At 37.7% G+C, this 72,089-nt stretch overlaps 3 protein-coding genes across 3 annotated transcripts; 2 read left to right on the top strand and 1 right to left on the bottom strand.

The window, feature by feature from the left end:
* Positions 1-11,477: 11,477 nt before the first annotated feature.
* LOC149258293 (uncharacterized) lies at positions 11,478-17,053 on the bottom strand. The gene is made up of 5 exons (XM_089409460.1): positions 16,611-17,053; positions 14,136-14,509; positions 12,917-12,996; positions 12,539-12,803; positions 11,478-12,126 (listed from the first exon to the last, which is right to left on the bottom strand). Exons 1-5 carry the CDS (start codon positions 17,051-17,053, stop codon positions 11,861-11,863), a joined length of 1,428 nt encoding a protein of 475 aa, XP_089265586.1. The 3' UTR covers positions 11,478-11,860.
* Positions 17,054-33,829: 16,776 nt separating this feature from the next.
* Positions 33,830-34,288, top strand: LOC149258294 (uncharacterized). The gene has a single exon (XM_089409573.1). The coding sequence runs from the start codon at positions 33,830-33,832 to the stop codon at positions 34,286-34,288; it is 459 nt and encodes a 152-aa protein (XP_089265699.1).
* Positions 34,289-40,874: 6,586 nt separating this feature from the next.
* On the top strand, positions 40,875-42,119 carry LOC149258295 (uncharacterized). Its single transcript, XM_089409602.1, has 2 exons — positions 40,875-41,486; positions 41,571-42,119. Exons 1-2 carry the CDS (start codon positions 40,875-40,877, stop codon positions 42,117-42,119), a joined length of 1,161 nt encoding a protein of 386 aa, XP_089265728.1.
* Positions 42,120-72,089: the final 29,970 nt, after the last annotated feature.

Consider the following 72,089-nt stretch of genomic DNA (forward strand, 5'->3'; position numbering starts at 1 on the left):
TGAAAAGTATAAATGAAAAAATATGTTAATTGTTACAATAGATTTTGGTTTCTCAATTATTTGTGCAGTTTTTTATTGTAGAGTTTTTGTATAATAATTTCATGTTTGCACAAAAAAAATTTATAGTTTTATTCCACACACACATTCCCTCTGCACACCCATTCTCCTGTGCATACCCCCTGTTTCACACATCCTTTGTTCCGCATACACCCCTGCTCCATACACTTGTTATTTCACATAGTTGAATGTGTAAAAGTTTGAAATAAAAAAATATGTTATTTATTGCAGCGACTTTTGATTTCCCAATTATTTATGCAATTTTTTATTTTAAAGTTTTTTCATAACGTTAACATAATTTCATGTATATAACAACAACTTATGTTATTGTTTCGTGCACACACTCCCTCTTCACACTCATTTTGTTGCACATACCCCCTGTTTTGCACATCCTTTACTCTAACACATCATTGGCAGCATGACCTTTGCTTCACACACATCTCTGACTCCATGCAATTGTTATTCTACATAGATAAAGGTGTAAAATTTTAAACTGAAAAAATATGTTAATTGTTGCAGTAGCTTTTGATTTCCCAATTATTTGTGTAGGTTTTTTTTTTGCATAAAGTTAACATAATTTCATGTATGCAGAAAACAGTATGTGTTCATGTTCTACACATGCACTTTCTTTGCATACCCGTTTTCCTCACATAACCCCTGTTTCGCGCATCCTTTACTCTCACACATCACTGATTGCATAACCTATTGTTCTGTATATTGAAATGTGTAAAAGTTAAAATATATATATATATATATATATATATATATATATATATATATATGTTAACTGTTACAACTTTTGATTTCCCAATTATTTGTGTAGTTTTTTATTCTAGATGTTTTGGTTGAAGTTAAAATAGTTTCGGGAAAAAGTTTTTGCACTTTTTTTGCACACATAATTTCTATGCACACTCATTCTCTCGCACATACGTCCGTTCTCTCACACATACCACTATTTCACACATCCTTTACTCTGCACATGTTTCCCGCTCAATACACTTCTTGTTCCGCATAACTGAATATGTAAAATTTTCAAATGGAAAAAGAATGTTAATTGTTGCGATGTCTTTTGATTTCCCATTTATGTGTGCAATCCACATAACTGAATATGTACAAGTTTAAAATGAAAAAATTATGTTAAGTGTTGCAATACCTTTTGATTTTTCATTTATTAGTGCAATTTTTTTACTTTAAAGTTTCTGCTTAAAGTTCAAATAATTTCATGTAAACGAAAACAAATTTATGTTCTTGTTCAACACACTTACTCACTTTGCACACCTATTCCCCTGCACATACCCTCAATTCCACACATCTTTTACTTCACACACATATTCAACTACCCTCAGTTCCACACATCTTTTACTTCACACACATATTCAACTCCATACACCTACTATTCCACATAGCTAATTGTGTAAAAGTTTAAAATGAAAATTAAAAGTTTATGCTTAAAATAATCTCATGTGTGCAAAAAAAAATCCAATTCTTGCTTTGCACACCCATTTTCTTGCACAATTGATCACAACTACAAGCGTGGCACTCATTGCTTATGTAAAGGACTTGATGAGAGCACTAACAATGTTAAGCTAACAATGTCAGTGTTAATATCAGTGTCAATGTCAGAGTACTCACCAATGAAATGATCATTTAGAAAATTAGTGTTATTTTCATTTTAAAATGATTTATAAGACAATAACAAATACCAAAATTAAATAACCCTCCACTAAGAGAATTATGTCATATCAAAACTCGTTCAACCAATCAAAAATTAAAAATAAAATTTTCGAAAATTATAAAAATATATTTTAATTTATAGAAAAATAAAAATATTTAACTTTTTCTAAAACTTTAATTAAAATTACTAAAAAAAATTTAACAAACTAATCAAATGATAAAATACTTTCACTTCAAAACGACTACTATAATCCAAAGCAATTACTATAATCCCTAGAAAATCAAAGAATAATAACTATTTATATTTAGGCTGATAAGCCTTCCTTTTGAATCAGTTCAATGGTAAACACTTCTAAACACTTCCATTTTCTGATTGACATGGTGCATACTCTGATCTAATTTACATTTGCCCATCGCAGTGTAATTTGACACCTGTCTCTCTTGTGGATTTCCCTGTAATTTGGCCCGTCTCTCTTGGTGGCGGTGGTCTCATCGACCGAAGGGCGGAGATCTAGCCATGAAGATAAACTCTTTCACTGTGTTGTGGATGCGTCCTCTCAGCTCCGGCACCTCCATATATTCCTTCGGTAGTGGTTTGTCTGTACCTGCCTCCCCGTTTTCCGCAACCGCCAATACACCTGCTGTTTCACTCGCTGCAGGAGGGTGTTCCTAATGTCGATTTATTTTTGTGGTGCACGACCAACAAATTTTCCTGCACGCACGATGACTATTATCCCTCATTCAGTTAAGGTAGGCGAATGTAATCCCCACGCGATTACTATTATCTCTCGTTCTGTTAAGGTAGGCGAATATAATCAATACACCTGCTGTTTCACTCGCTGCAGGAGGGTGTTCCTAATGTCATTTATTTTTGTGGTGCACGACCAAACTATTATCCCTCGTTCAGTTAAGGGAGGCGAATGTAATCCCCACGCGATGACTATTATCTCTCGTTCTGTTAAGGTAGGCAAATATAATATTTATGTGCGAGGAGATGGAAAAACATTTGGGGAAGAATGCAGTGCGACTTGGAAAACAGTGTACTGCCTCAAGGAAGGCAGTGAGAATGGGCGCAAGACGTGGATTAGGGTTGAGATTTCTCACCCTGTGGAGTGTCCAGGGCTGTATTCGTGACATGAACTATTATATTTTCAAACTGTATGCAGTGGACGTTTTGGAGCAAACTCTGAAGCATAAGGAAGCGCAATATTCTTTTTTCAGAATGTATGCATGATTTTGGTCCAACACTGATTGCTTTCATGTGAACCATATACAGTTTGTAAAACACTATAGGTTCAGTCTGTAAAACAATATAGAGTGCTCCAGAAGCATGGACGAGATAGGTTTTGTATATCTAGAGTCCGGTCCGCTGCAATTATAGAACATGGACTTGTTTTTGAAGGCTTGTATGAATGTAACTGTGGCACAATCTTTTGAGTTTCCCACTCTTGTACATGCCCAATGACCAGCCTCTTGATACTATGATGTGTGTAAACGCACATACCTGCTCCAAATCAAAAGCCTCGAAGGTTGGAAGCTGCATTTCTTCAACAGTAACAAGGAAGTTCCTCACATTCTCAAAATAATGAATCGCAGATAAGGCTGCCCCATCAAGGAAAGGAACCAGAGGACCTGGACTTTCTACTACTTGCGATAACCTCAAGCAAAAATCAATTAAAAATGCTGTTCGTTAAGAAAACTGTTTAACTAGATATTTTCAACGAGATCTTCATTCTGCAGATCAAATTTCTCTTTCACGAAAGCCACAATTTTGTGTACAATATACAATGACATGAACTATTTTGCTTTCAAACTGTATGCAGTGGACGTTTTGGAGCAAACTCTGAAGCATAAGGTTATTCTTTTTTCAGAATGTATGCATGATTTTGGTCCAACACTGGTTGCTTTCCTGCGAACCATATACAGTTTGTAAAACAATATAGAGTGCTCCAGAAAGCATGGACGAGATAGGTTTTGTATATCTAGAGTCCGGTCTGCTGCAATTATAGAACATGGACTTGTTTTTGAAGGCTTGTATGAATGTAACTGTGGCACAATCTTTTGAGTTTCCCACTTACTTGTACATGCCCAATGACCAGCCTCTTGATACTATGATGTGTGTAAACGCACATACCTGCTCCAAATCAGAAGCCTCGAAGGTTGGAAGCTGCATTTCTTCAACTGCAACAAGGAAGTTCCTCACATTCTCAAAATACTGAATCGCAGATAAGGCTGCCCCATCAGGGAAAGGAACCAGAGGACCTGGACTTTCTACTACCTGGGATAACCTCAAGCAAAAATCAATTAAAAATGATTGTTCGTTAAGAAAATTGTTTAACAATTTCTGCGTATGAACCTCTACAATAAGTAGATCAACATGTTATTAGCGCAGGCATAAATCAACTATAATGTTTGAACATACAGACATATTGACAGTTCAAACACAAAACAGAGCAGCCTCTGTTGATGACAGGAAAGGACCAACCAAATCCTTCAAACATGTGAAAAGGGATAGAATTTGCATCCTACCTTTGGCATTGCCCCTGGAATAACCTGGTTGAGAACATTACAAAGAATGAGACCATTATGTAGTCCCAGGCGAAATTCTTCCTCTGTTGGCTCATTTGGCAGTAAATCGGTAGCTCCATCAACCATTTCTCGCAGCCATGCTGCAGCTTGGTACCTTCTAGAAGCTGCATTATACAAATGTGCATATATCATATCAAAGGATCTAAATGCCTTCAAGCTTTAGACCTGTAAATGAAGAGCTACACTAGTATAAAGCTTTAAACATTTAATTTTGGTGCTTCCGAATTCTGAATTGTCAGTCAAGAAATCAATATCCATTATCTCTAGAAAGATGTATACCCAAATCAAACAGCTTGAATACTCCAGAGCTTTAAATATAACTACACGAATAATTTTAAATGCAAGCTTCGCAGAAACGATGCCGCAAGGAATGTATATGCTATAAGCGGTATAGACATAGATTGCTAATGCTCAATCTTTAAAGCTCTGAATATGTATAGATGAATCAAACGGCTCGAATGCGCGAAAACTTTAAACAGGCCTATTTACAGAAGAAATTATTTGTCTTGAACATACACACATGACTTGCAACATATCAATCCTTAAAGCTCTGGCAAGCATATGTTTATAAACCAAACTGTTGGAATGCTCAAGCGCTTAAATTTGCTTTCACGGAGTAGCATAAATTGTAGAACTTGAAACTTGAAAGCTCTGGCAAACAGGTATTTATAAATCAAATTGTTGTAATACTTAAGAACTTGGGTTTTCTTTCACGTATTCGCATAAATTGCAGAAATTTAATCTTTAAGGCTCTAACACAAATATCCGAATTAAAGGGATCAACAGAATTGGAGATGGCCTGAAATGCTAACATTGCCGAACTATGCTCGCCTGTAAGTGTTAACCAAGAATAGTAGATACATTTTCAAACCTGAAAAAGCTTTGTATTCTGCATGTTAATCAGGTAGATCTAACGAGTTTGATCAAGGACAGGGTTTCTCAAACAGGTTCCTTGAAATATGATACAACTTTGAGAGGACTAGGCACTATGCGTATGTTATAGGAGACAACTTTTGATGCTTGTTTCTATGGTGTTCAGTAGCATATCTGTACTTGATAAAGTTGGTTCAGGCATAGAGTTTTTGGAAGATTCTATAAAACTGCCCTATTCTTTGCTTAAATATGCCTACCATAAATCTGAAAATGGGTTCGCTGAAGGGCATCCTATGTTATCATCACTTGAAAGAATACTTTAATCATATTTCTTGCCTCGGAGTGATCACGAGGTCTTGGTTGTGTCTAGACTTCTACTCAAGAAAACATATATAATAGGTTTGAAGCTTCATGCCCTTGATTGGGATCAGGGAGAAAGTTGGACAAGTTTAATGAGGTAATTTTGGACACATTGTGACTACCTGAGTTTTGTCATTTAGTAAATTACTTTATCTAAGAAGAGTTGCAATTATTTTATCTAAGAAAAGTTATAATTGTGGAAGCATATGTTTGCATAAAAGTTGATCAATACCCAAATTGAAAATACAATTGAAATTTTAACTATAATATATATATATATAATATTTTAAACTGTACATCTTATATGATTTCCAACATTCATTATTTTCTATTTTTAATATTTTTTAGAAAAATACTTGTACTTTTTAATATATATAGGTATTAATAAAATATTTTACACTGTATATCTTATATGGTTTCTAACATTTATTATTTTTTATTTTTAATATTTTTATAACAATATTTGTACTTTTTAATTTTTTATAAAAATTCAACAATTCTAACTTCATAAGTCTATCGGCATCTCTTTGTACCTTTTGGGACAATTGCTAGTTGTATCCATTATTGATATTGCCAAACATTTACATCAACCTATATGAATTAAAATCTAAAATAGTAAAACGCGTGCACCTTAAGGCCAAAAATTTGTATAGAATTAATGTAAAACAAGGAAGGCTACGAAGTAGCAAGTCCCTACGGCTAACTAAAGAGAAAACAGAAGCAATTGAAACAGAAGCAGCCCTTTCGGCTGATTGACACATTAGCCTATTTGTCTCACGTAAGTGTTGTATAGACCAGCTTATTTACAGTACGGAGTATGTGGTAAATCAGAGTTAACGAGCAGCTTGGTTCAACTCCATAATATTATAAGTTGGCTAACTCCATAATATTATAAGTTGGCTATGTTCTAGGAGTAGAAGTGAACAAAAATCAAAGTTAACGAGTAGCTTGATTCAACTATATAATATTATAAGTTGGCTAACTTCATAATATTATAAGTTGGCTATGTTCTAGGAGTAGAAGTGAACAAAGAGATCGAGTCGGTTCAGCTATGCTCGGAATTGGCGCAATGACATGCTCCTCTTTGCATTGAGTCCAACTTTATTCTGCAGCGAAAGGGAAATATTGATTTCATTAATTTAGACTAAACTTCGAAAAAATCATCATCAAAGTTGCAATTTTGACAACAGGTGAAGCTCACCTCCACAACAGGTAAAGCTCACCTCCTCACCCCCTCCGGGTCGTAGATATGCGAGTCCAAGTTCGACGTAATACTAGTTGTAGTTTAAGAGTTTTCACTACAACTAATTAGAATTAATATTGAACTACGAAATTGAACAATCAAGACTAAAAGTTCATCAACTGAATGGACGCTGTAATAGGAAGATCATCATTAAGATTAGTTATAGGAAGTACTCTAATATATAATATAGATTTCAACATAATGAATAGAACCAGGTGTTACTAACTAGGAAGTATAATATTTAGAGATTTCAACTTATTCCAACAATTTCAATTTCAATTGTTATTTTAGAAACTATATTTCATTGTTTAATGTCGTTGTTCTTTCTGAACGGTCGATGAACGGTCGATCAAGCTGATAACAGCTAATTATTAGCTTGACCCGGCCGTTCAGAAAGAACGGCGACATTAACCTTTGCAAAACATGGAAAAACTAGCACATTCCTTTGTTCAGAAAGAACAACGACATTAACCTTTGCGAAACATGGAAACCCAGCACATTCCTTTGGTTTTTTTTTCAAGATTGTTAAACGCTGTTCGCTGAGCTGTAATCTAGCTTTTAACATTAATGGTTAGGTTGGATGATACTGTTGCTTCTTATTTAAGAATCCTTGGGAATAGACTAAATTTGAGGTTTGGAAGGAAAAAAAATTCAAATCACCAGCAAATAAAAGTGTTGCTGTTAAAGAACAAAAATTGAGGTCAGTTGATGCTTCCCACGGTTTAAAGAACAAAAAATGAGGTCAGTTGATGCTTCCCACGGTTTAAAGAACAAAAATTGAGGTCAGTTGATGCTTCCCACCGTTTTAGAAAGTCGAGCAATATATTGAGAGAACGCTCTAAATGATTTGATGGGAAATTTTAAATATGATTTGATAGGGGAATTTTAAATACTAAAATGAAGACTGGCAAATGATTTGTTGGGAAAATTTGAACACTAAGATGAAGAAACTAAATTTGATGGAAGAAAAAAAATTCAAATCACCAGAAAATAAAAGTACTTCCGTTAAATAACAAAATTAAAGTACTTCCGTTAAATAACAAAATTTGAGGTCAGTTGATGTTTCCCACTCTTTTAGGAAGATCGAGCAATATATTGAGAGAACGCTCTGAATGATTTGATGCGAAAATTTTAAATACTAAAGTGAAGACTCGCAAATGATTTGTTGGGAAAATTTTAACACTAAGATGAAGACCTGTAAATGTTTTTCTAATTAAGTGTGCAGAAGGCTTTAACATTTCAAGCTACTTTTACAGTCAACATATTGTAAATGATTTTCTTGTTTAAGCGCTCAAAACGCTAGGCCTTAACGTCATTACTTATTCATCAAAGCGAAAGAGGTCAGAGGACTTGGCTCTAAATTCCATACATTTTAAGTGACTTCTACAGTTCAACAGTAGTGCTTTAAGCAATACATTTGATGTTATTTCTACAGTTCAACATGTTATAAATTATTTTATTTTCTGGTTTGAGCACTCAAAAATGCTCAAGGTCTTAACCACTGATTTTACTTCAAGGTCTTAACCACTGATTTTACTTCAAGGTCTTAACCACTGATTTTACTTCATTCATCAGAATGAAGGTGAATAATTTAATTTCATAAAAGGCTTTAAGCCAACATGTTTTAAGTGAATACTTCACTCATCAGAGTGAAGGAGATTAGAGGACCTTAAAGCCCAAACAAATCATGCCGGAATAATCCATCGCTTACCCTCTAAATTTTGAGACAACCACATAATCAAGGCCTCTTTTTAGCTTCTGCAAAATGGGAGAAATTGCACACCATCCACATAAAGCATTTTATATGTTTGGGAGAAAGTTCAGAATTTCATGAAATCGTCATGCCCAGATTCTCTTCACAGCTATTTGAATAGCCACACACGGCTAGCATGATCCATCTACATCAATTTCAGACTAGGAGAATCTGGAAGCCTACCTAAAATTTCAACGAAACAGAAGGCATACAATTTTGTGCCATCAAGCAAAATGTAAATCCACACTTCCCCTAAACTCTACAAGGACGCTAGCTCTTGCCACTAACACATTGAAGCCCTTTCTATTTCCATGACCAGAGTTTATAAAGAGAGGAGATACAATTCAGACAAGTACCAAAACATTGATAAGTAGCTATAAAAACTACAATAGCCCATCAACATTATTAACAGAATTATATACAAAAATAATACCACTAGCTAAATAATACCATATTCACTTCAATAGAATGTTATCCTTACTCCATCGCAAAAAATGTTTCATGGTCTACATAAGGTACCTCTGTTATAACAATTGAATTTGGTGGCAATGAGAAAAACAAAACATCAGTCAATAATACACTTTTCCTTTAAATTGACACTTTCAATGCATGTGCCATGCTCGATCCATATGTAATACATGCGTGGTGCTCCATGTTCGGTGCTAAAAAACAATTAATGGAACAACTTTATATTATTTAATTTATTTAAACAACATTAAATAAATTTTTGGCCCATCCCGTGACCACTTGTCTAGCCTACTATAACATCTGTCATGCATGTTCGACAAGGTTGGTTTCAAATTATTTGAAGATTATCCACTCATTATGATAATTAAGTTGCAGAAGCATAAGAAGCGATTGACCTGGTTCCAGCAAAATATTGAAGCTAAATAAGAAGGCACTTTCAGATTTATATTACCTCATTTATTTGGGGCCAGCCTACTTCATGAATGAATTGCAGTTGGACAGGCAGCACCAGTGCTTGGATTGTGCCACCAGAGGTTCATGCACTCACTAAGAACGGTTCGATGGAGCAGAATGGACAGCCGCTCCTTACTGATGCAGGTGCAGAGTGTGCGAGTGGTAATGGTTTCTTCGACTCCATCCATGCCCTTAGCGTCGCTGCACAAGACCTCGAAGGCGAGACAAGCCTCGAGAGTACATCTGTACAGGTTGGTCCGGCTAAAAACATAGAGAAACAAGAGAAGAGAAGCTCTGGTACTGGTCTGGTCAATTCCTATCCCGGTACTGGACCCAGGGGCGACAATGCAAACTCCCGGTACTGGACCCAGGGCCGACAATGCAAACTCTGAAACTGCCCTGCCTGGTTCCTCTGCCATTTCTGATAAACCGATGGAAAAAGATGATGAAAATGTATGGTTGAGAGATAACGGGCAGGAACCTAATCATGCACAACATCAAAAGTAGTCAAATACAGGACAGGGCCAGCCAGCCAGCGATGCCAAGACGAGGATTTCAGGGCTCAACCAGCGAGCGATGCTAATACAAGGATTTCAGGGCTCAACCAGCCAGCGATGCAAAGTATTTTTCGATTCCAATCCCCGAGAAAGGAATTCATTTTTAGTTTGATTTCATTTTTGATAGACATTTTTAATTTGGATGATATTTAATTAATCAAAGCATTATATATGTATATATAATAAAAGCATTATATATATATAAACTAGATTAAGTTTTAAGTTTTTTCAAGATTTAGTAGAATTAATAATTGGTTAAGATTATTTGGCAAAGTAAGGCATAAGTTCAAATTTGATTATTCGTTACTCTAAATTTTAAGCTCGCTGTAACAGTTGACAAATCAACATCTAGCAAAAAAAACTTATAACTTAGTAAATGTAAAAATGTTTGGAGGTACATTTGGTGGTTTTTTTTAGGCCATTTACCCATGTAGCCTTGTCATATGAGCCATATCTTATCAAGGCTTCTTACCTAGGTAAGAAGAGTGTCAGGCCTAACTCCCAACCCCTCAACAAAGAGGTCAAGTACTATTATACGAATTAGAGATTTGTTTCCAAATTGATAAATTAAATTGACCTTACTATCAAGCATCTTGTCTATAGCAAGAATTGTTAGTTAAATAATGTAATCCTTAGTCTCGACATCATTGTTCGGGTAGGAAAATGGGGACACTTGACTTATAACAAATCGTATAAATCGTATAAAGATAATTAGTATAAAGATAATTAGTGGGGAGATTATCCCATATGATTAACTTGGCGAAAACTTATTGAAAAATAATTAGTGGGGAGATTATCCCATATGATTAACTTGGCGAAAACTTATTGAAAATAATAATAGAAGCAATGAAAAAAAAATATGCATAATCAGAAATTTAATCCCTCTCAATACATAACAAATCCAAAATTAAAATGAATTTATATCAATTAATACACAATTTGAACCTAACTATCGATTCTCAAAATCATAAAAACTTACATTGTCATTTTTAATATGTAAAATGTAAACTCGTGCTTATCCTTCCTAATAAAAATTGATTTCAACTTCAATAATTAACAAGTACCTCAAAATTTTCACCCCTCTCGATGTTCTGCAGCATAGTCCTACCCATCATTCCCTGTCGATGTTCTGCAGCATAGTCCTACCCATCATTAGCTGAGCAGTGAAAGTTTGAAACCATTATTATTAAAAAGGGGGCAAGTCCCATTACAAGCTATATAGTCCCATTAGAAGCTATATAGAGCCATACTTTTACAATTATTCACAATATATTTACATTATCGATATATTCACAATATATTAAGATGCGTTATCGATATATAGTCCCATTAGAAGCTATATAGAGCCATACTTTTACAATTATTTACAATATATTTACATTATCGATATATTCACAATATATTAAGATGCGTTATCGATATGTACAAGATGCGTGATTGACACAAAGCTTTAAACTTATGAGAACATTCGAACTCCAAAGAGATCAGCTCCAACTTACTTTTCCAACAAAATAGTTTCTTTCTCTTTCATGAGATAATGAACATGAAGAGAAAAGCCCCTAAAATCATACGGATCGAAGTAATGAACGTCTTGATCTCCCAAAGTACATCCCTTCTGCTTGTGCGAGAGTCCTGTACACAATTTGAAGGAATAGAATGCTCTATTAGCTTGAAGGTGTTCTGTGTACTATATCCACATGAAGGCACTTCCATAGAAGTCAGAGATTGATTCCCAATAGAACATTCAGTAGACCAGGTGTTGTTGGCAAAGAACCAGTGGGGTCCATCCCTTATGTTATTTCAAGAATGCTCTTAGGTGAAAACCCATTATATTCACAGGAAAAGATATCCCCCACTATACGTGTCACCAGAATAATTTCCTCTCTTTGAGAAGGACCTTCCTGTGCTTGGCCATATCCTCTTGTCCATTATTCGTTTTCTCCATGCTGAAAGACGCATATACAAAGGGACAGCCCCAAAGAATGCCAGCAATAAGAACAATATTGCAGCACAAATGAGAAGAACATTGCGAAACCCATCTTCTAAAGTAGGGTCCTTTTGTCCAGTCCATGGGACACCTCCAACATTCATTCCAAAGACTGCAACATCACAATCCATACAAAATGTTATATTAGTTTTTAAACAGTTTGCAATCAATTTATTGGCTAAAGCAAAACTGGTCTAGGTACCAGTGCAAAATCTACATCATAGAAATCTTGATCAGAACCTTGACTTTAGTAACTGCCATAAAGATAAACAAACATGATAAATAAGCATAAGAGGTAATATTCAATTTCAGGAAGGTTTTAGGGTAAAAGAATGAAAAGGATAAAAGTGACATGAATTAGAATCTAAACCCAATCATGGAAACAAATAAGATAACAGGCAGGGAAGAAAGTACTGAAAGATAATGAAGAATAAAATGTGTATCCAAAAAAGCCAACAAGAATAGGAATGGCAGACTTATTATAAATCAAAGAGATGAGGCAGCTTGTACTTGGTAGGCCTTACCTCCGGTGACTATTGATAATGGAAGAAAGATCGTTGATAGAAATGACAGGTTATATAACTTCCTATTGATTTGTTCTGCCTGCCAGCTATCAAGGCCAGCCTGAATTGCAGTTGCCCGGTTTACAATGAACCCCACATTTTCTTTGAGCCTCCTTAGACGATCAACCAGCACCTCCAATGCTCCAATGTCCTCCCTTGCAAACCATGTTCTTTGAGCACATTTATCTTTAACTCTAGGGAAAACTTGCTCTCCATGAGCAATAACCTGCAACAAATCAGTTATTGATTTAGGTCACCCTTTAATGCAGAAAGCACATTCAAAGCTTTCCCATAATTCAGCTGCTCAAACTCGTCATCCCGGTGAGAAAGAAAACATACCTGCAAAAGACGCTGTAAATTCAAATGCATTTTAGGGAATCGCCTATCATCCAATGTCTGCTTCTTCAATAAGTAACCACCTAAAATCATAGGGAAACAAGAATGATGCATGAAGAAACCAACATAATGGAAACACCGCTATTCCTTAAATTCATCCATTACATGACTTGAATTCTTAATATCCTGAGGCCCTTCAGCGTTGCCTTAAAACATGTCAAGACAAAAAAAAAATTAGTGAAAATTTTCACAATTCAAGATATTCTGTTCATTCTATGCTGAAAAACTCCGGGACGAAACACAACACTTATATACATTTGCATTCAGCATAGTGACAAAAATGACAATGAACATACATACATGTTAAAATTCTTCATCTAAAAATATGCATCGCTGTTCAACTTCATCTAACCTTCAACCCCAATTATGCCCTCTCTAGTTAGAGCCAGATTCCTAGAACACAGATTGAAAACTTCAACTTAGCACTAGATCCTACCTAGAAACCTATTTGTACCACAAGCTTCTCTGCACATTCTTTCAGGTACAAGGGATATAGCAAGCATCAATATTCCTCTAGAAAAAGTTAGACCAACTTGGGCTTGACCCTAATTTACCAGTACCAGTATCTCTTACAAATCAAATAACGGGGCTGTGTGTCAAAACTACTAGATGGGTTGGTTTTTACATGGATGCACTCTTTCATAATTCCCACTATAGATGTTTCTCAGAAAACAGCTTTTGCAACAATTAACCCAGTTATTTACCCAATCCCTTATAAGGGCTTTAGAAAAGCAAGAATTAAAATAAAAAATTTAGGAACAAAAGAGGAAGCTAGAGGGAAGCTGGAGAGGGAGAAAGCGAGGATGCCTTGGGGATTAAAACATCCGTTGGCCAAACAAGTTGCAAATCCTTCTTGATTCATAGGCGGAATTTACAATTTTACGGGAAAGATCCAGAATATTCTTGGGATTACAGGCAACCAGGAAATGGAATCATTCTGAAATCAAGAGACTTGAATTGTATTTAAGGAAACCAAAATGGATCAAGGATAAAAAAAAATTGTTTGAAGGAAAGAGGTGAGAAACAATTTTCTGAAATGATTCATTCACTTTCGTTACCCAACATTAAATTTGAGAATTGTTCATAATGAAAAACTAAACTAAAAAATCACAGGTGGTGTTGAAAGTATGACAAAGAGAGCATAGAAAATAGAGTCGCTTACCTTTATCCAATTCAAGCTCTATAGTATCCAGCTCCATCTCAACCTTGGTTACTATATCCTGCAGATGATCAACATAGGTGTCCACAATGTGCACAAGGAGATTGGAGACTCTAGTGGGCACAGGGTTATCAGCTTCCTCGGAATGATTCATAATGAACAGGAACTCCAGAACATGCTCTCTGATGACAATTCCATTGGGCTCTTGGCCTTGTTTTGAGCTCTCCTCATCCTTTTCTCCATAATGGCGCTGAGATGGAGGACCCTTCAAACTAGGGATCTCGGAAAGCAGAGACTGGCCCGTCGGAGAAAATCCCAGCCTTGGCACCTTGCCCAGAGATACTGTGATCAGGCCTGGAATTTCAAATCTCCTTTGCCTGTCAAATGAAAATTTAATGACGTTTTTATATTTTTCATGCCTTTCATTATACGTTTTATGTAAATTTGTGAGTGTCAACTTTCTCTTAGAGGGAAACTCTCTTTCAAATATTCTAAATCTCTTTATACTACAAATAGGATGGTGAGTCAAAATCTCCTTATACCACAAATAGGATAGTCAGTAAATATCACTCACAGGATCTAGTGGCAAGAACACACTTAATTTCTATTTCTTCTTCAATATGTTGAGATGGCACAATAATGGGATGGGCCGAAGGGACAGTACTAAGGATTGTCCTATATCGAAGCCACCATTTTCGCTGGAAAACAGCAAGAATCAAAATCTTAGATTACAGTGGAAATCAATTGATGCAGAAACACAAGCTTCAAAGCAGAAACAATTCATATCATCTGACTCGTGAAATCAAGTTCCTCCCATAAATAACTCCCACATGAACCTGAACATGGCCTTTGTATATCTCTAAAGACAGAAAAGTGAACAATGTAAACACATTTAAAAGTAGAAAGTTTGTGTACTGTATCATTTGAAAACTAAAAGACAGCGAATGATTCAATTCAATTACATTGCCAAAAAAACTAAGAAATACAATGAAAATGTAAATTTAAATGCAAGTGTTCCTACTTAAATGCCACCTAAGCAGACATGAAACAAAATCCAGCCCAGGCTGGAATTTCAAATCTCCTTTGCCTGTCAAATGAAAATTTAATGACGTTTTTATATTTTTCATGCCTTTCATTATACGTTTTATGTAAATTTGTGAGTGTCAACTTTCTCTTAGAGGGAAACTCTCTTTCAAATATTCTAAATCTCTTTATACTACAAATAGGATGGTGAGTCAAAATCTCCTTATACCACAAATAGGATAGTCAGTAAATATCACTCACAGGATCTAGTGGCAAGAACACACTTAATTTCTATTTCTTCTTCAATATGTTGAGATGGCACAATAATGGGATGGGCCGAAGGGACAGTACTAAGGATTGTCCTATATCGAAGCCACCATTTTCGCTGGAAAACAGCAAGAATCAAAATCTTAGATTACAGTGGAAATCAATTGATGCAGAAACACAAGCTTCAAAGCAGAAACAATTCATATCATCTGACTCGTGAAATCAAGTTCCTCCCATAAATAACTCCCACATGAACCTGAACATGGCCTTTGTATATCTCTAAAGACAGAAAAGTGAACAATGTAAACACATTTAAAAGTAGAAAGTTTGTGTACTGTATCATTTGAAAACTAAAAGACAGCGAATGATTCAATTCAATTACATTGCCAAAAAAACTAAGAAATACAATGAAAATGTAAATTTAAATGCAAGTGTTCCTACTTAAATGCCACCTAAGCAGACATGAAACAAAATCCAGCCTATAAAACTTTAAATTAAATTTAAATAAAAATTGACCAAACTATAAAATTAATTTAAATCCGCACTTTGCTAACGTTTAAATTAAATCTTAATCCACACATTTCAAAGAGTTGCAAATTAAATTCATACCCACACTTCGCAAGATTCAAAAGTTAGTTCAAAGAGTTGCAAATTAAATTCATACCCACACTTTCCCAAGATTCAAAAGTAAAACTAACGATAAAAACAACAAGAAACTCACCTCTGCCGTTTTCGAAGATCAGGGGAGGAGGACACTGTTTTCGAAGATCAGAGGAGAGGAGGAGATTGAGTTTGCAAATCAAAAAAATGGGGCAAAATAGTCCTCTGCTTAGGTGGTTCTTCCTCTGCTAAAAAAATATGTATCGCCCTAGAAAATAAGAAATCTGTGCCTTGCCCTTAAATTTGAATTACCGACCATTATTTAATTTTACCAAAAAAATCATTACACCAAATCCGTCCTTTCTTCTCCATCTGGAATAATCTACGGAGCCACCGAGGTGAGGTTGACTGAGCCTGTACTCCCTCATCCCCCCATAAAATTTATGACGGGCAATTGAGATACCTGAACGTCAAATTTACGGTTTGAGATTTTTTTTAACCGTCGTTTTATACGTTTGAAAAAAAAAATGTGCCGTCAAATACGTTTAAAAATGGGAAAAACGTTCCGTGGAACGTCAAATTCCAGGCCTGACTGTGATCACAGTATTCTCGCTGATCCTGGCGGCAAGCCTCTGGGTGAATTTGCTGACAGTGGGGCCTGGGGAATTGACCCTAAACACAAGAGCCCCCTCGACAATCCCACAGAAGGGCCCACTGCTCGCGAGGGACAGGATATCGTGAAGCTTCAGAGGGGGGCAGAGGACATCAATCAAGTATTGTGCAGACACTGCCAGTCTCTGATTAGATCTCGGCAGCTCAACATGGTACCAACAAAATTCCCCACCCTCCCCTTCGCTCAGATCCCAATCCTTGTTAAAGATATTGCCTTGCCCATCAAATCTGTAGGCACTCCTCTTCACTGCACCAGGGAAATGTATTGTGTACTGTTTCTGTCTAATTGGAGACTCCATGGCCATTTCAATATCCATTTCCTCTGCATCAGTGCTGGTCCCTTCATGACTGATTGGCATCATGACTCCTCAAAACTAAAATCCTTAGTGGGTGTCTTTGAATTTCAATCCAAAAAAACTAAGAAAATGCTAATTGGGTGTCAAAGATTTCAATCAATATAAAACAAATGCGAAACAAGATATAAGAATAAAAACTTGGTTGATCCTGAATTAAAATTCAGGCAAACCCATCCAGCACCAACAACATGCACATTCAATGGGTATGATATTCTGTTAAAACCCTTCAGCCAAGAGGCAGGTAATGCCTCATATTCAAGAGCAACAGATCCCGTGATGCCAAAGTTGAAAAATATCGATGAACGCCACCTTCGTTTCTTTTTTTGTTGGGCATTGACTTCGCTTGAATCACACGTTTCGACCTTTCTGCCATGCAATTGAATGTCCTACCATCAACTGTACTCAGGAACACCACTTTCTAAATAATCCAGCCAAATCGAACGACATCAACCGTCCACACGAATGTCCTACCATCAACTGTACTCAGGCACTCCACTTTCTTAATAATCCAGCCAAATCAAACGACATCAACCGTCCACACTTTTTAAAGACAGCACAGATTCTTCAGATTTGCCCATACGTATGATGCTGCCATGCATGGATTCTTAAAATCATCAATTTTATATTTTAGAAAGTTTCCAGAAGATTAAAAGTTTCCAGAAGTTTATACTTTTCAACTTTAAATTAGATTTAGATTTTTATAATGCTTTTGGTTTATACTTTTGAACTTTAAATTAGGTATTCCCTATTTTAAACCAAAAGCATTATAAAAATAGGTATTCTCTTTATAATATAAAGTTCAAAAGTATAAACCAAAAGCATTATAAAAATAGGTATTCCCTATGGAATTTAAAGTTCAAAAGTATAAACCAAAAACATTATAAAAATAGGTATTCCTTTTATAATATAAAATTTAAAAGTTCAAAAGTATAAACCAAAAGCATTATAAAAATAGGTATTCCCTTTATAATATAAAGTTCAAAAGTTGAAAAGTATAAACCAAAAGCATTATAAAAATAGGTATAAACCAAAAACATTATAAAAATAGGTATAAACCAAAAACATTATAAAAATAGGTATTCCCTATAGAATTTAAAGTTCAAAAGTATAAACCAAAAGCATTATAAAAATAGGTATTCCCTATATAATTTAAAGTTCAAATAAACCAAAAACATTATGTTCAAATAAACCAAAAACATTATAAAAATAGGTATTCCCTATAGAATTTAAAGTTCAAAAGTATAAACCAAAAGCATTATAAAAATAGGTATTCCCTATATAATTTAAAGTTCAAAAGTATAAATCAAAAGTATAAACCAAAAGCATTATAAAAATAGGTATTCCCTATATAATTTAAAGTTCAAAAGTATAAATCAAAAGTATAAACCAAAAGCATTATAAAAATAGGTATTCCCTATATAATTTAAAGTTCAAAAGTATAAATCAAAAGCATTATAAAAATAGGTATAAACCAAAAGAATTTAAAGTTCAAAAGTATAAACCAAAAGCATTATAAAAGTAGGTATTCCTTATATAGGGAATACCTATTTTTATAATGCTTTTGGTTTATACTTTTGAACTTTAAATTAGGTATTCCGTATTTTTATAATGTTTTTTATAATGTTTTTGGATTATACTTTTGAACTTTAAATCTAAATCTAAACATTATAAAAATCTAAATCTTGAAATCTTCTTTCAAAAGAATAAACCAAAAGCATCATAAAAATCTAAATCTAGTTTAAAGTTCAAAAGTATAAACCAAAAGCATTATAAAAATCTAATCTAAATCTAGTTTAAAGTTCAAAAGTATAAACCAAAAACATTTAAAGTTCAAAAGTATAAACCAAAAGCATTATAAAAATAGGGAATACCTAATTTAAAGTTCAAAACTATAAACCAAAAACATTATAAAAATCTAAATCTTGAAATCTTCTTCCAAAAGAATAAACCAAAAGCATCATAAAAATCTAAATCTAGTTTAAAGTTCAAAAGTATAAACCAAAAGCATCATAAAAATCTAAATCTAGTTTAAAGTTCAAAAGTATAAACCAAAAGTTCAAAAGTATAAACCAAAAGCATCATAAAAATCTAAATCTAGTTTAAAGTTCAAAAGTATAAACCAAAAGCATCATAAAAATCTAAATCTAGTTTTTTCAAAAGAATAAACCAAAAACATCATAAAAATCTAATTCTAGTTTAAAGTTCAAAAGTATAAACCAAAAGCATCATAAAAATCAAAATCAAATCTAATCTAGTTTAAAGTTCAAAAGTATAAACCAAAAGCATCATAAAAATCAAAATCAAAATCTAACTAAAAATCTAAATCTAAATCTAGTTTAAAGTTCAAAAGTATAAACCAAAAGCATCATAGAAATCTAAATCTAGTTTAAAGTTCAAAAGTATAAACCAAAAGCATTATAAAAATCTAAAAATCTAAATCTGAAAATGTTCTAAAAATATAAAATTGATTTTCTCTTTAAAATACAAAACTTTTAAGAATCCATGCATCAGAGCGAGAGACCAGTCCAACAAATATATATATATATATATATATATCTTGCGGTGTACTTCTACCCAGGCCTGGAATTTCAAATCTCCTTTGCCTGTCAAATGAAAATTTAATGACGTTTTTATATTTTTCATGCCTTTCATTATACGTTTTATGTAAATTTGTGAGTGTCAACTTTCTCTTAGAGGGAAACTCTCTTTCAAATATTCTAAATCTCTTTATACTACAAATAGGATGGTGAGTCAAAATCTCCTTATACCACAAATAGGATAGTCAGTAAATATCACTCACAGGATCTAGTGGCAAGAACACACTTAATTTCTATTTCTTCTTCAATATGTTGAGATGGCACAATAATGGGATGGGCCGAAGGGACAGTACTAAGGATTGTCCTATATCGAAGCCACCATTTTCGCTGGAAAACAGCAAGAATCAAAATCTTAGATTACAGTGGAAATCAATTGATGCAGAAACACAAGCTTCAAAGCAGAGACAATTCATATCATCTGACTCGTGAAATCAAGTTCCTCCCATAAATAACTCCCACATGAACCTGAACATGGCCTTTGTATATCTCTAAAGACAGAAAAGTGAACAATGTAAACACATTTAAAAGTAGAAAGTTTGTGTACTGTATCATTTGAAAACTAAAAGACAGCGAATGATTCAATTCAAATACATTGCCAAAAAAACTAAGAAATACAATGAAAATGTAAATTTAAATGCAAGTGTTCCTACTTAAATGCCACCTAAGCAGACATGAAACAAAATCCAGCCCAGGCCTGGAATTTCAAATCTCCTTTGCCTGTCAAATGAAAATTTAATGACGTTTTTATATTTTTCATGCCTTTCATTATACGTTTTATGTAAATTTGTGAGTGTCAACTTTCTCTTAGAGGGAAACTCTCTTTCAAATATTCTAAATCTCTTTATACTACAAATAGGATGGTGAGTCAAAATCTCCTTATACCACAAATAGGATAGTCAGTAAATATCACTCACAGGATCTAGTGGCAAGAACACACTTAATTTCTATTTCTTCTTCAATATGTTGAGATGGCACAATAATGGGATGGGCCGAAGGGACAGTACTAAGGATTGTCCTATATCGAAGCCACCATTTTCGCTGGAAAACAGCAAGAATCAAAATCTTAGATTACAGTGGAAATCAATTGATGCAGAAACACAAGCTTCAAAGCAGAAACAATTCATATCATCTGACTCGTGAAATCAAGTTCCTCCCATAAATAACTCCCACATGAACCTGAACATGGCCTTTGTATATCTCTAAAGACAGAAAAGTGAACAATGTAAACACATTTAAAAGTAGAAAGTTTGTGTACTGTATCATTTGAAAACTAAAAGACAGCGAATGATTCAATTCAATTACATTGCCAAAAAAACTAAGAAATACAATGAAAATGTAAATTTAAATGCAAGTGTTCCTACTTAAATGCCACCTAAGCAGACATGAAACAAAATCCAGCCCAGGCTGGAATTTCAAATCTCCTTTGCCTGTCAAATGAAAATTTAATGACGTTTTTATATTTTTCATGCCTTTCATTATACGTTTTATGTAAATTTGTGAGTGTCAACTTTCTCTTAGAGGGAAACTCTCTTTCAAATATTCTAAATCTCTTTATACTACAAATAGGATGGTGAGTCAAAATCTCCTTATACCACAAATAGGATAGTCAGTAAATATCACTCACAGGATCTAGTGGCAAGAACACACTTAATTTCTATTTCTTCTTCAATATGTTGAGATGGCACAATAATGGGATGGGCCGAAGGGACAGTACTAAGGATTGTCCTATATCGAAGCCACCATTTTCGCTGGAAAACAGCAAGAATCAAAATCTTAGATTACAGTGGAAATCAATTGATGCAGAAACACAAGCTTCAAAGCAGAAACAATTCATATCATCTGACTCGTGAAATCAAGTTCCTCCCATAAATAACTCCCACATGAACCTGAACATGGCCTTTGTATATCTCTAAAGACAGAAAAGTGAACAATGTAAACACATTTAAAAGTAGAAAGTTTGTGTACTGTATCATTTGAAAACTAAAAGACAGCGAATGATTCAATTCAATTACATTGCCAAAAAAACTAAGAAATACAATGAAAATGTAAATTTAAATGCAAGTGTTCCTACTTAAATGCCACCTAAGCAGACATGAAACAAAATCCAGCCTATAAAACTTTAAATTAAATTTAAATAAAATTTGACCAAACTATTAAATTAATTTAAATCCGCACTTTGCTAACGTTTAAATTAAATCTTAATCCACACATTTCAAAGAGTTGCAAATTAAATTCATACCCACACTTCGCAAGATTCAAAAGTTAGTTCAAAGAGTTGCAAATTAAATTCATACCCACACTTTCGCAAGATTCAAAAGTAAAACTAACGATAAAAACAACAAGAAACTCACCTCTGCCGTTTTCGAAGATCAGGGGAGGAGGACACTGTTTTCGAAGATCAGAGGAGAGGAGGAGATTGAGTTTGCAAATCAAAAAAATGGGGCAAAATAGTCCTCTGCTTAGGTGGTTCTTCCTCTGCTAAAAAAATATGTATCGCCCTAGAAAATAAGAAATCTGTGCCTTGCCCTTAAATTTGAATTACCGACCATTATTTAATTTTACCAAAAAAATCATTACACCAAATCCGTCCTTTCTTCTCCATCTGGAATAATCTACGGAGCCACCGAGGTGAGGTTGACTGAGCCTGTACTCCCTCATCCCCCCATAAAATTTATGACGGGCAATTGAGATACCTGAACGTCAAATTTACGGTTTGAGATTTTTTTTAACCGTCGTTTTATACGTTTGAAAAAAAAAATGTGCCGTCAAATACGTTTAAAAATGGGAAAAACGTTCCGTGGAACGTCAAATTCCAGGCCTGATCCAGCCTATAAAACTTTAAATTAAATTTAAATAAAAATTGACCAAACTATAAAATTAATTTAAATCCGCACTTTGCTAACGTTTAAATTAAATCTTAATCCACACATTTCAAAGAGTTGCAAATTAAATTCATACCCACACTTCGCAAGATTCAAAAGTTAGTTCAAAGAGTTGCAAATTAAATTCATACCCACACTTTCGCAAGATTCAAAAGTAAAACTAACGATAAAAACAACAAGAAACTCACCTCTGCCGTTTTCGAAGATCAGGAGAGGAGGACACTGTTTTCGAAGATCAGAGGAGAGGAGGAGATTGAGTTTGCAAATCAAAAAAATGGGGCAAAATAGTCCTCTGCTTAGGTGGTTCTTCCTCTGCTAAAAAAATATGTATCGTGGTTCTTCCTCTGCTAAAAAAATATGTATCGCCCTAGAAAATAAGAAATCTGTGCCTTGCCCTTAAATTTGAATTACCGACCATTATTTAATTTTACCAAAAAAATCATTACACCAAATCCGTCTTTTCTTCTCCATCTGGAATAATCTACGGAGCCACCGAGGTGAGGTTGACTGAGCCTGTACTCCCTCATCCCCCCATAAAATTTATGACGGGCAATTGAGATACCTGAACGTCAAATTTACGGTTTGAGATTTTTTTTAACCGTCGTTTTATACGTTTGAAAAAAAAAATGTGCCGTCAAATACGTTTAAAAATGGGAAAAACGTTCTGTGGAACGTCAAATTCCAGGCCTGCTTCTACCACTCAGTGATCTTCGGAAGGTCGCACGAAACTTCTCCCAGCCATATATCTCGGGGAGGCCACTCCTCTGTGCAGAGCGCAAGGATGTTGTGCTGTATTTTTTAATTCATTTTTAAACATACTTTTTACATTGAGGAGCTTTTGTTTTGCATTATAAAATATAAAATCATCAATTTTATATTTTAGAGTTGTAAATTAGGTATTCCCTGCTTTTCCACCAAAATATCTTAAATTCAGTTGAACGATGCGAGCGCCCAAGTCCAACAAAACTCTATATATATATATATATATATTGCGGTGTACTTCTACCATTCAATCATCCTCGGAAGGTCGCATGAAACTTCTCCCAGCCATATATCTTGGGGAGGTCACTTCTGTGTGCAGAGCGCAAGGATGTTGTGGTGTATTTTTTAATCATTTTTAAACATATTTTAACATTGACGAGCTTTTGTTTTGCAAGCAAACTGCCATTAATTGATATGACTTGAGATGAACCTGTGGACTTGTCATCACATGGTGTTTCAATTTGAATAATGTTTCTGGCTTATCCTTCCTCCAGTGTTAGTATGCAGGTATATATAAACCGACATATGTAGCATATAAAATATATTTTTTCATTATAAAACTTTATGGATAATGGGATCTATGTTGCCAAATGCAGGAGAAAGTAGGTCTCTTCGTACTAGATAACACATAACAATAACATTATTATATGTTAATTAAATATGTGAAAAATAAAATAAAATAATGTATATATCGCATATATCATATTTATAAAGAGTTCAGAAAAAGAATAAAAGTAGGAGAGCTTTTTTATTATAAACAAAATTTTCATGGAAAACTCGTAATTTTATTTATAATGAGCAAAATTACATGTTGTAGTTGCTAAGGAGCATATGCAGTGTTTTCTGATCATGTTTTCACATAATACATAAAAATCTAAAAGAATAATATATAAAAATCTAAAAGAATAAAAGAGGGAGAGTTTTTCTCATTATTAAAATTGGACTCTTTTTTTTCCCATGGAAAAATCCTAATTTTATTCCTAATGAGCAAAATTACATGTTGTAGATGCTAAGGAGCATATGCAGTATTTTCTCATCATGTTTTCACAGAATACATAAAAATCTAAAAAATTACACCTAGCCTATTCATTCCTATCTTTTTTCTTTTCCACTTTTCCCCAACCCCCAGTGTGGGGAGTGGATGTTACAATGGATTGATTTTCTTTTGAAATCATTGGATATTCTTTGTCAGAATCAAATCCCTTTGATCCATGTGTTCGTTTGCTGCCACTTATTTCCATTCTTGATGTATGGGTTCATGTTGTTGTAAATGGTTGTTGGGCCTCAGAATGCACGTAGAAGTGAGGACTATCTCTTCCTTTTGTGTGTTGTTCTGAACGTTTTGAACATCCATTTCTGCATTATTTTCTGTTGTCTCTACTTCTTTTGCTTCTTCTTCCAGGGGCTCTGTGCATTGCCAACCTTTTGGCTTTTTTTGTTGTTTCTTATTTCTTTTGGGGTCTTTTTTAGCTTGTGGGCAGGCACTGTGGATGTGACCTATTTGTAACCTATTTGTAGATATCCACGGCATCAAAAAGTAGTATTTTCATAATCTAATGGTTGAGTCCACTGTATATTATTGTAAATCAATATAATACCTTGGCTAAGGTCTACTTCGACGCATATTCTGGTGAAAGTGAATATGCCTCTTGTAAGTCTATCCACATCAATCTTGAGGAATTTACCCAGGGAGTTCCCTATACCTTCTAAAACTTTATGATGCCAGAAGTGTAGTGGGAGGTTGTGTAACCTAACCCATACAAGCATTTTTGATACCACCATTGTATTGGCATCAAAACCTGGGAACCAAGGGATCATGAAGAGTCTTGCATTGCCCCAAAACCATGCTCCCTCATTGAGGACATATTCCTTATTTTAGACTGTGCTGAATTTGACAATGAAAAACCCCTTGGAACATAAATGAACTTGACAATTTGGGGCCCATGCAGAGAATATCCATTGGTGTAGAGCATCAGATTTAGGCCAAAAACCATTAAATCTACACATAACTGATTTGGTATAGAAATTTGAATACAGCTCATTTACCTCAGGCATTGAGACTGCTAAGGTAGGTGTCTAAGATTTTTGTTCCACAATGTAGGGCCCTAGTAGTTCTGGAGGTGTTGCTATTTTGGTTTGGGCCTTTTCCTTCTCTTTGACTACATCTTTAAAAGAGCCTGTTCCCTTTGAGTTGGTTCCCAGGCATCCACCTCACAATCTCATTGACGATTATGGTTGAATCTGAGACAATACCATAATCCTGTAGTGTGTGTTTGTCCTATAAACTTTGTCTTGTGTAAATCAAGTTTTGCATGCATGTTGGAATGCCTAGGTGAGTCTGGATTTCGTACTTTAAGTCTTAGATCCGCCGCCCCTTCTTGATCCTCCTACGGATATTCTTTCCTTGTAACGATTTTATGAATATTTGAATCAATTCGGGGTAGTGGGTGAATCTCTTTGTGAAAGTGATCAGTCTGCTACCAATAAATCTAGATCTGATAGATCTGGGCAGTGAAATTTGAACTCATTTTAATTAATTAAAAATTTTACAACTTAAAAAATTTGATATTTTTTTTTACATATATTTAATAAATTTTAAGTTAACACATATTTATAATGATTAATAATTCTTTTGTCCACATGGGGTAGCTCAAGCGGCAAGGGCCGTGGAAATGAAATCTCACCGAACCGGAGATCTTGGGTTCAAATCTTGGGCTACCCTTCCCCCGTAGAGGGGTACATAATGGACATGTAAATCGGAGAGTCCCACCCCAGCCTACAAAAAAAATGATTAATAATTCTTTTAAATACTATTAATATATTTTGAAATTTTAAAACTCCAAATGTTATATATAACATATCTTATACTAATTTTATATATAAGTTTACTAATTTAATGTGTAAGTTATTAATCTCATTAGTGAGCTACTTGAGAGTTATTAGTGGCTGATACAATGACTCGTTAATAAAAACTAAGTGAAAGTTATTAATTACACTCATTATTAACTCACCACTAATTTAGTGGAGAATTGTTAGTTAACAATTACATTAAAAGAGTTGTCTTTTACTCCACTCACTTGTAATCTAATATATTATCAATCCATGAAATATATGTTTCTTCTTTTTTAATAAAGATCTATATGGAGATGTCATTCTCTATCATTTAGAATTTACTTCATTATTTTTTTTCTTATTATTAATATTTGGTGTAGTGGTAGCACCATTTAAGTATAGTGACACTAATCACAATCAATCATTATTAGTTAGCACAAAGTTAAATGATTTATAACCTATTATCAAACCCACACATAAATCACCCTCTCTAGGTTATTAAGTTAATTAGTCTCGCAAGTTGATTGCCCTCTTAGATTAACTTGTCCTATAAGTTGATCAGAATCAACATGTCTAGGTTATTAGGTTAACTTGTCTCATGAGTTAGTCACCCTCTTCCTCTTTGAACCATTACATTAATTTGTCTCATAATTTGAGTATCTATTCAGAATATGTATTTGTCTTACATGACCCATAACAAAGCATCACATTTATATGAAACACTTTGTTGTCAATGTTTATTATGGACTTCATTTTCACATTTTTAAATCTTGTTTTTTTATAGGTGCATATGTGGAATCTCCAAATACTCCTTGCTTCAATGTGAGTAGTTCCCTCGGCACTTGCACAACTAAAATTGTGAGTTTACTTTGAAAATTTTGAATCTTGGTCCTAAAAGATCACTGATAGTTGGTAGCTTAGTTCTCTACTTTGAATCTTATATTCATCATTGTCTAAGACAATGTGATATCGTCTTCTATATGGGTTTCTCATTCATATTCATGTCAAGGCAAAGTAGGGGCAAAGGGCCTCTCATCCCTAAGAAAATTCAAGTTCTATCTCAAAACTATATAGTAAATAGTGATAATTGAAATACCTTTTAGCTTTGGCTATGAACAAAGTTTAACTTCTTTCAACCCCAAGGTAGGGTTCATGATTACACCACTTTAGAGGTTAAAGAGTAAAATTGTTCCTTAGTCTCAAGGTCTTAATAAGGCTTATATTAAGCAAAGTATTTCGGTAGAAATCACATAAGAGAATTTTTTTAGTCTCGAGGTCTTAATAAGGCTTATATTAAGCAAAGTATTTCGGTAGAAATCACATAAGAGAATTTTTTTTGCCACACTTGTTGGTTTGAAATGCATCAGCCAAAAAATTATGTTATGTTATTTCTACCGAAAGACTTTGCTTAATTCATTATGGATCACAAAAGCTTGAATACAAAAAAAGACTTATATTGCGGAGCTCCAAGCAAAGGCTTATGCTTATTTTATGTTGGATTTAGAGATTATTTTACATAATTAGTTAATCACACTTAGCTTCTTTTTACCTCTAATTTTAACTAACATTATCTTTCTTTCTTTTTCATGAATCTTGAGATGAACAAGATCCCACTCCAAATATATCTTAATTTTTAATCCCAAAAAATAAATATATAGAATATTTCACAAATATGAAGATAACATCATCCCATATAAAGCACCTTTCCATATATGGAAAGAGATATATAATGAGTTATATATGGAAAGAGATATATAATGAGTTGCATATTGATTACTTTTAGTGACATTTTACAATTTTTTTTAAATCACAATATTTAAAAACGTTTTTCTTTGATGTTGTCTAACTATTTTATATTTTAGAACTTTGACTTAGAATTTGGTGAAATAATTTTTAATTACATCATGTTTCTATATTATTTAAAATTCATTTTTAAATACATAAATAAATTTAATCCCTAAAATATTCATAAAACAGTTTTATTATACAAAATTTAAGTCATAGATATTCTTATTAAATTCAGTTAAAGGCTCTTTTGGATAGTTCTCTCCTAGCACCTAGCACCGGCGGGGGGAGACGATGGACGAACAAGGGTTTTTTGAACTGGTTTCTCGCGCGGTGTTCCTTGGCGGCCATGGATGAGTTTCGGGAGCTGGTTGCTGTGGGTCCAAAGCCTCTGGAGTATGTAGATGGTTGCTATCATTTCGGTGTGAATGGAGTCCGGTCTTTGTGAAGCGCGGGAGTGGCATCACGGAAGTGAGTCGTTGGATATAGAACCGACGCTTGAAGATCTCCTTGCCTGTTGGGGACATGATGTGTCCGAGGAAAACCTGCTATATTATTTTCCGAAGAAGGCAGTGAAGTCAGGTAGCTTGGAAAAGGCAGTGGAAGCAGGAGTAAGGAAAAAATACGCCCTTGAATGGATATCTGGGAAAAATCTGATGCTGAAAGGAATGTTTCCCAGCTTAACAAGGCCCATGTCCATAGAAGAGGCTGGAGGGGAGTCGAATGGATCCGGAGAAGAGGGACAAAAACAAATCCAGGTCTCAGTTTCAGCTGGTGGGGTAACTAGGATGGTTGTGGAGCTAAATGAAGGTAACATTCTTCCATCTGAAAGGCATTCTGAGTTGTTTGAGGCAGCAGAGGGAGAAGCCAAGACGGAGGTAGTGGGTGGAAAGAGGAAGAAGTCCAAACTCTTCAGGAAAAAGGAGGAGAGGCCTAGCTGTGTTTTTGGAGTGGATATCCATATAGACCGGGCGCTGGAAGCCTCGGAAACCTTTTTAGTTGGCAGAGTCCGTGGAAGAAAGTTCTCGGTCGCCTTCATCAAGGAATGGGCTCAGGCTGAATGGAAAGATGCTCTGGGTCAGCCAGAAGAGATCAAGATTCTTGACAGAGGCTGGTTCTGTATTCGGTTTGGACAAAAGGAGCATGTCGAATGGGTGTTGGAAAAGCACTGGAGCCTAGGGAAGAGGCCTATCTTATTCAGGAAATGGTTGCCTCTTTTCGATGCCCAGAAAGAAAAAACAGAGGAGTTTCCAGTCTGGGTCAAATTAATGGCTCTTCCTATTCAATTCTGGACTGAATTGGCCTTCTCTTCATTCAGAAATACACTGGGTAAGTTTCTCGATTCAAACAAATCTTATTTACACACTCATGATTGGAGCGTTGCCTGCCTTCTGGTAAGTTTAAATCCCAGAGAAGGTTTGGCGGATGCTATGCTCCTGAAGTATCGTGGTCTAGAGTTTATCCAGACCCTGGACTACGAAAACCTCCCTTTTAGATGTCATCGATGTCATGTTTATGGACATCTGGCCCGGGAGTGCCCTCTTGGACATCGCCGTCGTCGAAGGCAGAGGAAAAATGGGAATAATCTTGAGGAAAAGAAAAATAAGAAGGTAATCTCTCAGAAGGAAGAGGCTCAGATCAAGGAGGTCGAAGCTCTGGCAAGCGTTCAAGAGTTGGGTCCAGAGCATGTGGGGGAAATTGGAAATGATCAGCCTGGGGTGGCAGCTAGTGTATCTATATCATTTCCGCCTTCTTCTGTTGGTATCTCAGCAGTCCCTGTAATTGATGGATCGATTCAGGCTTGTTCCCTCCTTCCACAATCCTCTTCCTTTCGCTCTTCTAATGCTCTGCCTGTTTCTTGTTGTGATGAGGTGGGTCTGGTCAGACAACTCTCAAATGATATGCCAGATCTGAAGATGGGACTAGCCCCATTAGATAGTGTTATAACGACAATCCCTTCTTCTCCTATTCAGTTCTCTGTCCCCTTGGTTCACGTCTCTTCTCTTCCTCCTGGAGTTGGAGGCCTTGAACCCCACTACAACCTAAGACCTTTAGCCATCAGGAAAGGGAAAGGCCCGGTTGTAGGCGGTCTGGAGTTGGATGAGGGGTCAATAGGTACGAGAAAGCTAAGAGGAAGGAGATCAAATTTGTCGAAGGCATAGCTGAAGGCTGTCATTGATATTTCTGGAGGGAAACAGATGTCTCTGCCATGGGTGCTTAGAGCAAAGCAGTCACCCCCTGAGAGTTCTAGATGATCATTTTATCCTACAACTGCAGGGGTCTAGCTAGTCTACCCAAAAAACTAGCTCTGAAGGATCTGGTCAGGTCCAACAAACCTGATATTCTTCTTCTTCAAGAAACTCTTGGGAAGGGGGAAGAAATTACAGGCTGTCTTTATAAGCTTCTGTCGGGTTGGAGTTTTCATGCAATTGATGCGAATGTACATTCGAGAGGTGTGGTTCTGGGCTTTAATGTGAAGGTGGTGCGTGAAATCTCCTCCCAGGGATAAGAAAACGTTTTGGCTGTGGAACTTTTCTCCAATGAACTATGCATTCCCTTACTTTTCCTCAATATCTATGGTCCTGTCTCGGAGCGGGAGAAGTTCTGGAACTCCTTCTTCGCTAAGTCTTTCTTGGCGCATCCAAATCTTATTATTGGCGGAGACCTCAATTTTTCTCTGGGACTGACTGAATCTTGGGGGGTCAATGCCAGAGCAGATCCCCTTTCTGAGTTCTTCCAATAGAAATTGGCCTCTTCTCCCCTAGTGGATGTTGCCCCTTTAAAGTTGCGACCCACTTGGAGGAATCGCAGAATAGGAGATGACTGGATCGGGAAGAAACTAGACCGATTCTTGATAAGTGATTCGTTGGCTGAGAATTTACAGGCGTTCAGACATTGGGTTGGGGATGGTGGTCTTTCAGATCACTTACCTGTCTTCCTGGAATTGAAGGGAGATCTTACTAAACCTTGTATTCCTTTTAAATTTAATTCTTCTTGACTTTTGGATGCATCATACACTAGCCTCTTCCATAACACTTGGAAGAAAGATGTTTTCAATGAAGATGAGAATCGAAGTCAGGTTTTTATGGACAATTTAGTAAGGATGAAGGCCGCCTCAAAACTTTGGGCTCTCCAAAAGAAGCTGAAGGAAGAAGAATCCATGCATTTTGTTAACTCTGAACTCGCCCTCCTTGAAGATCCAGATGGAAATGGCTATGGTACAGTGGAGTCTCGGACTAGAATTCATGAGTTGGAGATGGAAAGAAGGAGAATTCTTCAGCTCAGGGAGCAAAGCTGGCGTTTAAAAAGCAGAGCGATCTGGTTGCAGGCAGGGGATGAAAATTCCAAGTTTTTTCAGAATTATGCCAAAGGGAGAAAAAACTCAAATACAATATGGGAAATGAAGAAAGCCAACGGTGAAATAGCACTTTCTTTCGAAGAGTTGGCCTCTGAGGGGGTCAATTATTTCAAGAATCTTTTTAAAGCTCCAGATGAAGCTTCTATTGTAGAAGTTATTAGGGTTGCTCAGATTTTTCCAAGATTCATAGAGGAGGAAGATAATGATTCCCTCATGGCACCTATTTCCAAAGAGGAGGTTGAAAGCATCCTTAAATCGATGCAAAGGGACAAAAGCCCTGGTCCGGATGGCTGGACTGTCGAATTCTTTCAGCATTTCTTTGAATTCATTGGAGATGAGTTAGTGGCTGTCGTGGAAGATTCCAGGCATTCAGGTTCTATCTATCAACCCTTTAATGCCACCTTTCTAGCACTCATTCCCAAATCTGATCTTCCAGTTTCTTTTGGCGATTTCAGGCCTATTTCTTTGTGCACTTGTGTTTACAAAATTATCGCTAAAATCATTACTGTCAGGCTAAAACCTTTCCTTTCTAAAAACATTTCCGCAGAGCAATTTGGATTTTTAGATGGCAGACAAATTCATGAAGTTGTTTGAGTTGCTCAAGAAACACTCCACAGTCTTAAAGTTGGGAAGAAAAAAGGAGTCGTTGTGAAAATCGATTTATCTAAGGCTTATGACAGAATTAGCTGGCTGTACCTTAGACTTTTGTTAACTCATCTGGGGTTCAGATATGAATTTGTAAGATGGATTATGAGTTGTGTTTCATCTTCATCCATAGCTGTCCTGATTAACGGTGCAACCTCCAGTTTTTTTAGCCCTGAACGTGGCCTGCACCAAGGCTGCCCGCTCTCTCCCCTCTTGTTTTTGCTGGCAGCAGACGGTATCAGTCTCTTGATCCATGAAGCAAAAAGACAGGGAACTCTCAAAGGAATCGAAGTTGCTCAAAATTTCTGGGTCACTCACCTCCTCTTCGTGGATGATATAATCCTCTTCAGCAATGGTAGCCTTGAGGACTGTAGGATGCTCAAGAGGATCTTGGACCTCTTTCTGAAGTCTACTGGCCTTTGCATAAATGAGAGAAAATCTACACTTACTTGCTCAGGTCTGGCTAGAGAGCAGGTGCGCAGAGTGGAATTGGTTCTGAACTTTGAAGTCAAATCGCTGGAGGATTCCTTCAAATATCTGGGGTTCTTTCTGAAGCTTGACAATTATAGGATAAAAGATTGGCATTGGATCCTTGCAAAACTGGAATCTAAACTGAAACATTGGAGTTACAAGTGGCTTTCCAGGGCTGGCAGGCTTGTTTTAATTAAATCTGTTCTGATGGCAATCCCAGTCTACTGGGCTAGCTTGACATGGGTTCCCAAAGGAATTTTAAACTCAATAGAGAAATTATGCATCAAATTTCTATGGGCGGGATCCAAGTCTAAGAGAGTTACCTCGTGGATCACGTGGGACAAAATAGCTCGTCCTAAAGAGTGGGGAGGTTGGGGTATTAAAAACCTCGCTTGTTTTTCCCAATCTCTTGCAGCAAAGTTAGCTTGGAGGCTCATTTCTACGGAAAATCTATGGACCGCTGTGTCTAAAAGGAAATACATTGATCCTCTAACAACGCTAGATTGGGTCAAACTGCCGCAATAGTCCTCCAAAAACTCCTCGGTGGTCTGGAAAGCAGTGGTTGCATTTGTTAATATCATAGAGAAGGGATTGGCCTGGAGTGTGGGAGATGGAACTCAGATCCGTTTGGATAGAGATCCCTATAGGTTGTTCAAAGGGATTCTCTCTTTCTCAGGGGTTGGTTTCGACTTTAAAAGATAAGGGTCCATACAATTTAAATCAGGTGGCTGACCCTCGGGCTTCCACCATCTGGAGTCCAGGGTGGTTTCAAGTAAGAGATTTAAATTTGATCGATGATAGGTTGGAGGAATGGGACAGGTATACAAGGGACCTCCTCAATTCCTCAGTGAGGCTTTCTGATTCCCCAGATGAGCTAAAATGGTATTTTTCTCAGAATGGTTTTTATTATCTAAAGGCGGGATACAAATGGATGCTGTCTCAAAATGGTTGGGAGAATCCGGATTGGTGGGCTAAATCATTATGGAAGTTAAAAGGGCCAGCTAAATCAAAATTGTTCTTCTAGTGTGTCCTACTCCAGAAAGTTCCTACATGGGATTTCCTTCAAAGAAGAGGTAGGATTGGTCCTGGCAGGTGCCCCCTGTGTAAAGACAACGTCGAATCAGTTCAACATCTGTTCCTCCTTTGCCCATTTAATTCCAGCCTTTGAGCTGAAATGTTAAGATTGATAAATGTTCCTTATAGGTGGGAAGGGCAGGGGCTTTTAGATGCTTGGCAGAGGTGGTGGAACTAATCTTCAAATGAAAGAGAAAGAACCATTCCATTACTCATCACCTGGGGGACTTGGCTTGATAGAAATCAAGTTATCTTTAAGGATTCTGTCTTCCCTATTGGAAGACTCGTCGCAGAAGGAGCTGCCATTTATGAAAGTATTCCTATTCCTCAAGCTCTTTCTACTTCTAGAGTTGAAGAATCCATTAGATATTCTATGCCGTGGGCTTACTTTGATGGGGCCTCGGATATTAATGGCCATTGTGGGGCAGGTTTGATCATCCACTTTTCAAAGGAGAAGGTTGTTAAAGCTTCAATAGGTCTGGGACAGGGCTCCAATAATTTTGCAGAATTGAAAGCCTTACATCTCCTTCTTTGCTGGCTTATTCTTAGAAATGTGAGAGAAGCTCAAATTTTCGGGGACTCAATGAATGTTGTGAAGTGGTTTAATGGGGCTCAGCGCTGCAGCAATCTTACTCTGATTCCCCTGTTTAAAGAAGTTTCTCGCCTCAGGAGTCGTTTCATGGAGATCTCCCTTAGTCACATCTATCAGGAAAGGAATTTTGACGCGGACCGCCATTCCAAAGCAGGTGTTGAGCTTGAGATGGGGTCGTGGTCTGTCTCAGAGGTTGAAAATGGGGTGGTTCGATCTGTCGAACAGCCCATCTTTGTTTAACATTCTCTTCATCAGCTCTTCGGTCTTTGTATATATTTTGTCTGGATCTGTTATGTTTCTTGCTTTTTTTTTCTGTAGTTTTCCTTCCAGTTTCTTGGGCTGTTTTCCTCAATCGTGGAGGCCCGGGAAGCTGTTCTCTCTTCTCTTTTTTTCTGCAGTGCGAGAATCCTTCAAGTGTCCACTGTGGATTCTCAAGGTCAATGTCTTTATTCTGATCTCTCTGCGATTGTTTCATGCGTGAATATGTTCCCAGGAAGCGTGTGTATCTCGAGGAGTAGTCCTTCATGTAGTGGCTTGCTTAGAGTTTTTCACAACGAGCTAGTTTGGCAGTCGGCTGAGACTTTCCCCGTTTGCTGGTGGATTTAGGTCTCTTTGAATTGCTTGCATATTATATGTAACCCTTTTTTAATAAGAGGTTGGTTTTTTTCTGTGGAAAAAAAAAAAAAATCAGTTAAAAAAAAATCAACAACAGCTTAGGACCCACCATCTCATTATGATATCCATGTTGGGTCAAGTTCAAGAGCTTATTCTTAATTCCAATTAGTGGGCCCACTTGCATTTATTATCTAAATGTTCTTGGAGTTAAAGCACTATCTAGGACATGTAGTAGAGTTGAATCTGCAAAGATATTAATATTTAATTTCATACAACTGCTAACTTTAACTTATGTGCTACTTACGAAACCACCTACCTCATTTCTTCATTCAAAACGTATGCTAACTCAAACTTATATGCTACTTATGAAATCACTTACCAGATTTCATCATTCAAAACTTATCCGTTGTAACTTGAAGAATTGGAGCGCATTATGCTACTACAACTACCACCATTGGCATCTCTAACCAGACTTCTAGTGACACAATATGGTTAACGCCAACGTCCAATTAGGACTGCCGTTGCTATTTGATCTTGATTTTGGTTGTTATAATTATTTTAAAAAAAATTATTATTATTATCCAATTTTAAGGTTATGGTTAAGCTATATATCAAATTGGTGTATGTAATTCTCTTGTTTGTAGGATGAAGGACTCATTTTTGTGCAGTTATTTGACTACTAAGTCGATTTGACTACTAAGTCTATGAAGACATACATACTCTACCTCTCTGGTTTTGAACCTGTGACCTTTTAAGAAGAAACACATGCTCTTAACCATTAGGCTCACTGAAGTTGTATTATAAAAAAGAACTTTTTTTTATCATAATTTATAAAAATATTTTAATTTATAAACACATCTTAAAATGTGTAATCATCTTAAAGTGTGTAATGATAGATTGCATTGGATTATGAATGGACTATTTGGTAAGAAGGTCTTGGCTTCAAAATATTGTTAAAAGAGCATAGGTATATCATGTTAATATACCATTCAATTGTTGATTGAATTAGATGAACTATGGATAAACTATTTGCAACCAGGTCTTGGCTTCATAACATTGTTACAAGGCTATAGGTATGCTATCTTAATATACAATTCAATAGTTGATTAACATGGGTTTTAGTGATGGAATTAAAAAGGTGTATTTTATCATTTGCAACTAACTATTTTAACACAATATATAAGTTCCCAACATTGGAAGAATATCTTAGTGGATATATGAGTTCTACACTCATACTTACATGGGTGAAGTAACGTAAGGTTGGTGGAAGGTTGATGTGTCATTTTGCAAACATCTTTCCAAGAGTTGTATTATTGGAAATTTGAAACCTCTTATCATAGACATGTTATCTTAATGTGTAATTGTTTGCATTAGGTTGGTAACTGATCTACAAAAGTAAATATAAACTGCAATACTGTACGAGTTTAAGAAGGTCGTTATGCCTTATAAAATATATTAATTAGGATGGCCATCCAAGAAAGAGTTTATTAAATATGTAGTATTTCAATGCTACATTTCACATTCAGTATAAGAATGATTTTTTCTTTATCCAATAATGGTTGACTTATATAATATTTCCAACCACAAGTATTCCTTGAAGGATGTTGAAGAGATTGAAAGTTTTAAACCTGGAGATATATGTTGATATTTCTAGGGCACAAGCTAGAACAAATTTTCTTCAACATGATAACTACTTCTAATGATCAGTTAGTATTTAATTCCACATAACATTCATCCAATATCATTAAGTAATTATACAGAAAAAGATTTCAACCAATAAGCATGAAAGAGCATTAGAAAAATAACTATGAGACAATGAGACAATGAGACAAGAGACATAGAAAGTAGGGCTGAGGCCAAGGCATAACCCACAAGAGGAAAACTCAAAAAATTATTTCCTTATGAGAGAGAGAGTTCAATTCATCAGTACATCTAGAAAACCAAAAACATAATAGCTAACCAAAAACAAGTGTCAAGCCTCCTAAGATTTTTGTCCCTCTCCTTCCTTCCTTTCCTTGTTGGAACATAACTCATCATGAGATAGATAAATGTACCAAATGAGGAGAAGAGGTCTCCTTTATATAGTCTTCAAAGGGGGTTGAATGGGTGCCTCTTGGGGGCCCAATATTGAGAAATCTAGGGCAAAGACAAGAGGTGATTTCTCTAGTAATGATAATTGTTTATGAATGCCTTTTGTTTCTTTTGATTAGGTTCTTCTTTAGCTCTTACTTATTATAGTGTTCTATTCATCAAACAACTATCAAAATATAAAAAATAATGAGACAAGGGGCACAGGATGTCAGTGATCAGCCAAGGTCAAAACCTCTCCAATCTGAGAGGAAAATCCAAATGAATTCTTCTTCTTATAGAATATTCAAGTGATAAATTCCAAGACTAAAACCCTTGACCTAACAACCTCTCCAAGACCAAGTCACAAGACTTTCTTGAAGTAATTCTTCTTCATTAGTCAACACCAATCAAACTGCTTGATTCAACTTAGATCTCAACATCCCTTCACATTTCGGCCTATTGACTCAAACCTGAAATTCTCTACCTCTTCATAAACCCTAGTTGCAATAAAAGTGAGGGTAAACGATAATTTTATACATTGATTCCCTTCTCTTGGATGGAGTCTCTTTCTCTACAATTCGACTTGTAAAGTGTCTTATTTTCTTCCTTGATTCGGCCTCCAAGATGTCTATGCTAACTTCGACTTCTTCTGTAGCAGATGATACTAGTCTTCCTCGCACATGTGAAAGGTATTTGCCCCAAAATAGATCAAGATTACTTCGAATTTTTCTTCTCCTTTCTTCACTTGATGAGAGGCTTCTTTTACTTGTGTTTCTCGCACTTGATATTCTATTTCAGATGCTTGAATCAATGATCTCCAAGTGAGGCCGAGACCTCCTTTATATAGTAGTATGCCCATGAAATTAAGTCAACTTGTGCTAGTGTGTAGGTTGACATCCTTTTCTAGAATGATCTCCATCTCCTTTTGAAGGTTGACTTGATGGAGTACTTGTGACAAGGTCTTGGAGGGTTTATGACTCAAATAAATTATCTTTTACAATATGTAACATGCCCAAATGGGTCTTCAATACATGACATTGACTCAATAGACTTTATGACTTAATGACCAAACCTAATAGCTCACAATGGGAGCTTCATCTATAAAATAAAATTCCTTGAGCATGAAACCCATGACTCAAGCATAATATAAATAATTTTATTTTTCTTCTTTGCATCAATTACATAAAATCATGATTACACATGTCATTATGAAGACCAAACCTAGTTACATATTTCAACACTCTCTCTTAGCTAAGGAGGTATTCATAATCCATACAAGGTACTTGGACATTCTCAATCTGAATAATTCTCACAAGAAGAGTCGGATTGGTAACCCATCTGTTTAGCATCATGTCATCCAACATTGTCACATAGCAAGGCCTTGACTAACTACTCTATATCTCCACAACATTAGAGCACAATGTTGGCGAGACCAATGATTTATAAACACCCTCAATATTGTCTCTCATAGAATGTACCCCACTCGGGTTCTCTCAAAGTATGTTCCACCAGGACTATTATTATCTTGGATTCCCAATCCTCATATAATATCGATCCTCTACGAATACTCTTATCTTTGATGCCCTAACACATCCTCAAAGAGTATCGGATGTCAGATGCTTACCCAATCCTCCATTCTATATTCCCAAGTGAAAACAAGAATGATGTGTCTATCTCTTCCTCTCAACTAGGGAGGATATACCCATTCAATTGAAGGAATGTACCCATTCGATTGAAAGAATGTACCCATTCTTATAAAAGGATTGTACCCAAGCTCCCTCATCCAAGCTCCCTCTTAATCAATGACTTGACCAAGCTCCCTCTTGACTAGGGAATTTCTTCCAGTAGCTCTTCTTAGGTGGATATCATGGGACAAACAGCTTCTTGTAGGACTCCTTCCTTTGGTGTCATGAATTTCTTCTACATTATGGAGCCTACATCCTTTGGGACTTCTTGTAGGCTACAGACCATCCATCATTTTTGTTCATGAATCGTGTCAGTCACGTCATCTTTCTTTTCATTGGAAAATAATCCATTAGTCCATATTTGTCCTTCCTTCATGCCTTGCTACCTTCTTCATGTCATGTTTCCTTTATGATCTTTCACCCTACCACATGTGTATCAGTTGTAGATGACATCTACAGTTATTCCCTTGGCAGCCCTGCATTAGGCCATCCAGATATTGTTCATAAATAGAAAATTAATTATTAAATCAAGATTACCTCTGTGATGGTCTTTCAACATGACATATTCCTGTTTGCATGAACATCATGATTGACACATCTCCAATAGATATACAATGTCAAGGGTCTCTTTGATTTTCCAAACTTTATCAGTATCTTCATATCTTTCCCATGGAGATATCATAGTAAAAAAATTTAGTTCTTGGATGTCGATTTCCTTCCTCATAGTTTCATTTTCCACGATCTTTCCTTACTTCCTTCACATATTGCATCTAGAAACTTCCAACCATAGTTACTTTGTTTTTGTCAACCTCCTCATATTCCATATGAGGAATTATTATGTTGATTTCATCTTAGACAATATGTGACTCATGCCTTCATGGATCCTTCCAAAGGAGGAGATACTTTTCTTTTGATCATACTCATGAAGTAGAGCAACTATTTATATTATGTGCAACTATATGACATGACTCAATTTATCAAAATACAAGCATATTGTATTGCCCTCCTCCCACATTTACGCAAGTTACTGAGCTACTAAGGTAAACATGTGATGAAGAGTTACTATAATATGACTTAACCTCCTATATCACCTTAAGGAAGTGGAATCAACAAACCAAAACCCTTAATGACTTCCCTATTAGGTGATATAGGACCACCAAGGGCTAAAGCACCCTTCTAGGTTCCTAGACCCTAAATTAAACCTATTTTTTAGTTCCCTAATCTCCCATATGCTAGCACAACACTGCTTGATTTCAACTGAAACCCTCTAGTCACACACATGATGCCTACAAGGGAGCGATTGCAGTCTTTTTCACCCAATTTTGTGCCTGCAACTGCGGGATTTAAGCCACTTTTTAAGGCTAGGATCTAGACCTATGCCCATAACTTAATGACACTTTCTAGAACCATGAATGACATGAGGAAAGGTCATTCCATACAAATATTAGACAATAACTAGACCTAACAATTCCTATCCATGAAATGCATTTTGTGAAACATATCATGAACATGAAATCTACAGGTCATAAATACACATCTAAGCATAGGGGTGTCATACTTATCTGATATTCGTAAGGAAGAATTGATACCTCATCAAAACAACTACATTATCATCTATTACGTCATATATTCATTGTTCATCCATTTTCTATTCAAAACATGATAAGATCTATACCTCAAGTTTGTCATAAAACATACTCATAACGAGCATATAAGCAACATAAATAACAAGGATATAATAGCCATAAAAATCACATATGATTCAATACATTTACTCATGAAATAGTAAGGAGAAGGAAATATTATTAATGAATGCATAAGCCAACCAGGTCTGGGACTTCCATGAACCACCTAACCATAGATTGGGCTAAATCAAATCTTTCTTTCAACTAATCACCCTCGTGCCATATTCCAAGCATGAATGTGGGAATCACAACAAAACTAACCAGGGATTACTTAGGCATTACTGTATATCCCACCAAGGGATTCCTAGGCCCAAACCCTCATCAATACAACTAGGATTTACCGCAATCCCCACCGAATCACTAGGCCCTAAACAAGCATGGGTTCCTCTAGATCTCCCCACCTAAACCGTGATGAATTTGTCTGTCTCAACCTCTCGATTTTACCGTGTATCTTGCCATTACCAATCAATGAATTCCTAGGCCTACAAGGTCACCAACCTATGGGATTTACTATGTATCCCGCAATTACCGGTCAAGGGATTCCTAGGACCAATCAAGGGTATTCACCTCTGAGTTTTACCATGTATCCTACCATTACTGGTCAAGGATTCTGTTATCACTGACAAAATTTCAATGCCAAATGTCTGCAAATAAGCACATGAATCCTTTTTAGCAGTTTCGCAGCGCTATATGTCTAGGTGGTTTCGTAGCGCGCTACGAAACTGGGGATTTGTCCGAAACCATAGCTCACTCATATCACCTTTGTTTCCCATGGATAATGTTGTTATTATAGATGATGAGGATGATGACACTGGGACAAGAACTTGTGATATAAGTTCAGATAATGAACAAGATGACCATGATTCATATATAGAAATTAATTCTGGGAAGGTAATTTCTGATACAGAACTAGTTGGTGATGATGAAAGCATAGAAAATGATTCTAGTTCTAATAAAAATACAAGTTCCTTATCCAAGCAAACTATAGAGCAGAATCCTAATGCTTGGCCACCTAGTCCCAATCTACAGACCTTTCTGAGGACGATGATAATTGTCAAGATATGTTTGAGTATGGTAGATGTATATCTTATCCCATTTCTTTATCTAGCAGTCCCATTGCAATATTTCCGAGGAATTGAAATCAGTCCAGTGCATTCTCATCTGCAGAGTTATTGCAGACAAATGCTGGCCTTTCCCTTTTATCGCCCTATTCAAATTGACATGGACTTGCTAGTGAGTTCTATTTCCAAAATCTTGGCTGAAAGGGCACCCCCTTCACTCGTGACATTGACAGTTCTGCAACATAAGAGCATTTTGTGCTACATGGAGAAGATCGTTCGCTCTGCAGATGAATTAGCTGTGTCCAAGAAAGAAGGGTTTAAGGTTATAGATCCTGCTAAGGGAAGTATTTCCATGCAAATAAAAAGTTAAAAAAAAAACTACGCACAGCTTGTGGATTTGATGCAGGAACATGCTCAAATGGAGGAGAGGATTGTTTTCCCTGCTCTGGAAAGGGCCGAGAGAGGTTTCACTGAAGTTGCAAATGATGAACATGCACGAGATTTTCCACTAATGAATGGCATCCGTGGAAGGTTGAAAACATTAACAGTTTTGGAAGCTAGTAGCCCAGATCGTAGTCAAGCTCTACTTAGCCTTTCTGTGAAGCTAAGGACATTACAGGCTCACTGTATGGAACACTTTCAAGAAGAGGAGCAGAATCTACTTCCTCCCCTGGAGGCTGCAGAATTGGGTACTAAAGAACAAGAATCCTTACTGGATAGTTGTTTCAGTGTGATGGAATTATCTCACTCGCAACATTTTCCATATTTGTTGTCAGGGTTGCTTCCACATGAAATTCAAGAATACTTGGGAGTAGCTCAACGCTGCCAGGTAGGAGAGAAGATCCAGAGAATGATTCAGTCACTTCGGTCAGCTGATGATGATTGTAAAACCCAACTGGCCATAGTGCAGAAAAGACTTCCCGCACTTACAGAGTCCGGTTACAATGCTTCTTGACATTAATAGTGACCTGACACATTTTATGAGAAAAAGAGCAGAAGCTAAACGGCTGCAAGAGATGGAGAGATGTCAAAAGCGGCGTGTTAAGAGGGTAAAGTGAATTTGACATTTGGCAGCTGATGCAACAAATGTCGGATCTGCAATCGCGGAAAGAATCTCACAACTGTCTCTCAAAGGATTTGCGGGAGACACAGCAAAAGCGCATGCAAGAACAAGTCTGGTATAAAGCCCCGAGCTTCTGAATCTCAAACAAAGCCATCAAAGTTAATACCACATAGAGATGAGGATGATACGTGGGAGTATGGAGGAAGGTTTCTAAGTGTTTGACAAAATGGTCAAACGAGAAAAGGTGACCTGGCTGTTATGAGGTGTGCTGTAAGACAAAGACGCAATCCAAAAGAAACTGCAGATTTGACAAGTATCCAATAATTGGTAAATGCTATCGACTGCAATACTCATTCAGGCTTGCTGGATATCATTAAACAATGTACATATGTGGGGATGGCAGATGATATTTTGGCATTGCTGCAATATAAAACACAATTGTATCTTGTAAATGTTGTGACGATGAGTAGGGAGCTTATGTATCAGCAGGCTGTGCGACGATTTGCTCATTTTAATGCTATACAACTTAGTAATCCTGTTTCTGTTTTGGAATTGCTTATGATTGCCCTCGATGAAGAGGAGCAAGCAGGATTGTGGCATGAAAGTGATGGTTCAAAAGACGAGATTGCAAAGTTGAATATGTAATTTCTTGAAAAGAAGGCTGAACTGTTAGCGGAATATTTTGATATTAGAATTGATAAGCAAGGAAACCTGCATAGCCTCCCACTAGTGCTCGACCAATATACTCCTGACATGGACCGTCTTCCCCGTTTTGTTTTGACTTTGGCAAACGACGTTGATTGGGATGCTTCCATTGGTGACTGTTATGCTTTGTATCCACCACTGTTGCCAAATCCCTCTGGGGAAGGATTGAAATTTTATCAGATATCAAAATCAAAGTGTAGCATTGAACAACCTATTGCAAATGAACAGCGGAATATTGATCAAGAAACTCCAGCAAATGAAACTAATATTGATCAGGAGCTACTTGCAGAAGAAATATGTTCTGCCATTCAGCAAGCTATGATCACTTATGGGCCCAATTTTTTCATCAATTCAATTTCAGGGACAGGACATGAAAATGGAAAAGCGTTAGCATGTTGAGATATTTTGCTATGCTTTGAGCCAGAATGATGGCACTGAATGGAGGCAGCTATTGAAGCTCCAAGGATTCTGAATCTCTCAAGCAGTGAACACTTTAGTGGACCTTATGGGGAGGATTTTGTCTTCATTACCAATAATTGGCATACATCTCTTCTTCCTTGTTACTTGAAGACAGTCAAATTTATTGATGAAGACTGTGTTTTTGAAATTGTTTAAAACAGTTTCGCAGTTTCGTAGCGCGCTACGAAACTGCGAAACTGCTGTAGGTGTTGTTTTGAAACGCATATAACAGTTTGATGGCAGAATCAAAAAGTTTGCAAAGGAAACACCTCAGAGATATGAAAGGGATCAAAGAAAGATGCTACATCCATTCAGCATACGCCATGTGTACCTTTAACAAAAGGTGAAAGATTTTAACCTAAGTTTGGAATTTTTGGTCATAAAGCCACTTTAATCTTGGTGATTAGGGTTTGGAGGGAGCTGCATATGAAAAGTTTCGGTTGGCACACCTGTCCATCAAAGAAGCTTCCAGCATGTCAGTAAGCATATCAGTAACATGGTAATATCCTATATTCTTGGGTTATTAAAGGCTTAAGGTAACTACTGCTGCATACTCGGTGATGGGGGACCAGAACCGAAAATTTAGGGATATTTTCAGCCAATACAGAACAGATCAAAGCCTTCGGTATTCAAAGCCAGCATGGGACATTAATTGCCCATCTTAGGCCATCTCATGCCATCTCAGCTGAACGAAGAGAAAGCCAGGTGTCAAAGCTGCGAGGAAGATGAAGTTAGAGTTATAATTAAATTAGGACTCTTTAAACTCCATGTTCAGCACTTATTGTATTTAATGAGTCAGTTCAATAGCAGATGGGGGTCATTAGTGTCAGTCATCGAGCTCCCCTCATGCTGGAGGAGGAGGCTCCAAGTAGTTAGAATTATGTTTCTATATATAGCTGGATTATCTATGTAATAGGGGTTGGATGTTTTGATAGAGAACAAGTCTATTTTGGTTTATGTAAAGCAGATTTCAGTAATGCAAATGACTATTGTTTTTTCTCAGGATTCTCAATAGATCTTATTGTTCAAATGTATGGTGGTTTATTCTCTTAGTGTTCTTTTACAGTCTTGTCATTGCATAATCACTCAGAACTCATGTATCATGCTCTGACTTCCTGTATGTTTTGGCAAACTGTGTTTTATGTAAGTTGTGTTTGAACATTAGATGTAAAGAGCCCTGATTTCTATGAAAAGATGGTGTTTTTGTTTGCTGAGATGTGTGAGACTCCATAAGCCCAATGGGAATTAATTTGATATTTGTCCAGCCAGCATATTTTCTTCATGTGTCTTATAAGAGTTAGCCATCTTTCCTTGTCATTAATCAATATTCATCATCTGTGAGAGAGCCCTCTCAGACTAAGGAGGCTAAGCCTTAGTCCAAAGCTTGGTTTGAAACAGTTACACATAATCTAGCTGATTGGCAGCCTTCAGTGTGTGATTTTGTGATAACAGATTCCTAGGCTCAATTGAGGTGTTCAAAACAAGGATTTAGCGTGTATCCCATCCTAAGATTCCTACACCTTGTGAATATCCTCAGACCACCCCACTCAACTTCAAGTCCATCCGATAATCCAACTCAACCAAATACAAGAGAGCCCACCACACCATGGATATCCGGAAATGGCAAGGCAAGGCTGAAAAACATTGTCACACTTGAAAAAACCCATGCCGATGATAGCAAGAGAAATAATAACACACATGCATGTACCATGCATGCCAAAGCTAGCAAGGAAATCATACATGCAGCTCGATACCTACAAGTAATTCTATTGTAGCCATTTGATCCTACTTTTCCTTGCTTGATCTTTGCTTCCTCTTGCTTTCTTGTCCAATCCAAGTGAATTATAGAGTGCTCCAAGAATGCTCCAAGAATACTCTAATTGTGTGGGAGAGAGAATGGAGATACAACTCCACACAAAACTGTAAAAAATATTGTGAACTGATCCTCAAAAGCCTTTTTATTAATGATGCCTCTATTTTCTTCATTTTCCATTGTTTTCCTTCATTTTCCTCCTCACATGCAACATGTGACCTTTCACCTTACTTTTCTCCTAATTTCCATTATTTCCATAAATAAAAATGCCAATTAATACCTCGTGCCTTTCCAAATCCTTTTCCATTGCCTTTGCCAATTTCCTTTAGCCATAATAAACCAAATGAACACCCACACTAAGATGCTTTTGCTAACATTCAACTTGGAATACGTGTCCCATGACCTTGGTCTTTTTTTTTTTGCTTTTATTAACTTTGTTACATGGATTTTTAACCAGGGGTTGTTCCATAATCCTCCCCCTTGGGGGAACTTTTCCCTTTTTATTCAATGACACATACAACCAAAAAGATCGTTGAAAGAAAAAATACTGCCCATGGAGCTTTATAACACAGCACATTGTAGTATTTACAATGACTACTGTTGAAAACATGGCAATCATACTTTTTACTGGAGATTTATAAGATAGCTCATTACAGTAATTACATTTACAACCACATATACTTATGCACATTTTCTTGAACCAATAAATAACCATACTATCTATGGAGCTTTATAATTCCATCTCGATATAATATTTACAATGATATACACATGTACATAGATGCACATTTTCTCTAACCAAAAAATAAAAGGATACGATACCTGCATAAAAAATAATGGAATCCATAGGCTCACACCTAAACCCTCAAAGTAATACTAGGATTCACCTCCTTCACAGGAAGTCCAGAATCCACTGTCAAAATCAAATTTGCATCCAATGTCCAACGCTACAATCCTCCACCACTTGTCCCCTCAATGAATAGTTATTGGATCATTGTTCTAGGGCACACTCCCAATGTGCATCTAATTCCATTTGGAAATACTAATGACCAAACAAATACATTCCCCAAACTTCCCTTCTCTTATACACAGTCCCTCGAGCAATCCAGTCACCCCCTTCCATGCAGTCACTCACCTTCCAAGTTCCCCGGCATCCCCTGTTAATTTATCTTAGGGCTATATTGTTCTTTTCTTTCATAATTTCATTACTTCATTAACAGATTAAGTTCACCCCATAACATCATAACATTATTCATATTTACATCATTATTCAACAACATATGCAACTATGTAGAAAGAACAATATCTTTAGTGTCAAGGCAGTAGAACATAAAGGAACGACAGAAGAAAATAATTCACACATAGAGACACTAGGATTGGTCGGAGACCAAGACAAAACCCACTATGTGGAAAACCCTTTCAAATTCTTCTTCTTCTTAGATTGTCATTAAATTATTTAGAAAAAGAGAGTACAATGATCCATATCTTCATCTATGTAACTAACTAGCAAAAAAAACTACAACATCCATAAATGAACCCAACAAAGATTATACTAAAAAAATGGATTTTGAAGTCTATAATGAACTGTCACTATCTGCAATCAACTGTTGGACCTTTCAGTCATTGAGAAAAATATTCAGACAACTGAGATTCCATCATTTGGCTCATGGTCACATGGAGGAGTCATGTGAGTGACTATAACATCCTAGTTGCACCCTTAAACATGGCATGTGATCGACTAGGGTCAGATATGGTTTAAGAGAAGCGAGTGACTATGATCCTGAAACCCTAACTCCCAGTCACATGGATGGAGAGTTGTCCATGTGTCTAGAAGGCTTAAGTCACACAGATGATCTTCTATGTGAGTGACTGCGGTTGGCTTATTCTTGTGTTGTGCCTGTGACTATGTCCAAAAACCATAAAACTAAGATGCGAGCTTCAAACCCTGCAATTTCACCTCAGAGCGAACATGTTCCTCTGTGGACGAGCCTCAGACCTTTGCGAGCCAAAAAAAAAGATAGAAGAGTGGCTCATTATGGTTTCCAAATTAGGTAGAGGTCACTTGTCTTTATAGCCTTGCAAGGGTGTCTACTTTGCTTTAGGGTCGACCTTGTCAAATGTGAACATATGGGTTTTTATTCATAAGTACACTTTCCCTTATCAGTTTTGAGTGATCTTTAGGTTGATTTTGGTCCTCTCAAAAATAGGAATTACATGAAATCATTATATCCATCAAGTGAGTTGTCCAAAGTGGAATTTGACTATAGTTTCATATTGTAACACTCCCTCTCAAATAGGGAGAATTCCACCTGCATCATGTCACATGTATATTGTCATCAAATCATATGCAATCTTATGTATCATCACGTATTGTCACTTATCATCTTAATTCATCTCTTTCTTATTCTTTATTATCTCTTGATTGTCCCTTCTCATATGTTGAATATTCACGATTCTAAAAGAAGAAGAATTTTGACATCAGAGGGGAGCTCAATCTACCCCCCTTTGTCCATCATGCTACTACCCGGAATCTATTCCAGCGGGCTACTACCTAGGAATATCGATAAGTATTTAGGTCTACAACCTGCATCATTGTTGAAGAGCATATCATCATGGAGCATATCTCAACCAGGAATCATATCAAGGAGCATATCTCAACCCAAAATCTCTCTTGGGAGCTACTACTACAACCCCATATTGACAAATAGGTGATATAGGAGAGATACTACTCAACCCATCCTATTTCCTATTGATCTTCCCAGCAATGACCCTTAAAATTCATGTGGTATAACACCTAAATCATAATATGAGCTTGGACGAGATACCTAACTTACCAAGAGGTAAGGATCATACACCTCCAAGCCTCCTCAATCTATTGGCCAAACGGGGAGGTACAATCTCAACAAGCCCTGCTTGTGGGTATGATGCCAACTTGTGTATACTATACAAAGACCAAGATAACGTGAGCTACTACTCTAACCCTATGGGTCATAGATAGGGGTGATACCCTATTGTCCAGAGTTCCCTCATCCTTAGGAGCCCTCCATCTCAATTCCACACCCTAGGAGCTCAAACAAGGGCGGAAGAGATCGATCAATGTCCTCAATCAGTTCTTGCTCTCTATAGATCATAAACGTGTCATCTTGCTCATGTCTGTTAATAATAATGTCTCAATAGCAGTTGTCTCATGTTCATACAAGACATCAAATAAAATATCATATTAGAAAGAAAAAAAATAATATATATATATATATATATATATATATATATATATATCACAAAAAGGATACCATAGTCATCCTCCCTCTCAATGAGGTTCCATCCACATTGTCTCAATATATGAAGGTATATCGGTCCCAACTGTATGCGGTATTATTTGCCAATTGGTTCCCTCTCTTTGTCATCATAATGTATCCATGTCATATCCAGATCTTTCTCAGATGACTCTCCAAGGAGCTTCTTCATCTTACCACATAGATAGCCATGCTAACAACATTGTATTTACCTTAGTTGCGCTAGCGACCTCTCATCAAGATATCATGATAGATATCATACAAAGGCAACATCCAAATGTGCTAATAAATAATAATCCCAAACATCATTAGTACATCCATGCAGTCACATATCGTAGAATGAATATCTTATATCAAAATTGATCATCCCATGCAAGTATCTTGAAGGGTGCTCGGTGGAAACTCTATGTGTGTGAAGTGGCTTAATCATGAATCGACTCAAGTTCCATGTATAGCATATATGTGTACGAATGAGTCTTCAAACAAAACATCAATGCTTCAATCAACTGTCAGTTTCCATGTCAAGTTCAACAATATCTCTTTACACCTTCTTGAAATTCAATCAGAGTGTCCATGGATTTACATTTCCACTTTCCAAAAATTCTTCAATAGCTTCGCAATATAGATTTTATTTTCCAACTTCAGAAATCAATATGTTATTCCATGATTCAATATTTCAAGCTCCAGAATCCATCTCCCTCTTACTTAGATCATCAGAGGCTCATTACTTGTCAAGAGTATACCATCAACATGTAAAACCAAAATCAAAATCATACCTTGGAACACTTCTCAAGTAGAGGTTTGGATCAACACATCTTCTTGGCTTCACCTTATAATTGTCAATGCAGACATCTCTGGATTGGGGAGATTGCTTTACACAAATATTTATGCAAATATAACACTTTACCAAAGCAATATGTTTAGCCTTACACAAATCATTGATATTAGATCAAAACTAATATCAAACTCATCAGTATAATCTGTATCAAATTATTTAGACCAAGTGACAGGTAGAGCTCTCATCAAGTCATAAATTCATCTATTATCATGCCAACAAGTTGTCATAATCCAAATTTCATCAATTCATCCTCATGATAATAATATAGGTCACTAGATTCAAATGCATACACCAAGGATAAGTCATGCAGGTTCCATCCATTCATGGAGATAACTTCATACTGAATCACAACTATCAATAATTCAACCAATGTGCTAAGAACGAGGAGGCCAATAAAAAGATATTACCAAATACCAAAATTAGTCATTGGAAGTTCATATATCATTCTTATCAAGGAAAATCATTAGTCATCAAATCACATCATTAGTCATAAGGTCAAATCCCAAATTTTTTATCATAGAGAGATCTATAGTCCAGAACATATCTCAACATCAAGTCAAAGTTCTAAGTCATTGTCAAGCATCATGTAAAAACTCCAAACACTGCTCATATATATCAGTCATCCAAATCGTTTCAAACTCTTGTAGCACAAACTTTAAACATAATGACATATCTATATACATGTATCTGCCACCTACAAACACAAGTTTAAGTTATATATTCATATTATATTAAACATTCAAACTTTTCTGCTCACATATCTTTCTGTTGTCTGCAGGACATCTGTAGGACTGACATCCTTCAAGTGAACATCTAATTTCATGCACAAAACATCATTTTTGTGTCCAACAGGCATAGTCACACCCATAGGCCTTCCTGCATATGGTTAGAAGACTATAGTCATACCCTTGACCTTACTTATATGCAGATGAATGGCTACATTCACACCTATAACCATGCTTCCATGTGATTGAGGCTTAGAGTAAGGGAAAACTCTCTCTTCTCAGATCAGAACTTTGTTGCAGATCAAAAATGTCAGATATTTGTTTGTTTATGCCCACAAATTATACTTCAACAATAAATAATATACATATAATTCCAATGGTAAGAAGAGTAAGGATCTTATGGAAAGATTCTCCCTCTGAATGGGAATCGACTTTAGTCATCATCAATCAAGTCATCAACCTATCTATAATATTGTCCTACATTAGTAGATCTGTTAGATCATAAAGTCAGACTATATCCACATATTCATCATGGTCATATATGTTAGCATCAACTACTTCACCATGACATCAATCTTTCATCAAGGGTTAGTGTCAAATAGATAATAGGAGCATACTTCAAGAAAAATGATCACAACATTACTTCTTCGAAACTCAATCCATCACGTCAGGGAATTCAATTTTACCATATGCCATAATTACTAAGCACATCAAAGCATAACCATGGTCAAAAAAATATCATGAATATCAATCTCATTGTTACACTTCTATCATCATGGCTACCATGCTCAATATCAATAGTATCAAGTTACCATCTATTAGAATCAAGGTGCTAGCCTTCTTCATGGGATCAAGATATAAAAAATGATAGATGTTAGCCAAACATAAAGTATACCAATATATCAGAAATCAATATTTCCAAGTAGCTTCATAGAATCAAGAAATTCATTATGTAAGATACTTGTTCAACATCAAGTGCACCATTTCATCATAAGAACCATGAATCCAAATCAATTTCATATGCATGCATAAAAAATTTGAGAGGGAGACATTCTCATCATACCTTGTAGTGTTCAAATACTTGTGCATCTTTTCATTTGACATAGGCATCTTGTAACACTTTGTCATCTTTTCATTAGGCGCCTCTTTACCTTTTCCAGCTCTACATTTTCTTTCCTGCATCTCAAATGATCCTCAAGGAGGATCCTCTTATTACATATCATTAAGGAGATTAGAAACATCCAAATACTCAAATATACATGCAAAAAGTATAAGTAATGGTCAAAACAATAATAAGATCAATAAGTAGAAACAAAAGTATAGATATAGAGAAGCATCATAAATCATAAAGAACTTATCTTCAATGAGAGGTGATCCTCTCCCTCTTGAACCAACCTCAAGAGCCATCATTTCTATTGTCCATATGGCAACATTTCCTTCACTATTTAAATCAACTTTATCAACAACCGGGCCTACTAGGGACTATCCCATCTAGGGATTCATCAAATCTATCACATGTTGAAATATGGCAACAAGAATATTCCAATTTAATTTGTCCTTGAATTAAATTGTGAATTAAAATCGAATTTAGTCTTAACAACTACTTGGAAATAATTAATTAATTTGTTTCAAATTAATTAGTTGGAGAAATTCAAGTTAGAAGTCTTTCTGAAGTCATGCAAGAGTTATCCCTTAAATTAAGGAGATTAGATTGAGTTATATTTGAGTTGTAATTAGTTAGCTCAGTTTACTGAGTTAAGTCCAGTTAAATTAGTTCCAAACTGTTTGAGGAACTAATAGAGAGTTAACAGTCAGTTGATGTATGCATGCACTCAACTAGTGCTACTCCAGTTAACTGAAGATTCCCTCATCAAAAACTCATGCATGTCTATTATGAGAAAAACCCAGTTGAGATAAATGTCAAGGATAGTGCACTATCAGTTGCATGTGTTTTCTTATAAAAAAAACTCATGCATGCAGTCAAGTAATCATCCTTGAAGGTTATGCAGTTTTGGAGGCTTGATCATCCACTTGGTATATTGGTTTTCCAATTGGTAAAGGTGAACCATCCACAAGGAATAGCACAAGGAAATAGGATCTTGGAGGGCAGAGAGGAAGGCTGGAGAGAAGCCTAGAATGCCTGTGAGCATCTGTGAGGATTGTACTGAGAGATGGCTAGCTATGAGAGCTAAGGCTTTGTATAATTCCTACGTATTTCCACCTGTATGATAATACAATAGTGTGGGGTTTTTAGTTGAGGCTTTCCCCAAAGTATTTTCATGTGTATTGTGTGATTGATTCTTCTTCTTATAGTTATGATTTTCAGCTCGATATTTAAGCTTCTGCAAATTGATAGTAGAAGTAGGCTATATTGTCGGGTTAACCTACATCAGATTTTCTACATGGTATCAGAGCTGGATTTGTAGAAATTTTCTACATGGTATCAGAGCTGTGAATAATATACTGAGAAGAGAATTCAAAGTTTGAAGTTCGGGGTTACAGGTGCAAATCGAATTCATATCATACTTCAAGGTTGGCGAATGGCGTTCTATGGCTTGAGACTCAAGTATGCCTTGGAAGGTAGCTCGAATTACATAGCATGGAAAGATAGAATGGAGGTTGTATTATAAGACAATGGATTGAAGGAATTCATTGAACAAGAAATCCTAAAGCCAGCTTCAACTAATGCACAAGAGTTGTCTGAGTGGAAGAAGTGTGTGGCGAAGGCAAGACAGATCATCCTTGAGGGAGTTGGAGACCATATTGCCTCGAGTCTCTATGGGAAGGATACTCCATTTTCAATGTGGAAGACATTGAAGGACCTCTACCAAAATAGTAGCAACCAGAGGAAATTGGCGCTCAAGGATAAGCTTCGAAGAATCAAGATGGAGAAGGGCGATACTATTTCCACATATCTGAACAAGCTCACCACCTACAGAGATGAGCTTGACAGTGTGGGAATAACTGCTGCTGATGATGATATGGCGAGCCTCACTCTCCTTGGCCTTCCAAAGAGTTGGAATAGCTACTAGGACTCTGTGAAGGGAAGGGAGAAACTGCCAAATTGGGAACGACTGTGGTCGGATCTTATGCAGGAGGAGATCAGGAGGAGCACACGAGATGGTTCTTCATCCAAGAATGATGAAGAAGAAAATTTTGCCTTAGCATGTAAGGCAAGAAAAGGGAAGGGGAAGGCTTCCCATTTCAAATCGAATTCTTCTCATGGAGGGAAGAAGGGTGACATGTCTAAAGTAAGATGCTTTAATTGTCACAAGATGGGGCATTATGTGACTAATTTTGATCCGGATTTAAACAGGAATGCAACAAATTACAGAGATAACCATATACACAAAGATGCAGCGGAAATAATACTTCATTTCATTAATGGAAAATACTGAAATATGCTTACAACCAGAAATGGAAATAAACCAGCTAGGGCGATGGTAGCTTATCTCTGAGAAGAGATGTGATGGCTACATGCCTCTGAACTGTATTACAATGAGGCTCGAAGGCCTATTTATTGTTGAGAAACAATGGAAAACCCTTAACATTCCAAAACCTAACCCTAGGAGATGAAACGCCAAACTGTGGGCCTCGTTTGGGGTAAATTGGTACATCAACTTCCCGGGGTCGTAACTTTGGCATATGATCTCCGTTTGACGCGTACAATAGCTCATTAGAAAGATCTATCCGAGCACTATCATTTTTGGAACGGGCAACATCAGTCCATTTCATGGACCCATGTTGCCCCCGGATTCCCCAAAAAACGTCGTTTAGGGCCTCAAAACGGCTCCTGAAGTTCAGGATCCGAAAAACTGCTAAAAATAGTAAGTTGTGCTACAATTAAGGAAACTGAAAATGCTGAGAAAGACAATGGTGGGGGTCCAGGTGGACTTGGCAGGTGGCCACCAATATCCACCTGGATCATTCCTCCCCCCTTAGGAAGCAATGGTCCCCATTGCGTTGAGCTCCTCCATGAGATGAGGAAACTTCTGCTGAACTTGTTCCCTGGTGAGCCACTTGCCCTGCTGAAGGAGTTGGCCTGCTTTGACAACTCGATACAGTTGGATATTCTGTTGGCGAGTGTTCTTGATCTGTGTGTCCATGATCCGATCAGTTGCAGCTTGTTCTGTGCAGTCGGGATTTAATTCTGTGGGTTTGAGCTGTTCTGCAATGTCGGATGTGTCTAGCAATGGTGGAAAGTATGGCCGAAGGCGGTCCACATTGAACACTGGGTGCAGGCCAAGGAATGGGGGAATGCTGAGCTCAAACGCATTGTCTCCCATAGCCTTAGTAATGGTGTAAGGACCATATCGGAGTGGTCTCAATTTCCGATAGGCTCCAGTAAGGCGTTCCTTTTGCAAATGCAACCAGACTTTGTCGCCCACCTGAAACTTGTGTGGCAACCGGTGTTGATCATGTCGCTGCTTGTACTTGGCATTTGATTTCTCAAGAATGTCATGGACCTGCTGGTGAATATGTTGGATGCGCTCAATGAAGCTGGTGGCCTTATCTATTTCGGACTGGACATGAGCTGAATTCATGTGAGTAGCTGCAAGTGGCATGGCCACATCAATGGGGCATAGTGGCTGGAATCCCAAACCCACCTGAAAAGGGCTATGGCCAGTGGAGCTGTGAAGAGCTCGGTTGTAGCTGTGCTGAACATAGGGGAGGCTCTCGTCCCATGTGCGTGGATGCTTTGAGTTATACATGCGCAGAATGTGCACAATCATCCTGTTGACAACATCTGTCTGGCCATCAGTTTGAGGATGGAAGGTTGTGGACTTCGTGAGTTTGGTGTCCAGCATTGACCAGAGACTGGACCAAAATGTGCTGAGAAACCGACTGTCCCAATCTGAGATGATAGACTGGGGGATCCCAAAGTGCACCCACACTCGTTCAAAGAAGAGTTTAGCAGTGGCTTCTGCTGTGATATTCTTCTTGCAGGCCACCATAATGGCCATCTTCGAGAACCTGTCGACGACCACAAAAACACAGTCATTTCCATGCTTAGTGGAAGGAAGGCCTGACATGTAATCCATGGAGATGGATTCCCAGGGTTGACTAGGGGTAGGCAACGGGGTATAGAGGCCGTGCTTCTTAATGGTCGGTTTGGCAATGGCACAGGCAGTACATGATCATATGTACTTCCCAACATCCTGTCGAAGATTCGGCCAATAGAAATAATTTTTCAGTACTGCCACTATTTTCTCGACCCCAAAATGCCCAACAGCCCGACTGTAGTGTGCTTCCCAAATCATCTTGGCACGCTCGCTTGAAGGAACACAAAGGTGACCGAGGTGGTATAATAGGGCATCCTGGAGGTGAAAATCTGCAACATGACGACCCTCCAAGAGTGTCTGGTATGTGTGGCCGAATTCTGGGTCGCTTTTGTAGAGAAGTGGCCAATCAGTAGTCTCGTGCCCACAAGAGTTGAGCACGGTGGTTAGCGCCATGATCGGTGGTCGACTGAGGCAATCTGCAACATTATTGGTGCTGCCCTTTTTATACTTGATATTCAAGTGAAACTGTTGCAGGTATGTAGACCACTTCTGATGGCGATCATTCTGCAATTTCCCTTGGGTCTGTATGAACTGCAGAGGTCGATGGTCTGTATGGATGACCGTTTCCTTCCCCAAAATGTAATGCTTCCATTGTCGGCAGGCCTGTACAATGGAATACATCTCTTTATCATAATTGGGGTACTTCCGGACTGTGTCTGAAAGTGTTTCACTGTGATATGCCACTGGATGTCCATGTTGAGTAAGGACTGCCCCAATAGCATAGTCAGAGGCATATGTCTCGACCAAAAATGGTTGTTGTAAATCTGGTAACGCGAGCACTGGTGCCGTGTAGAGGCGATCCTTCAACTCCCTGAATGCCTTCTGTTGAGATTCAGACCAAAAGAATTTTGCTTTCGCCCCGCCCTTGGTGACTTGACTCAAGGGCCAAGAAATATGAGAAAACCCCAACACAAACCTGCGGTAGAAGTTGGCAAGGCCTAGAAAGCTGCGGAGCTCTGTTAGAGTCATTGGAGAGAGCCAATCCCGAATGACTTGGATCTTGGCTAGATCGACATGCACCCCTTGTTCATCAATGATGTATCCCAGATACTGAACCTGGGTCATGCCAAAAGTGCATTTCTCCAAATTGGCACATAGCTTGTGTTGCCGCAGTGTTTGGAGAACCTGTCGGATGTGGTGGAGGTGCTCTTCCCAACTCTGGCTGAAGATCAGAATGTCATCCAAGTATACTACTACAAAGGAGTTGGTGAATGGCCGCAAGATGTCATCCATTAGCCTCATAAAGGTTGCAGGAGCATTCATCAATCCGAAAGGCATGACCAACCATTCGAAGAGGCCCTCCTTGGATTTGAAGGCAGTCTTCCACACATCGGAGGGTTCAATTGGTACCTAGTGATATCCTGACTTCAGATCGATCTTTCTGAAATATTTCGCCCCCTTTAGTTGGTCAAGGAGGTCATCAATCCGTGGGATCGGGTACCTATTACGGACAGTGATCTTGTTCAGCGCCCGATAGTCAATACAGAGTCTCCACGTCCCATCCTTCTTCTATACCAACACAATCGGGCTCCCACAGGGTGATGAACTCGGACGGATGTGACCTTTCTGCAGGAGCTCCTGAATCTGCCTCTTGATTTCATCGTTCTCCAGAACGGAGCGCCGATAAATTGGTCCATTGGGTAGCGGCGCACCTGGGGTCAGATAGATGGAGTGCTTGACTTGATAGTGCAGAGGAACCCCTGCCGGGGAGGTGAAGATGTCCTCGTACTCCTCCACCACCTTGTCCATCTGTAGTTGTCGTGCAGAGGGACCCCGTTTGGCGGCCGCGGCCACTGTCTTCTTCTTTCCTTGAGGGCGTATCATCAGGAAAACAAATTTCCTGGTTTTGGAAATGATCTTACTGCATTGTTTTGCAGTAATCAAAGAGATGGCGGCAGGTGGTGCTACCTCTGGTATCCTGAACAACTTATTTCCCAATGTAATAATAACAGCACGGGGCCTTGATTCATACACAGCATGTCGCTTCCACAAGTATGGTTGTCCTAATAATACATCACAAACTTCAAGGGGAGCAATGTCACACAATACCTCATCCGTGAAGGGCTTGATGTTGTATGGAAGGCGACACTGCCGGCTCATGCGAAGATCTCGTCCTTGGTGGAGCCACCCGATGGTGTATGGTTGTGGATGTGTTGTGGTCGATAAGCCCAACCGCTTCACGACCTCTGCCGAAATGAGGTTCTTTTGACTCCCGCTATCAACAATGAACTGTATCGGGGAGCCCTTTACCCACATCTGGGAGTGGAAGAGACGCTCCTCCTCCTCTGGATCTTCGGGTTCATTTTTCTGGATCTTTGCGGTAGCAACAGTGGTGCTGGGATCCACATCAATGATCTGCTTCCCTTTTTCATACCCCTTATCGGGTTCTGACTCAGAGTCGAAACATGCATCTGATTCTGAAACCTTTAGCTCAGCCACCAGTGACTGCTTGGCCCGACACTCACTTGTGTTGTGAGTGGAGCTCTTATGGAACTCACACCATTTTCCAGTGTCCTTTCTCGGCTTCGCGGCGTTGTTCTTTGCTTGCAGCTTCGGCTGGTTGTCTTGGGTTGTCCCGCCTTGGCTTTGTCCTTTGTTCTGTGGTTTAGGGGCACCTCTCCCCTGCTTTGGATTCGCAGATCCAAAGTCTCGCTTCTTTTTTTTAAACTTCTGCTCGACCTTGACGGCATATCGGTATGTTGCACCGAGCGAGGGGATGTTTAGGAATTGTATTTCTTCCTGGATGTACTTGTGCAGGTAGCCATGGTATTTGAGTATCAAATGTTGCTCCAAATCCTTGATACCCAATTTTGTGCGAAGGGTATGGAAAAGATTGGTGAAATCCGGCACGTCTTGGTCCCTTCCCTGCCGCAGCGTGGTCCACTTTATGTATTCATCCTCATAGCTTCCGACAGGGTAGTACTGCTCCTTGATGGCATCCCGGAATGAATCCCAGGTGGGTACGGCTGAAAATAGTGAGCCAGTACTTTCATCCTTCTGCTCGCAGTAGGTTTCCCACCAGTCCTTGACGTGGGGGGCTGCTTTGAGAAGAGAAAAAACAATCTTTTCCCGGCTCGAAAATTCATGAACAGAAAAATAACCCTCTAGCAGATTTAACCATTTATCTACGGCATCTGCGTCTATCTGACCCTCGAATATGGGGATTTCAAAATTAACTTGTACCTTAAAGGGTGTGGCGTTTCCAGAGTAGTTGCTGGAAGCCGATGCATTGCTTCTGGGTAGCCGCTGAAGGATCTGGGCAAAGTTGTCCATCATCACGTTCCGTTGTCGCTCGAGGGCTTCTTCGAGCAAGATTTTGATGGGATCTCGTGCCCCCTCGTCTTTCTTCTCATCCGCCATGGGAGGCCGTCGGGATTTGCGAGGCTGGTCTTGCAAAGGTTCAACCAGTTCAAGCCCTAACTCCTTATATCCCGACCTTGTTGGGGACATGCAAAGAAAAACAGAGAAAAAGCAGACCGCTCTGATACCACTGATCCAGATTTAAACATGAACGCAACAAATTACAGAGATAACCATATACACAAAGATGCAGCGGAAATAATACTTCATTTCATTAATGGAAAATACTGAAATATGCTTACAACCAAAAATGGAAATAAACCAGCTAGGGCGATGGTAGCTTATCTCTGAGAAGAGATGTGATGGCTACATGCCTCTGAACTGTATTACAATGAGGCTCGAAGGCCTATTTATTGTTGAGAAACAATGGAAAACCCTTAACATTCCAAAACCTAACCCTAGGAGATGAAACGCCAAACTGTGGGCCCCGTTTGGGGTAAATTGGTACATCAACTTCCCGGGGTCGTAACTTTGGCATATGATCTCCGTTTGACGCGTACAATAGCTCATTAGAAAGATCTATCCGAGCACTATCATTGTTGGAACAGGCAACATCGGTCCATTCCATGGACCCATGTTGCCCCCGAATTCCCCAAAAAACGTCGTTTAGGGCCTCAAAACGGCTCCGAAAGTTCAGGACCCGAAAAACTGCTAAAAATAGTAAGTTGTGCTACAATTAAGGAAACTGAAAATGCTGAGAAAGACAATGGTGGGGGTCCAGGTGGACTTGGCAGGTGGCCACCAATATCCACCTGGATCAAATTTCCCATCGAAGAAGTCCAAGAAGGGATCCTCAGAAGGATTGGAAGGTGAGGCATTAGCCTCTCAGTTTAAAATGGACTTTACCCTCATCGCATGCATGGTGTCATCGATGATGGGTTGTGTCTGGTATCTTGACAGTGGAGCCTCATTCCACATGACCAGTGATAAAAATTTATTCAGTGTCTTGGAGGAGAAAGACCTCAAGATGCACATAGAGATGGGTGACGATGGAAGGTATAGTGTTTCAAGAGTGGGCACGGTTTCTTTTCAGAGGGAGCATGGAGCTCCTCTCACCTTAACAGATGTGATGTATGTGCCTGGACTGAAGAAGAACTTGGTATTGGTCATGATGTTGGAGGACAAAGGCTACGATGTTGTCTTCAGTAAAGAAAAGGCGTTCCTAAGACACATAGCCATGGGTCAGACCAAGAGGATAGGGATTCGGATGAAGAATCTCTATATACTAGAGATAGATGATTGTGCAACATTGAGTATGAAAGCAAAATTGTTGCAAATCCAAGACATTGGCTAGTTGTGGCATAGGCAGTTGGGCCATTTGCATCATGGGGCTTTGAAGATAATGCAACAGATATCTACAAGACTTCTCAAAGGTAAACTTGAGCAATTTGACACATGAAAAGGTTGTACCTTGGGAAAGTACACCAAGTCTTCCTTTCATGATCGAGACAGTCGAGCAGAGGCTGGCTTAGAGCAAGTTCATACTGATGTGTGTGGACCATTCTTGATGGCATCCATAACGAAGAAAAGGTATTATGTGATTTTCATTGATGATTATTTTCATAAACACTGGATTTATTTCATGCAAAAGAAGGACCAAACCTTCACAAAGTTTTGTGAGTTCAAAGCTTTGGTCGAGAAAGAGTTAGGGAAGAAGATCAAGGCCTTGAGAAGAAACAACAGTGGAGGATATGTCTCTCAAGAGTTTAAGGACTTCTATGAAACAGACATATGTGTGCTTTCTTGTTCTGGAGATATCAGCACCACCCATGCTCCTGCAGTCTCCCTGGAACATGCTCCATCAAAGAACATCTCCCAAACCTGACTTCCTTGCTCTTCCTCATCTTGAACTATTTGTTTCCTGAGCTACATCGAGGCCTTCCGGGATTCTTCAATTTGGAGGATACATGCTCCAAAGTCAGTGTCCAAAACATAAATGGGATGATTAGAAGGATTCTTCTCATCACTGATGATGTAGGCCAGTTGTGCTTCTTTGTACAATCTCCTGCCTTATCCTCCAAAAACTGGGACAGTGGCATAATATAGGTCATTCTGTAGTGTCCCACCTAGTCTCTTAATCCACCCTCTAGACAGCAGCATGCCAAACTTGGGAGGGACATCTGTTACCACAATGTCCATCATCATACTCTTCATGGGCAGATGAGTCAGGGTAATGGCCAGGTCTTTGATTAATGCTAGACATTTCACCTTTCTTGAATCAAACGAGAATAAATCATGATATGGTCTAGTGATATCAAGGCCTAACTCTTCCACGACATCTTTAGGCATCAAATTGTGGCTAGCCCCAGTGTTTAGAAAGCAAATGTGGAGGATTTTGTCATGAATGGTTAAGGAGACAAAAAATGATGGAGAATTATCATCAGTAGGTTCAATCATAGGGCTAAGCACAACTACAGGTTTGTCACCTTGCAAATTGACATAGTCAGTGGAGGTTTGTGTGGCTTTCAGCTCAAGAGCCTCAAGGATAGGCTTTCTAAAAACTTCACTCCTTACAAGTTCTAACAGAGGCACAGATATTTTTAACTTCTGGACTTCTGATTCCAAACTGAAAGGGGAAGGGGACTTATCAAGACCTCTTACCTCTTGAGCCGGTGCTTTGAGGATGACTGGATCAGCTGCTAGTCTTTTCTGTTTGATATTCTGTGACTCTATCTGGATAGCAGCTTTTTGGGTAGGACTCTCCTTGACATTGTTTGCTTTTGACCTCAGATTATATCTTTACTATTCACCAGTCTACAAAATAGCCTCTCTGTCCCACTCTTGACTGGTTTGGTCCTGCAGTAATGATTCTTCATATGCATCCAATGTCAAAAAGGTAGCACTACCTTTATCTTCCATGCAATGAATTTCATCCTCTTCTTCAAACTGCTCCTCCTCCATGACTACATTCTGGAAAGGAGCCTTAACTTTCTGTTCTTCATTTGTTTCTTTACCCCTTTGACTGATTTGTAATTGTTCATTTGCTCTTCTGAATGAATTTGAATTTTTTGGAGCAAATGTGTTTTGAAACCTTGCCTTCCCAGAACTCTGCTCAACTTTCAGCTTAGATATCTCAGCAGCCAATGACTCTATCATCTTAGTCATTTTATCTAATTTGGGTTCTGAAGATGAAGCAGAGGAAGAAGAAGCCTCACCTCTCTACCTTCTTCTATCAACATGTGTTTTAAGCTTTTCTGCAGCCATGATATTTGATTCCACCTCTAGTGCTGCATCCTGCATATCAGCTAGAGTGGCACATCTTCTTTCTCTCAAAAGCAGGCAGAAATCTGAGTCAAAAGAATTAGCATAAGTGAGTTTGGCAGAGGTGGGGGTAGGCTTTACTTTAGCTAGTATCTTACTATACATATGGTTAAATCTTTTATTAAAATCAGACAAAGATTCCCCATTCTCCCTCTTTAGGTTTCCAAACTCTATATGGTAATAGAGTAGGTATTTTCTATCTCCCCATTGCTTCATGAATGCATCATCCAATGCCTCAATGTCTGTTATGGACCCGTGGGGCAATTCTCTGAACCACTTTCTAGCCTCTCCATCAAGGCTCTAGACAAACACTCTCATCCACACATCATCTTCACTGATATCTAAGTTATCTGCATAACTATAAAAAGACTCAAGGTGTTCTTCAAATGTTACCCCCTCTGTACCAGTGAATTTGGGCATATATTTCTAATATTCTCCTACAGGCATGGAATTCAAAGGAAAAGGAAAGACCAGGGGTCCATACCTAGCAGCTATAATTATTTCCATCTTCGTGGGATGTTGCTGGCCTGCCATGACTGGGATAGGTGGAAGGATATTGGTAGATTGAATGGTAGGAAATAATTAAATAGATGACAGAAATGAAGGAAACTGGACTGTATGGGAGGCTTTCTTTGGACTGAGATCCAAAGGGGAACTGACTAAACAAGGAGCTCTATTAATCTCTGAAGGAATTTCTTTACTAACAGTGCTAGGCTCTAAATCTTCAAACTCTGTATCCTCATCTATAACCTTCTCCTTCAAAGATACATAAGATTTCTTAGGCTTACCTGATCCTGATGCTCCTTTCTATGATGTTTTTTCTGCTTAGCAATATTCTCAGGGTTAGGCACTGGATCAGCTGGTGATTTCTGAGGATTTCTCTGGGTATGCCTCACAAACTAAGCCAGAACTGAAATGTGGAGTCGCCACCAGGTAGGTTCCCCAGTAGAGTCGCCAGATAGATGATTACAACCAGAAATGTGTCCAGGCTTTGTCTATCATCAAAGCATGGAACTGTGTCATTCTCCCAGGGAAGCTGAGCTTCAATCTCCTCTCCCCAGAAATGGAGCCAATCAATGTTATCACCTCAGGAAACTCTCCTAGGTTGTAGCTCGAAGATGCTCAGGAACATTACAAACTCAACTTAATGTTGGAAATGGATGAATGGAAGAGATGATGCATATTCAAGCCAAATAACCACTCCTACTTTGCTTGACTCCAAACATGCGTGAACAACCCTAGACTACAAGGCTTTAAACCACCATTTACTCATAGTTTAAGGATTGGGTGAATATGGAGAATACTGACCACACCAGCAGATGCACAGGACCCTGTGATGGCAGGCTGCAACCAGTAAAAAGGTCTCCAAATATAATCCCCTAGTGAACAGACATGATGACAACTCTCTGCCACTAAGTGAAAAGAAACCTGACAAAAACATTCACTGATACATTACAAGATTATAACACAGAGGTAGGATGACAGCTCCTCTAATGCTACACATCAAGAATTCAGGAAAAATGCATATCAAGCATAGCCTAGAAAAGAATAGAAATAGGAAGTGAGAAATTAATAGCAAAAGAAGCTTGTATTAGATGAAAATAAAGACGAGACACTGCAAATATCAAAGAAGTTACAGTCTCTAGAATTTGAACTTTACATCAAAACAACAGCCATCAACCTTGATTACATCTATTTTTTTGGTATATATAGAGTTTGATTACAAAAATGTTATGTTATTCTAGGCATGGAGGGGCCATAATGGACCACCAACCACTTTAACTGCCTGGCAGAACTTTTGAATGCAATTGCTTGCTATAGTGAATGGATTTGATCTTTTCATGCGCTTTGCTGTCCTTCTCGGGCAAGTGGAGTGTCGTAGAGGATATAATTCCATAAATGTTAAATGCATTCACCTACTCAGGTTCTGTCATTTTCTTCTCGGCCATATTGTTTCTCAAATGCAGTTGTTGAAGATGAAATGCGCCAGTTATTGGTAGATGATCACCTTGTCCTTCGGATGCACAGCACGATCAGGATGAGTGGACTACATGGCAGATGTACGAGCAGGGCAGAGGAGGGACATCAGCTGTTGGATCAAATGGATGGATGGTGGAGGATGCTCGGCTGAAGGTATCGGGAGGAAGTGTGAACAAAACAATCGTGAGTCGTTGGATCTCCGGTGGACAGATCCAACGGTCGTCGGGTGGAGGAGATATGCGGAGTTTAACAAGCGGGGAGGACGGTTTTGGCGGTGAGCGGTATTTATCGCACCGCCTTTGGGGGAAAAGCGGTAATCATACAATGGGGTGCGATCCCACTCAGAAAGCAACGTGTGGCGGTGGGAACGGGTGAAAACCGCTTTTATCGCAAGTTAAAGCGCGGGCAGCTCGTGGGTGCGAGAGGAACAAATGTCGTCGGATCGTGCAGTAGGTGATCAAACGGCGGGGTTTAATTGCACATGTTTTCATCGGATGTGATGGGGAAAGGGCTTGTGAAAGCACGCGGTCATGTGATCACGGTCTTATGGGTTTAAACTTTGTGCCTGGGGACCTGAGGGAATATGGGTTTATACAGAGTTTTGGAGGAAAACAGAGATAGCGGGGGTTATGAGAGTATAAGAGGAGTGAAGGAGAATATGAAAGATGACTGATGCAAACCTTCTTTAAGCACAAACCGCACGACCAGACCTGTATTTGACCCTCAAAGTGCCCAAATATGTAGCAGAGATAACAAGAACTTAGTGTGTTTTCCCATATCTTCGTGGGATGTGTCCCACTTCAAGACTAAGTCACCCACACTGACTTCACTTTTCCCCGCAGAATTATTGTCAAACCATCTCTTGATAAAACTTGGTGAAGATAAAAAAAATATTTTACTTGAGAATTGAGAAGTATGGAAGAACCTATTATTGTTTTGAAACCAACGTTTCTGACTAACTAGGTGAGTCCATCATCACGGTTTTTAATTGCAAGTTTAAGAAGAGAGAGCATGGATGCACGGAGCTATTAATAGTTGATAGTTGATAGTTTAATGATATTAATTAGGATATTAAACAGTCTTAATTTAAACATATTAACAATTAAAACAAATAAACAGCCGACATTTATATTCTTATCATTAAACCATCAACTATCAACTATTAATAGCTCCATGCATCCACGCTCTCTCTTCTTAAACTTGCAATTAACAACCCTGATGATGGACTCACCTAGTTAGTCCGAAACATTGGTTTCAAAACAATAACAGGTTCTTCCATACTTCTCAATTCTCAATTCAACCAACCTATATGGAATCACTCTTTGACAATATATTTTACTTTCTTCCTTTATTCCTGCAACTTAAGGAGAGTATCTAGCCTACTTTGAACCAAGAGGCAAGCGTTACCCTTGGATTCTTGCAAAAGTTGAAGGGTAGGCAGGTAAATGTCTAGAGTTAGGATGAATTCTTTTCCATACACCAGGATGTATGGAGAGGTATTCAGAGAAGGTTTCAGTGTGAAACGATTAGCCCATAAGGCATTCACCAAAGGAGAGTGACAGTTCCTTTCTTCAGAGAAGACAATATTTTTAATGATACAAATGAGGTTTTTATTGGTCAACTCAGCAAGTTTGTTTCCTTGTGAGTAGTAATTAACTAAATGTTTCAATAAGATACCATTTTCAAATGAAAAATCATATAGATTTAATGATCAAAAATACATTGCATTGTCAAAAACAAGTGAATATGGAATGCCGAACCTAGAAATGATATTATGTTTGAGGAAGTTGATGACTTCCTGAACATTCACTTGTTTGAGGGGAACCACTTCTATCCACCACGCGAAGTAGTCAGTAGCAATAAGTATATAATGGTCCTGCTTCGATGAGTGCGGAAAGATCTCACCGATAACATCTAAACCCCATTGTTGAAATGGTTCTCCTACAATTATGGGCTGCAATGGGGTGGTTGACTTTGTTTCTTGGTCGATGTACCTATGATAGACCAGACACTTACGAGTATACGCCTAAGCATATTTGAAGAGTGTGGGCCAATAGAAACTGGCCTGCATAACTTTGTGTGCAGTAGTGTCACCCGCTAAGTGTCCTTCCAGCTAGTCCATCATGGAGGTCACACAATTCCTTTTCTGAATCTGATGCTTCTAGGCATCTAAGCAGGAATTCATTATGGTGCTTTCTGAAAAAAACTTGGTGCACCAACTGATATGATAAAGCTTTCAACCTAATTTCCCTCTTTTGTCTTACGAATAAATGAGATTTTAGAGTATCATGCTCAAGTTACCGTCGCACGTTTGCGTACTAAGAGGTTGGTGTGTCAGTGGGGTAGCTTGTTCAATATTGTATATTTCAATCTCCTACTCCCATCGAGAAGAATCATCCTCTAGTGCATTTAGCATTTGTGCTACTAGATGGCATAAACCATGGCCTTTGATGGTGTGAACTGGTTTGAACTTAAGATCCTATTCTTGTAAACCAGTCATCTAGTTCACTCTTCTTTCACCCAACTCTTTTTGAGCAAACAACGATTTGACTGCTCGGTGTGGGACAAAGATAATATAATGATTTTTCAGAAGATAAGGTCGGAAGTGTTTCACCATCTTCTAGAATGCATAATATGTTTTATCGATGGTGGTATAATTTAGTTTAGGTCCTTTCAAGTTGGAACTCATGAATGATATAGACCTCTCATTATTTTGATCATATTTCTACATAAGAAAGGTGGCAAGAGACCTATCAGAAGTGAAGGTGTAGAGAAGGAAATATTTGTTGAAGTATGAACTATATAATGTTGGTGCTTCTATGATAGCTTTCTTTATACGAGAGAATGTGTCCTTTTCCCTTTTATCCCATTTGTATATCGCATCCTTCTTCACCATCTCCTGCATCGGTTTCACTATCCGGGCATAGTCGGAGATGAATTTGCACAGAAAGTTAATTTTCCCCAAGAAGGACTACATGACTTTCTTCCTCATTTGGAATGGAATTTGCGTTATAGCTCTTACCCTTTTAGGGTCCAGCTTAATCCCACTCTTCACGATAATATGGCCCAAGATATTTCCCTCTGACGCTGCGAAAATACTCTTCTTGGGATTAAGTGATATCTCGTATTTGTGACATCACTCAAGATAGACCACTATGCTCTGACTGATCAAATCGTGAAATGCAATTTCCATCGCACATTGAAAAGTTGCACTGGCATTAACGAGTCCAAATGAAATTATTTTAAAAGAAAACATGCCCCACTTCATTTGAAAGGTTGTTTTCTGTATGTCAGGTTTTGACATTAGAACATGGTTGTAACCCAAAAACCCATCTAGTAAGGAGAAAACTTTCTTCCCTGATACTATATGTAGGATTTGTTCCATCGACGACACTGGATAGTTATCTATGTCTGAGGCATGATTAAGATTGAATAAATCCATGTACATGAGTATTTCCCTGGACTTCTTTCTTATTAGGACCACATTTGAGACCCATGTTGAATGTCATACTTTAAATATGATCTGAGCATCCAACAAATTATTCAACTCTTTCTTAGTCAGATTCTCAATAGTCGAATGAACTTTCCATAGCTTCTGTTGAAAATGCTTGGCTCATTCCTTGACTGGAATCACATTTTGGATTATTCACATGTCATACATTTTGAGGTCATTGTATGTCCACATGAAGACATCCTGATATTTCTTGAAAAGGCAGATAAATGCTTTCCTCCCCTAAGGTGTGCAACAAGTACTGATATTGACAAACTTTTGGCCTTGTTCTATACCGAGATTAATCTGATCATGCGACATGGTTGAATTGTGAGTCTTGACATCCTGATATTTCTTGAAGAGGCAGATAAATGCTTTCCTCCCCTAAGGTGTGCAACAAGTACTGATATTGACAAACTTTTCGCCCTGTTCTGTACCGAGATTAATCTGATCATGCGACATGGTTGAATTGTGAGTCTTTGTGTTCATTGTCCCTTTAAAGTGATTCGGCAAGTCATGCAACTTTTTAAGTGATATCATGCCCTTAGGCATGGGGTTTTCTTGATTTAGTCGAGTTGCATCTTGTAGTGATTTTCGATGCTTGTCCTCATCAATGGCTGCATCCTTGAATATGTTAGTGTTTGTCATAAAGTCTAGTATCTATTGGTCATCATTGAAAACATGAAAGTTAGTGATATTATCAGGGACAGATGGCTTATAAATAATTTCAATAGAAAAATTGTCCCTAAGCGATGACAACCTAGCAAAAACATTTGCTAATGTATCTATAGAAGCATTACGTATATTAGGAACAAAGACAATATTGAAAGCTTTGAATTGAAAAATTAAATTGCATATCTCTTGTGGATAACCTTTGAGATTATGTGAGACATAATGTATAGTATTCCATACCTATCGTACGATGATTTCAAATTCACCTATTGCTTTGAGAACACCAACTTTGAGGTCTATGGCTTTCTTCAGGCCCAATATGAGTGCTTCGTATTCTGTGACATTGTTTGTGCACTCAAATTCCAATCAACAAGAGATCATATTTTTTCTCTATTGCAGGTCTACTAAAACACAAATAGCTCCAGAGCCCTCCTACATTTTCGAACCACCAAAATATAAAATCCAAGAATTAAAAATATTAGAGCTATACCCTAAACTAATACTACCTACGTCTACCATACATAGGTTATTATCACCCAGTTGGATTTCTAGGATGGAGTTCCAAATCTTCATCTGGTGGGATTGGTGATGGCTAAGCTCAATAGCATCTGTGATCTACTTTTAGAAAGAAATTTCCAAAATCACTTCTACGACACCTATTGGTTCATTTTTTTCTTCAAGTTGTGTCACGGTATGCTTCATGTAGGGCTCACTGTCAACTCAAATTTGATTATTTTTTCCCTTATACGGAATCCATAAGTGAGACCATTATGTCGAAAAGTATCCATGAAGTTTATTGGACAAATATTTGCTTAACAGTAATCCATAGGCTTCTGGGATGTCCACAACTACAATGTTTATATGTTGATGAACTCTATGTTCAGATGAAAAATGAATAAGAGCATTCTTAAGTTCACCATTAGCCTGGATAAATGATCTGTCAAGTTGTATAATCTGTGCATCAGATTTTTCCCATTGTGCATTGATTTTATTAGAAAATGAAAATGGCATAACATTCGTGGATGCACCAGAATCAACTAAAGAATTTTGAACGTTATAATTGAAAATTTCAAACATTAACATAAATGGTAGGCATACAGTGTTAGAATTTAAATTTACAACATTTATAATAGATTTGAGGTTATCACTAGAGTTATCAAGCATTACTAGTGATGCAGAAACCTCTTTACTTACTAGATTGTGTGATGAGAGTGCTTGGAGAATCATTTCATGTTGTCTCATTATCCTTGTGATCTCATGGTAAGAATTTTAGAAAGAAAGGCTCAATTTGGCATAGCCTTGGTCAAATTGAGAAAATTTGAAATTTCCACATCAACAGACAACTTGGAGGCAGATAACTAAGGTGACATGGCTCTTTTCACTTAGTTAGCTCAGTAAATTGGAGTTAGAGGGCTTGGAGTTTAGTTACACATGTGTGATTGCTAATTTATAGCAATTCAGTTTAGTTATTTCTAGTTGTAATAAGTTAAACTGGTTCTAACTGTTAATAGAACTAGTTGGAGGTTAGTTATGCAGTGGGACAATAGTCTAACTCAGAGATCATCTAGTTAACTGACCAATTAACCAAAAATAACTCATTCATGCAAGGAATTCGAATTTCTCAACTGTGGTGGAGATTCCAAGGCACTGTAACATCAGTTGTAAACTAGTGTTAAGTGTACAGTGTTGCATGAAATCAGTGATCAATCTTTGGGAATTGTGCAATCATTTTGGAAGAAATTCCTAAAGAATAGGGGTTAATTTACTCATGATTTGTGCAAGGAAATAAGGGACTTGGTTTGAAAATATTTGGATAAGTGTTGGCTAGAGCTTGTTCATTGAGCAGGAGAACAATTATTCTTTTGAAGGTTGATCTTAGAGCTAGAGCTAGCAATTGTAATAGTTTCGCAATTCATTGATTATTGCAAATAGGCTTGAGGTGTTTTTCCCAATTGGGTTCCCCTATAAGTTACCATGTATTTGTGGTTTTACTTATTGCACGTCTATGCATGTTGTTCTAAATTGTGAATTTCATTCCGTAGATCATTAGAGTATAATGATGTTTCTTGATTTTAGACTAAATTTCTTGAGCAATTGCAACTCTATCAAATTTATACATGGTATCAGAACAAGATTCACATTAGAACAAGAATTTTAAATTTGTTCCTTAAGGGTTGAAATTTGTAGCTTCATTATAGTAGGATTTCCTCAGAGTGAGGAGAATGGCCTTCAATGGACTGAGATTAGAGTATACCATAGAAGGAAGCTCTAATTTCATTGCCTGAAAGGATCGCATGGAGGCAGTGCCTGATGACAATGGATTGCTAGATTATGTAAAGACATACATTACAGAATGAGGATCATTTGATTCCCATAACCTAGCCCAATGGAAAAATAATGTAACCAAGGCTGGTAAAATAATCGTAGAGGGAGTGAGAGACCACATTGTCTCAAATATCCATGTCAAAGAGAAACCATTTTCCATGTGGAAGGAACTGACTAAGCTATTCGAAAATAGAAGTGACCATAGAAAATTGGCCCTGAAAGAAAAACTTCGAAACATTAATATGTAGAGAAATGATATGATTCCACAATATCTCACCAGATTTACACAAGCTTAGGATGAGCTTGGAGGGGTTTGTGTGAATGTTGCAGAAGATGACCTAGTGAGCCTAGATATTCTAGGCCTTCCAATATCCTCACACAACTACTAGGACTTTGTGAATGGAAGGGAAAAATTATTGAATTGGGAATGCTTATGATCTGATTTGGTACAAGAAGAAATGAGGCGAAATACCAGAGATGGAGGTTCATCCAAGGGAGATGATGAAGAGAATTTTGCATTGGTTGGGAAGGGAAAGAAGAGAAAAGTGAATAAATCTCAAACCAAACTAGATTCAATCCAAGGGGGAAAGAATAAATACTTTTCCAAAATAATATGCTTCAATCGTCATGAATTTGGGCAATATGCTACAAAGTGTCCACACAAAAAGTCTAACAAGAAGAACTTAGGAGGAGTGGTAGGTAAAGAATTAGTTTCACAGTTTGAGTTATAATTCACCCTGGTTGCATGCATGGCCAACACTATGATGGGGAGTGTGTAGTACTTGTACTCAAGTGCATCATTCCGCATGATTGGGTGCAGAGATCTTTTCAATGACCTGGAGAAGAAAGATCTCCATATGCATATTGAGCTTGGGGATGAGGGAAGGAACAGTGCTACTGGGATTGGTACAATAACATTTAAGAGGGATTCAAGATCCCCTCTTCACCTCAAAGATGTTATGTTTGTACCAGACCTAAAGAAAAACTTCATCTCTATAGCAGTTTTAGAAGATCGTGGCTATGATGTTATTTTTAGTAAAGGGAAAACATGTCTAAAACACATAGCTACTGAGTATTTGAAGAAGATCAGGGTTTGTGTGAAGAACCTTTAGAAACATGATGTGGAAGGTTGTGTTGCATTAAGTAGTAAGGCTAAGAAAGCGTAGAGTCGAGATGTTGGTGAACTTTGGCATATAATACTTGGTCATTCACACTATGGCACCCTTGAAATTATGCAGCAAATAACCACTAACCTCTTGTTCATGGTGCTAGACCTGCCAACACTCAGGGGATCTCCATGATATGAAGTCCCAATTAGAACTCACACCATTTTGTATAGGAGTCCCCTATGAAATACAAATTGGTTGTCGATGCACTTGGTTTTAATGATGAGCCTTGGTTGTAATAACGTGTATGTTGACACCTAATCATTGGGATTTGATGAATATATGTAAAATAGTGTAAATAGAAAATAAAGAGAATAGGAATATGAAGAGACACTTGAGATGAAGCCCAAGAGTCTCTCCCTCCATGTATATTTCTATGATCAACCTTAATGGAAAAACTCAATTAATTTGAGGAGTTACCTCTTGTCCTGACATGGTATCAGAGCCAACTCCATTTTCGGCTTCCCTTTCTTCCCTTGTAACTCCCTTGGAAATCCCTTAAGTTATGTCATTTTTTTCTCTAAAATTTGTCAAATCCCTATGCAAAATTTGCATTCCACTATTCCCTGGAGTGTGGTGCTAGAGGTTGAATAGTACTACATTATTGTGTCTGTGTTGTTGGAGGATTAAGTGTGTGCTGCCTAGAACTGTTGTGGTGTGTTGAAGCTGGAGCATTGTGACTGTGACTGCGCAAATGATATGTTATATATCA

The sequence above is a fragment of the Pinus tabuliformis genome, chromosome 6 (genome assembly GCF_031772625.1).
Source record: "Pinus tabuliformis cultivar Carrire ecotype Pingquan chromosome 6, CPIR1, whole genome shotgun sequence".
Classification (NCBI taxonomy): Eukaryota; Viridiplantae; Streptophyta; class Pinopsida; order Pinales; family Pinaceae; genus Pinus; species Pinus tabuliformis.

Coding starts and splice junctions, on each gene's coding strand:
- LOC149258293 (XM_089409460.1), bottom strand. CDS start 17,053: ATGCCAATCAGTCATGAAGGGACCAGCACTGATGCAGAGGAAATGGAT. Junction 14,510..16,610: donor AATACTGTGATCACAGTCAG/GCCTGGAATTTG, acceptor TTCATTTGACAG/GCAAAGGAGATTTGAAATTC. Junction 12,997..14,135: donor AGAGCTTGAATTGGATAAAG/GTAAGCGACTCT, acceptor CTATGATTTTAG/GTGGTTACTTATTGAAGAAG.
- LOC149258295 (XM_089409602.1), top strand. CDS start 40,875: ATGGATAATGTTGTTATTATAGATGATGAGGATGATGACACTGGGACA. Junction 41,487..41,570: donor CCAAGAAAGAAGGGTTTAAG/GTTATAGATCCT, acceptor GATTTGATGCAG/GAACATGCTCAAATGGAGGA.
- LOC149258294 (XM_089409573.1), top strand. CDS start 33,830: ATGCCGTGGGCTTACTTTGATGGGGCCTCGGATATTAATGGCCATTGT.